Genomic DNA, 72,089 nt, shown 5'->3' on the forward strand with positions numbered 1-72,089 from the left:
TATTATATGAACAAACTAGTTGGTTCTCTGGTCTGTACAAAGTCAGTGAATGAGCATTTTACAAAATTGAGGGACTAAACCTTACTAGGAGGTTCAGTCCATTATTAGTTAGTTATATTGCCTTGCTCATTTTGCCAGCTCCTCAACAAGTACAAGGTGGTATGTATCTTTGAAGCAAAAATCAGAGTATGTAATATATATAAATTATTTATTACAAAAATTTTTTTTTGTCTTTTCTGCTATATTGTTTCATGAATTTGGCAATAATTATGGTTTCTTTACATACACAGCGCCACCTATCTGACACAGACTTCGAAATGGTATTCCACATGTCCCGTATGGATTTCTATCGCCTTCCAGAGTGGAGGAGAAACGACTTAAAAAGAAGAGCTAAACTTTTTTAAGAGTATCTTATTTATTTTTATGATTATTTGTAAGGAGAGTGGTGTTTCAGAATCAATTAAAATACCGCATTAACATTGTATTCAGTATGTGCACTTTTTGTCAAAAAGGCAAACTACAAATCAATTTCCAAAACATATACAGAATTTATATACTTCCAGTTTTTAATACTCGTTATTTTGCAATACCTTTTGCATGAAACCAAATATTTCCATCCTTTCATTTCATGAATATATTCCAGCCCTACTGGTAACCTAGGGCTTTCCCAAGAAAGGCTTAAAAGATGAACAAAAGCAAATACCTGAAAAGAAGGTGCTTGATGAATTCCATATGGTGAATATATATAGTAGAAGAGATGTGTAGTGTTTTATAATGTTGTTAGTTTTCAGTTAGGTTGAAATCACTAGTAATTTTTGTACCATTAATCTTGGGCAAAATTTTGTCAGGGTAGGTTATACAATACTTTGTAACATTTAACATCTTGAGGTGACAGCTATGCAATTATAAATTTACATTGGAGCAGAAGTACGTGTGGATGGAATTTGGTTGTGTAATGGTTGAAAAACAAATGCAGTAAATATTTTAAGCTTGTCACTTTACCCTGTTTCATAACTTCTAGTCTTCTTTTTTATTTTAACAGTAGTCCCAGTCCATTAGTGGACTTCTCTTTCATGGTTATTACTATTGTACAGCCACACTTTCCTGTTGCTTCAGTTTTGGTGCTCATGTTGGGCAGTGATCTAATGTGACATCATGGGTTTTTGGCCTTCAAGACTACTGCTATAAGTTTTATTTTCTATTGTCTGTAAATATGAAAATCTTATAGTTGTCGTTTTCAAAGCTCAATATCTATGATCCTATTGCAAAAAAAAAAAAAAATACAAATCTTCATTAAAACACCAAACGAGATCTGTGACGAACAAAAAAAAAAATTCGAAAGTAAATCTATGTAAAGAAAATTTATTCATTTGTAAATAGTGCCTCTTAGAGCTTAAAATGTGGTGTAGTCAGTGACTGTGATCCTTGGATGAGAATTTTGGTGGAATATAAAATTTTGTTTTCAAGTTTCATTAAATTGATGATGTATTTCCCTATTGTGCATCTTGTAATTTAAGTTTCAGTTTTCCCCTTACCCTTTATTAATTAAATAAAATAAAAATTTACATTCAATGTGTTAGTTATCACAAGAGATCTTTCAATTTAACTGCATCTGAGAACTCACAATGTTGATCACACCACAACAAATAAGGTGGTATAAAAGCCATTTAATGGACTATTTTGCCCAAGGTGGGGGTAATGTGATTGTCTGTTAATAAGACTCCTCTCTGTTCATGTAGCAGTTTATTGGCTAAGTCATTGGTTGTCTTAACTGCAAAGCTTTTTATATATATATATTTTATATTGTAGCCTTTTTATCAGAAGTAGTATTATAAATAACAGTGTGGGGAAGAATGAGTTTTGAGGTTGTAAAGATGTACCAGCCAGTAAACATTGTGTAACCAGTTAGCTTTCATTTTTTAGAGATGAAGACATTTTTGTGTGAGTGTTCGTATGTGTATGCGCAGGTATGGAAAAAAAAATATTGGATAGTTAGGGATTTAATGCACTTGATACATTATTTAAAGTTTTTACATTTGGTGGACATCTTTGTAGATAATCCTTTCATGGTGCTCTTTAGAATCCCTTTCCCTGAGTCCAGTATGTTGTCATAGTCATTTGAAATGTGATCATTTATTTACTAGCTGTTGTGAACAAACTATCAGAAATTGTCAGTGGATATTTAGGAGTTTTTTATCTAAATTTCAGTATGAAAGATAAATTTTTGCTAATGTATTTTACTTTGAAATACTAATCTTGTCAAGTCTAAGCAAATTAAAATTTCATTGACTGATGTCAAGCAGGTCTTCTTGAATCTGTTTATTATATGTACAAACTGTAATCTTTATCTTTGTAATGGGAATAATTCTTAATCTGTCGAATCACACTAAAAGCATTAATCATTGGTTTTTAGTTTAAGTATATGCAAGGTTTATGATTTAGTTTCTGTCTTGTGATTTGATAGTTCAGACAGCAAGTTGTAAATATAAATTCTAGTAACGAGTATGATTAATTTGAAATGAATTAAAAGATTATTAAATTCAAGAGATAGAGAATCTTAAGATTAATTAATCCAAATGATGGTAAATCATAATATCTTACTATTATTTAACTAAATATGCCAGCAATAGTCTTGCTTAGCTAATCACTGTTGAGCATTTGGTAACCTAAATGTCAGTACTTTTCAGCAGAATGAATTTCCAATGTCGTTTTTTTCCTCATTAACCAAATTCAGTAGCACAACGTTTTACGTTCTTCCAGATGTACGTGGTTTGTCTGTTCTAATCACCCTTATGGACATTGTTCATTGGGAGATCTTTGTTAGAATGTACTAATATGTATTCTTTTACTCTCCGATTACTTTGTGTGAAATGCAGTCTTTTCATTAACATTTTCTCCTGTCAGTATCTACTTGACAGAAATGAATAACAAAATACATCTCAGCTATGAACAAGATCCATAATGAATTGCATGTTATTAACTGCTTGCTTTCCCTCCTTGGACGTAGAAATTAACTTAAGGATCACTGTTAATAGTACTTTTATATTAACATGGGCAAAGCGAGGGTGATGGTAGAAGGTAGCATTTTGTTATGACATAGGAAATGTGCTTCCTGAATTTTTTAATTTAGATTTTTATATATTAATTGCAAAAAAATAAAATGTTTTAATTGCCAACCTTATGCCACACTTTTGGCTCCCAGATAAACTGCATTGTGCTTTTTTAGGATCTTACTGTTGTTAGTGATTAGTATATTCATGAAGACCTGCAAGACCTGGGTGATGAGACAAGTGGTGTTTAGTTTTAATTTCTATTGTAAAAGGTACTTTACATGTAAATAGACTGGCAGAGATAGATCAAAACACAACGCAAGTGTCTTGATTTTCTTCAGAACTTTAATGTGTCCTATCCAACTTAATGTTTTTGTTGTTCAATATATTATATATATATTCAATATATTATATTTTTGTCATGTCTTAATATTTGTATAATTTCATTATTAGTGTAGTATAATAACTGTTAGATGTTCCTTTTTATATGATTTAGTCTGGCTGCTATATCATTTACCCTTGTCAGTGAATAAACTTGAAGAACTGGAAAATGGAAGACTTTCAAACATCTTTTGACATTATTCACTATAACAGTAAACCTTAAGGTTGAATGAATATAGAGATAATATATTTTAGTTAATTCAAAATGTTTATAGATTAAGAACTCAAAACTCAGGTGAATAATATTTTTTATAAGTACATTTATTTTTCCATTGTCCAGTGACATGCTCCAGTTTACATTACTCAAAGATAATGCAGAAAGACAGATCTCTATGAATTGTGTTATAATTAGGATAACACAGGTTTTAACATCATCCACTTTGTGTACCAGGTGTAAGATGGTTTTAATAGTTTTTTCTTTTTTTTCATCACCATTGTATCATCATTAGTTCTGTGCTTGTTTGGGAAATTGTATGAGTGGCAAGGATTTGGACCAAGTTTTCTTTCAACAAATACAGACTGTCCATCAGAAAATGGTTATGTATATAGAAATAAAAATAACAACATTGTTACTTAAATAAATTGTAAATTTATTTGATAACAGATTGGCCCAGATGCTTTCCTGTTACAAAAATATAGGACTGTCTGTTTTGATGGTACAAGCAAATTTTTAATTTGTTCTTGTACTCGAGAGACTGATGCATCTTCATATGCTTACAGTAACTGCTTGGGTTGCTATAGTCTGTAGAACATATGGATAACCAATAATTGACTTTGCTTGACTGAATTTGTATTATTACCCTATTCACATATTTTTGTAAATAATTGAAAGTAATATTTAACACAAAAGACTAAAGTAATTTGTTTTATAGAATACACACCATTGTTTTATGCCTTCTCCTCCATTTTCACTGGTTAGATCAACACTTGGAATATCATTAAAAATGCAATAACTATGCATTATTGGGAAACACCACATTTCTTTGCAAATGTGGCAGTGCAACATGCCAAAACATTAACTGAAAGGCACTTCATTTGCTAATGAAGAGGTAATGTTTATGCAGAAATGGAGAAAGTAATCTTATATTTCTAGTTCATCATCCAATCATGTGTACTGTGAAGGGAGGGGGACCAGTCCCTATGTGCCCCCAAAGGAGAGATACCAGCCTGAACAAGTAGAAGTTGAATGATCTTACCTGTGGAGAAATGCACAATAATAGGACTCCCCTTGTCCCAAGTCTATGGACCAGGATCAGTGGAAAAAGTGAAAACATATCCTGAGAAGCAGTGGAAAGATTGATAATATATATCCTGAGAATCAGTGGAAAGCATGAGAACAGATGTCCTGAGAACTCCCCATGTGGTGATAAAAACGCTGAGTGGCATCGGTTGGGAGAGAATGGGCATTTCCTCCTCCCCAACTCCACCTGGGTAGTTACCTTGTTCAGTCAGTTCACAGCCAGTCTAATGCATAAACAGAATGATACTTCAGTATAAAAGGCTATAGTTTGTATACCTATGAAATATTATTATTAATTATTTCAGTAGATGAAACCTATTCACATGGTACAAGCACAGAGAGGCCACTGATGAAATTCAAGCTTCCAAAGAATGCTAGTTTCAACCTCACACTTCAGCAGTAATTGATCATGATACAAAGTCAGTGATTTTTCACTGGCCTTGGGGAGAAACAAACCTGCAACATCTAATTGGCATGCCACGATACTAACCACTATACCAGCAGACCAGTAAATTACTTGCAAAATTTGGCACTTTTCAGCCACTGAAATGTGAACACTCGCACTTGCCTAGGACAAATCCAGTTAGCTCTTCGCAAATAGCAGAACAGTATCAGCAGCTTCTTGAAATTCTTATACAAGGCAATTAAACCTTCCAGGTTTTGGCCCCTCACCAATTTTGTATGTGCACAATGCATCTCGCACTGACTAAGTCAAGCACTCCTTTGATGCCAATTGTTTTGGAGATGCCATGCACAAAAGTGTTTTGAATTTTTCACTTATTTTCTATTAACCCTTCAACGCCAAGCCGGTATTTCCAAAAGTGTCTCCCGTATGCCGGCGGTGTTTGCGAGTAAGCGCTGAAGCGGAAACAAGTTTTTTTTTCAAAAAATCACAGCACGCTTAATTTTCAAGATTAAGAGTTCATTTTTGGCTCCCTTTTTTGTCATTGCCTGAAGTTTAGTATGCAACCATCAGAAATGAAAAAAAATATCATTATCATATATAAATATTGGAATATATGACAGTGCAAAGAAAAATTTCATATATAATTGTAAACAAATCGCGCTGTGAGCAAAACGGTTAAAGCTAATGAGTTAATTATTTTTTCGTTGTATTGTTAACTAAATTGCGATGATTTTGGTATATGACAAATTGTAAAACGATCAAAGCAACACAGAAAATATTATCATAATATGATGCATGAATTCGTGACGCACGGACGTAATAAAAGTGGTTTTCAAAAATTCACCATAAATTGAAATATTGGCCTAGAGACATCCCGTTTGTTGCAAAATGAAGGTAATTGATTGAATATTACTAGACTGTAACTGGTGTAGCTTACAATTGCATTTTTCGACCATTTTGGTTGAGTTAAAGTTGACCAAAGGTAGAATTTTTTCTATTTATCGTCACATATTTATATGAAAATATTTCAAAACTGATAAAAGCTACAACCATGGGTTGTTTTTGGTTGTATTCTACATCAAATTGCACACATTTTTACATATAAAACATTATGTAACGGCTAAACGGTGCAAACATTACGACAATAGGACGAAAAAATGTCTGATTTTTTCGGAAGAGTTACTGTGCGGACGTAACGAAAAAGGTTTTTTCATAAATTCACCATAAATTGAAATATTGTGCTAGAGACTTCCAATTTGTTGCAAAATAAAGATAAATGATTGAATATTACTAGAATGTAATAGTTTTGGCTTACAATTGTGTTTTTCGACCATTTTGGTTGAGTCAAAGTTGACCGAAGGTTGAAATTTTGGCACTTACCGTTATTTATATGAAAATATTTCAAAACTGATAAAAGTGACAACCATGGGTTGTTTTTAGTTGTATTCTTCATGAAATTGCGCACATTTTCACATATAAAACTTTATGTAACAGCTAATATAAAACGGTGCAAATATTACGACAATATGACGAAAAAATTTCTGATTTTTTCGGAAGAGTTACCGCGCAGATGTAAGGAAAGTTTTTTTAAATTCACAATAAATAGAAATATTGTGCTAGAGACTTCCAATTTGTTGCAAAATGAAGGTAAATGATTGAATATTACTAGAATGTAATAGTTTTAGTTTACAATTGCGTTTTTTGACCATTTCGGTCGAGTCAAAGTTGACCGAAGGTTGATATTTTGGCACATCGTTATTTACGTATATGAAAATATTTCAAAACTGATAAAACCTACAACCATGGGTTGCTTTTTTGTTGTATTCTACATGAAATTGCACAAATTTCCATGTATAAAACTTTATGTAACAGCTAATATAAAACTGTGCAAACATTACGACAATCGGACGAAAAAATGTCTGATTTTTTCGGAAGAGTTACCACGCAAACGTAAGGAAAAAGTTTTTACATAAATTCACCATAAATCGAAATATTGTGCTAGAGACTTCCAATTTGTTGTAAAATGAAGAGAAATGATTAAATATTACTAGAATATAAGAGTTTTAGCTTGCAATTGTGTTTTTCGACCATTTCGGTAGAGTCAAAGTTGACCGAAGGTTGAAATTTTGGCACTTATCGTTATCTATATGAAAATATTTCAAAACTGATAAAAACTTCAACCATGGGTTGTTTTTTGTTGTATTCTACGTGAAATTACGCACATTTTCATATATAAAACTCTTATGTAACGGCAAATATAAAATGGTGCAAAAATTATGTCAAAGTGATGAAATAATTTCTGAGATGTGTCGCCAATGCTTTTTAGTGTGAGAAGAAAGAAATTCGTGCTTGCGCGCCTGGGTAATGATTGTAAACAAAACAACAGCTTGATCCATGAACTCCCAGCATCCCTCAAAGTGCATGATTCAAAAGTTTTTGCCAAGTAGGCCTATAACTATTTTTCCTCAAATTTAAAATAAAAACTTTTTTGCGGTGACGTTTCATACGTCCAATCGGCGTTTAAGGGTTAAAGACAATTTGACATCATTGGAAATAGGAAGGGTTAAGAGTGCTATAAATAAGTATTAAAACATTCCATTTCATAAGAAGAGTCAATGATGTAAATTTTCTTCTAAGTTTTGCATCATTTTTCAGATAGGACAGAACACAAAGAAGGCACAAGACCATCAAAGGCCTTTTGCTGCCATGAAAATTTTCCCTTTTGGTAAAACCAAAAATTCTACAAAGGGGTAGAGGGTCAGTAAAGAACACAATCTTTGAAATACAGAGATTACAATGAAAATTTTTTCCCACAAGTCAACTCCAATGGGACCGAGAGTTTCAAACTCAAAACCTTTGGAAAATAAGAAATATGAAAAATAAAATCATGTGCTTAACCATAAAGGAAGTAGCAGACCTTCCCCTAAAGGAAGAAAGATTTTAAGTCAGGAAAAATTTCATTTCTTAAAAACAGATAACTGCCCACAATTACAATCAAGAAATTTCTCCAGACTTTTAAAAACTCTATATTAGAGTAAACTGCAAAACAGGTTAGTTTGCAAATGTGCGTAAGATTCAGCTAGACACATTTCATGAGGTCTGAGCAATTAGTCTTGATTAGTGGTTTAGAAGGTAGGAAGTCAACATACAGTGGTCTAATATGACCAAATTAATCTTACAATAATTAATTTGTAAGAAACAGTTTTATCAAAATGAAAGTTCTTCGTAAAACCCCAGGAATTGCCCATAAATTTTGTGAAGGTCTAACGGATCAAGTAACATGTTAAGGAAGTTACAAGTCGTGGACTGAGGCTATAGAAACTTATAGGGGTTCATTTAAGAAGTCCAAGAACCAAAGAGAGTACACAAAGGCATTTTCAATGCACAGGAATGAGAAATTCTGGGAAGCTACATTGCTAAAAGACATGAAACTGAAATATGAAGATGGAAATAGAACCAAGTTTTTTTAAATTAAATTTTTCATCTATACATAAACCTAAAGTCTTTATATGGGAATATTGGCTGATCATGCTTTGCTAAAAGAATACTATTATGTTGAAATAAAGGGAACAATTACTCGAGTGAAGCAAGACTGACTACAGTAAACGACATTCTAAGCAAAGATTCTCTTACCTGTCAATATTTATCCAAAATTTTTCGTAGTGACCTGTCTGTTATCACAAGATGTACTTGAGGTCCATTTTCTGTTGTTTTATCAAGAAGGCAGAAGTCTGATCCTACATTGATAGTGATAACACACTGCGTCAAACCATGCATAAAATCCTCCTCATAACGGTGATCGAGGATGAAGCAGAGATAGCAATTAATATTATTAATAATAATAAATACTTTAACTAGATTACTTATTACACATTCTTACCTCAACTAGAGTTGGCATGAAAGGTTTGTTCTTAATGAACATATTACAACTTATTAAAATATCGCTACTCTAAAATACTTAAATAACTGGATAAACTGAAAATGTTGAAGATTCTGACAAAACTTCTTTCAAGGATCTGTTTCTGATACCTTATGCATGTTGATTGAAAGCTGACAATCACTTAAAATATGTTTGATTGTCAGTGTTGTCCTAGTACATTCTCTCCATTCAAGGACTGATTCACATGGGTTAGTGAACAAGGGCCCATGGGTATGACAATTGTGACCAATTTGAGTGTCATTCTTTCTGGAACAAACACACCATATTCTGACAGTTGATTTTATATTTTAATTTGTTATTTTTAGATTTACTTTTCCACAACACCTGTCATTTAGTGAAGATGGATTCCAGATATAATACAAAATATTGACAGCAGCAAGTATATGTAGTGTAGTCATAGTGATTGCAACTCTGGCAGCTTTGTAGGCACCTTCATTTCCTTTAATGGCTTCATGTGCAAGGATCTAACATATTTCAGCATCTATATTGGCCCCATACACTTTGTAAAATTGTAGAATCAAAATTATCACCTTTATTTCTTTCACCAAAGGGGTGTTTATGAGAATAATCTGGCAAAGAGTAGTGTGATAATGACTAGCTACTGAATATTTGTAGCAAAGTCAAGTGTGTTGATTCTCATCAAACAGTAAAACCATAATCAGTGAGAAGGCTGTTTAAAGCTCAATTAGGAGAGTGACAAATCTTTCCACTTCCCTTCTCTTACTTATGATTCTGCTGTTAAAACTAAGCCCTTGCATATTGCAGCTTGAAGGGCGTTCTTTCCGCATGCTACCTTCAGTGGATTCAAGGCTGATCACTGATGAACACCAACATATCTCCACATTCTTCAGATACACTATCTTTATTCCAACTCTCCATGCATGTTTACATTAGTTGTAAGAATGAATTAATTTTATGACTTAAAACTTGTACTCTTTATTGACTGGTATGCTCAAAACTATATACAGAAAACCTTAAAACATTAGGAATACTTACAGGCACGCTAAAAATGCCATGAATCTTACTTTGTCTCACTCAAATGTATAGAAAGATTAATATAAAAGTATATATACATTTAAATACCTTAGAATTGATGTGTGGTAAAAAAAATTCTGGTTGTGGTAAAGCAATTAATGCTAGGCTAAGTAAATTGAAACTAACCTTCATTAATTCAACTGAAGAATTCACGGAGGTTTGTTTCCCTTAAATAATGTTTCCATAACAGTACACTTAAAAAATATTGTGCAAGGCCTTCTGCATAAACACTGAATCCAACAAAATTATGTCTACTTATCCTGGGAGAAAGCAAAATTGTTGAGTAAACAGCAAAAGGATTTGTATGTTTATCTTTACCAATATAAAGATTTCTTGTTAAATTGTGGTTTTCCTTCATTTTTGCTCTTGTGGCATTGTACTTCACCGTACATTATTATAATATTAGAATAAAAGGTCTTAAATCTTATATGGGTCATCACTTTAAGTACATGGTATTATCAAAGTCATATTTTACTGCACTGGACCAAAACCCCAAAACAGCTGGAGGGCTCAGGACTGAATACCTGTACTAATTTATCAGTTTATTTTGCCTTTGTGTTTACTATCAACAAAACTGCAATTACAAATGCAATTTGAAATCTGTTCAGTATTTCAACATGGGAAAGATTGGCTCATATACTACTAAAAAAAAAAAAAGTTAAGTAATTCTTAAGGCCATTTTCTGGGTCTAAGTCTGGGTCTAACTGTCATCCATACAATGTTTGGTATCACTTGATGCACTAACATACTACTTATTTTAGCTTAAATATCTAAAAATCACTTTCAAACTGACTTAAATGCATTGAATAAAGAAATTCACAGACCTAAAAAAAATAAGGAAAATAAAGGCTTATTTCAGCTACAGTACCATAGCTTCAAGTTAGGCTTGCTGTTTTTCATGACAAACTAGAGCACTCATAAAGGCCATACCTCAACCTAAGTAGCCAGCTATGATGCGTATAAATCACCAAATATTTTACTGTTTTTCAGCAGTAAAACTCAAGAATGGGAGAACAGAATTTCATGGCAAATGAATTCATTAGACGTCCTTCTCAAGATAATCAACTTTGGGAAGAAATCATCTCAAGTTGAGATGGTTTCCTTAACAGCAAAGCATGAACTCTTGAGCAGTTTCTCAAATTATCAAATTATATCCGCCAGTTCCGGAGACTTCATGCTACCCCACACACACACACACACACACAAATCAAAATAGGTCATAGATAAAATCACACAATACATAGTGTGAAATACTTTCAATGGCATACGTCAACAGAGCATAAAATCAATCAACAATGTGAAATATTTTCAATGGTATATCTACTGCTTAAGATGAAGCACTGCGAAACAAGTTCAGGCCATATTGTAAAATCCTAGACATTTTAACTTATGTAAAATGCTACTACAGTCTTGAAAAAAAAATTCAGCATATATATTTATGGAGGGACCTAGGTGAATTGAATTGAACAAATACGTAACTTGAAAATGATTTCTGAACAATGGACAACAGTGGTATTATGAAAACTATACATACCCCAATAAATCCTAGTTAAAAATTTAGTCTTAACTTAAAATCTCAAGAATTTGATGCTCCACTTTCAACAAGACTGAACAGTTGATCTGCTTGCTTGATGGCATCAGCTAAGGCTTCACAGTGCCTTTTAAGATTCTCCGGAACTTTTTCCATACCATAGTAGGCACCTGGAATTATAGGAAAACCAATCAAATATCACATAATTACCAAAGTATATTCACAAAAACTGAAAGGTTAAAAAATACTCATAACGAGCTGATGACAGTAACTTTTGGTATAAGTAAGTTATAGCCAACTTGGCATACTGAACATAAGAGACAAAATTATATTATGCAATAAAGCATTTTCCTTTTATGTGTCTGAAGTTTCCCTTCTGGCTTAACAAAACATATTTCTCCTTCAGTTCAGTACCCGAGTGTGACGGACTTTATGCAATGACAAAAAGTGACTGTGTATCTCCACTAGCTACTTACCCGCAATACTTCCAGCCATAGATGCAATTGTATCGGTATCTCCACCTAAGCTTATTGCATAGTGAAGAGTCCTCTGCACGGGATTATCAGTCTGAAAGAAAAGTAGTTATTTCACGCATCTTGCCTATTAGTTTTGCACCATTTAAACAACAAACAGTTCCAGTATCCCTGGACTGAACAAGTCCCTTGATAAAGCACATTTTCCAGAAATATCTGTTACTCATTTGTCGGGTAGACAATACACAGTACGGATATTAACGTACAAACTATTAAATGAAGCTTAAAGATGCTTAAAAGGGGAACTGAGATTTTCTGAAAAACAAATTAAAATAAAAATCCTAGTGTTCCTACAACTCATTTGCGTACAGAAAGTTTTTGACATATGTAAGCCTCAAATTGTATAAAATTGGAGATATACATATACATGTCTTCAGAAAATTGCAAATAAAAAATGCCCATATAAATTAACAAATTCAAGTTAAAAGTTATTATTATTCAAAATGAGTAACTACTAGTCATATGCATTTTTACAGATAAACAGTCAGTCAATATATTACCTCAACGCCTGAAATAGGATTTGTAGCTCTGATGAAGGAGTAGATTGCAGTAGGAACAGAGAGATGGGCAGCAATGTGAATTCCCAATTCTTCCCCTACTTGTTCATTTGTTACACATGACCCTCTTTCCATTAATTCCAAAACTTTGGTCAATTTTTTAACATACAAAAATGGTTCTTCTCCTTCATCGAATATGCTGAAAATATAAAAAGTCAATAAAACATGACTCTCTTGACACAAAATATATATACATATATATATATAAATGAAATAATGCTAACAAAAATACAAAAAATATAAAAAATAACATGGTAACCACTTCAAAACATATGGACTTACTCATCTTCTGTTGGGGTTTCCACCTTCTTCATTTTGCTAATTAATGTTTCCACAAAATTGACAGTATCAAGTTTGTCGAAAGGAGTGTGAAGAGCAAGATGAACGGCAAGGCACTGTCAGGGAAGAAGAAAACTTAAAAAATATAAAACTGTAAACACATTGTCTGGATTCCTAATACGCCATCAGTGGACACATGCTTTAATCTACTAACAGACCGCCTAAATTTGATGTAAGCATAATTGCCATACTTTCCAAGATAAAAAATTTATTGGAAAAACCATATTATCTTAAGAATGAGTAATTAAACTGAAAAAACCCTAAACTCTTAACATCACTGCCACAATTCTATTTTCATTTAAATTCCATCATTCTACCGACCAGAAGTACGTCTTTGTGGTACAGGTATTTTCAAATCAAACACTGACATTTCTCCACAGATTTAAGCAATGTTAACACTCAGGAATTATATGTAAAATTCTTTCAGCACCATTATATCATTATCCTTCTTGCTCTAGCATTCTTACATCAGTGAAAAACAAACAGTCTTTCAAGCTTAAATATATGAAAAATATACCACCCTTGTAAAATACCAAAGCCTGTTACAAGTTTGCTCACAACAGAAACTTATGATAATTGCCAACAATACCCAGACGTTCTAAAAAGCCTACATACAATACAATTTCAGCAGGGAACTCACCTGTAAAATAGCTCCGTTATATCCCATTCTACTCGCATGAGTAAGCAATGCAGAATCTTTGGCTGTGTTCACTACTTCCTCATCATCTTTGTTATAACAAAACAAAGCAACTGGGGCTATTCTCATGGCACCTGAAGAAAATTATCAGTTAATCAATGAGGAAAGTTGTGACAAGATTTGCCAGTTACTTCCAATTAGTAAGAACGACAGCAAATAACATATATTTATGAAATAAAAGAACCAAAGGAATCTATTGTTACAAGTAGCAGTGAACAGTGAATAAAACGATACACTATAACAAACTTTAATTTATGCCTACAACGCACCAAGTGAGGTTGCACTGATGGCACTAACCCCCTATGGGTCACACAATGACCTTTCTGTAAGTAGTTTAATATTTGAAGTCAAGAACTTTGAGCTAAGAATCTCACACAAAGACAATCTACTGACTATCAAAGACATAATCACATGATAGAACTGCATATAGAGTATTATCTATGAAACCCTAAGGTAATGGTATGGGTTATCATGTAGCACCTGGAAAAATATACAAGAAAATGCAATGAACAATTATAGAACCTAAGGAAAATCTTGACTTCCTTGCTGGGAAAATGACTTCATATATGTACTACGCAATCCTTTACACATACATACTACTGATCTAAATGCATCAGTAATATCAAACTGCTGCACAAAATTACCTATCATATCTGCATTTTCAATAAAATGTTCATTCTTAAGATACAAAAACTCAATGAAAGAGTCAAGTTCTAATCAGTGAAATATACAAACCTCCATTCCCAAAAGATCCTCTACCACTAAACTGTAATCCTGCTGGTGTATATACATCACTGAATTTGTTGACCCTCAACGCTGCAAAAACATCCACAATATTTGAACCATATCCTCTGTTTGGCTCGGCATAGAATTCTTTAACAAATCTGGAAGGTAAAAAGTTACTTTCATTAACTGTTTGAGAAAAATGTAAAATCATTAAATATCAAATACTTTTGAGCAATGACCAAAATTTCAGATAAGCCAAAACTTCAAATCCAATGTCTGGAAGTAGGTTCAGAAAAATACCTAAACATGTTTTGTTTAATAAATGCTACCTTGTAGCAAGATACAGACTATAATAGCATTGAAATGTTGAGGGGAAAAAGTGAAAAAGATAACGAAGCCCTCAGAAAGGTTAAGCTAAGACAATTCATTAAAAATCTGTCATACTAGCTTGAAAATTCCACATCAGATATGAAAACATTCTGAACCCAGAGAGAATCTACCCAGTGCCCTATTAACTGCGTATGTTTGCCCATAACTATCTTTACAAATAATTTGGTTTTCCAAAACTGCAAGACTTAATTATAGAGCTCCCTAGGCATTAAATATTGCCCAGTATGAACAAAACAACTGCACATATGGACTTAAGCATACTACCTAAAAGTTTTCACAATTTATCTAAAAAAAAAAAAAAAAAAAAAAAAACACACACAATTATTCTGAGTAACAATACACACATAATCAATGTTTTTCCTACCTTGATGACTTACAAACAGCCAGAACAAACAGATATATACAGGTATATTTAGCAGGTTTGCATTTGTTCAAGACTACTCAAACTCAGTAAAACCAATTCGTTTTAACAGCCACCACAAAAATCATTAAAAACATTACTCCAGCAATACTGTACTACTCACTTTCTTGCCATGTCTTTAGCATTATAACCTTTGCTGTCTATTAGTGACTGGGCAACACATCTAGCCATAGCGGTATCATCTGTATACTGCTTGTAAGGAACTGCAATTGAAAAGTAAAAACAGACATGATATAATGCTATACATTATGAATACAGTAACACTTTACTGGAACTGTTTACATACAGTTCAATAAAACATTTCCTGTTGCAAGAACATAGAGTACAGTCATGACTTATAAGTTCAGCTATGCAAAGTAAATTTGCTGACATGATTGCTTATGTCATACCTTTTAAATCAGGATCTAACAACCTCTTGAAATACGAATTAAGAATTGATCGAGAAATGTTTATATCTCCTTCGAAGGGTGCTCCAAAACAGTCCCCCATCAATGCACCAACCATGCACCCACGGAATTTACTAGCTAGTGCTTCCATAACAGCCATTGCAGAAATCACCTGAAAGGTAAAACAGACCTTTAGTTTAAGAACTAGTTAAGTTAATGACACATACATGATAAAAAAAACTATAATTTGTATACCTGGAATAGTAGTCTAACTATTCACTGGCAAATTGAATTGTGCTATTATCACTGACATAATGTTAAGCTCCACATCCCAGTCAAGAATAGTGAATATACAAAAAAACAAGACCTCTATTCTATCAAAGATGAAGAAAAATGGCATGTCACTGGTTGGCGAGTGCCCAGCCACTCATCTGCTTGCCATCTTCTTACCCAAATTCAACTATCTTTAATTAATCTATGTATACTGAGCCCATGAAAGAAATTCTCAGACATCCAAAAACAGTTTCAGGTGACTAATTTTTTTCAAACTAGCAATCAAAGTTAGAATAAATGTACTGGTATATGACAAAAGCAACATAAAATTATTCAAGTATCACATGTGGTAGACTAACGTCAAAATTCCCACAAAATGGACTTATAATAGACCTAGGTTGGTAATCTTTCAAATTTGGAATATTTACTACTCTATACATAGTTTACAACAAAAAACTTTTGGATGTCCTCCTTCATCATCAGGGACTTATTGTCTCTTGATTAAACAAACTCTACATCTTTGAGGAAATAACACAAAAATTAATCAAAGCAATAACAGCAAAAGTATCAATAAATAAAAGACCATACACCTAAACCCACACACCCAACAGGTTTGCCTGTATGACACAAAATATGGCCGAGGTTTCGTTAAGTAAAAATATTCATTAGGTGATACTCTTTATGGAATGCCCACTGCAGAAATTCCTAGGCTACTACAGTAGCCCTGACTCCTCACTCTGCATTGGGTAGAATGCAGTGTGAGAGGTCATGACTTATTTGGGAGGGAGGGGGTGGCCTGGCCACAGTAAGCACAGTGTCCAAGGTAAGGTTAGGTAAAGGCAAGTGTGGTCAGGAAATATTCCCTCTGAAATGTCCACTATAAATATGCCTAGGCTACTACAGTAGCCCTGACCCCTAATGATACATTCGCTCAGCAAAAATGAAGCAATAACTAACTTTTTCTAGTGGGATGTACCAACCCTAGGTATATCCTAGGTGGATGCATAAAATACGAGACGATAAAAATTGAAATTGCTACCAAAGCCCGATTCCTGCCAGTGGCCAACTGGAATATTCACCATCTTTTTTCCGTGATTTTGTTATGTTCATGGTATTTACTGTCATTGCTTTACTTTCACTCCCAATGGAAAGGTACTACCTAGGCTAAATGACCAAGTGGCAACATAGCAGCCACCTTCCCAAAAAAGCACTTGAATTCGCTGCCATGAGCATCAGTCAATAGTTGCAGCCCATCATGGCAGCACACCAAGACCTTTACGCTCCTCTCGAACTAAGTATTTTCTCCTAAATTACAAAATAATGGCATAACTCTAGCACTTTTTAGGGAAGTGGCTGCGTTCCGAGAGGTGTCTGCTATGTTGCCGTTTGGTCATTTCCCCTAAACATGGCACCCAATTTGCATGCAAACTGGAAGATGCCGAACCTAGAAGGATGCAGTGGTAATTTCCATATTTACCGACAAGGCCACCTAATCCTGGGTTAGGGTTACACGTTTGACTAGGCTAGGTGTACGTCCATTTACCATTAGGGTAGATGGGCCTATTATCTAAATTCTTGGTATATGAACTAATAACTTAAAACTTTTTGGTATTTGTATGAATGTTATATCACGAGATGTTACCTTAGCTTGGCCCTAAAATAAAAGAAACCGGCGAATTTACTTTAATACCTACTAGTATAGCTAGGTATACAGAAGGCAGAATACGTTCTATTCTTGCCAGGAAAATGTTCCTATTCCCTCAAACTTCCTAAAAAAATATCCACAACGTTTAGTAAATAAATCATGATCAAATACATGATATTTTCAAATAAAATCACATGATCATACCAACGTTATAATACCGCAAAGTTCAAGGCTAAGCGACTTTGGAGAATCGCCCGGTGTCGTTTGTTATTAAAACAGGCAATTGGAGCGCATAAACAGATTAACAAAATTTTTTATTAATTTCTCCTACGCTAGAAATACACTTTTATAATAAAATCACACATGACTAAGCTTCAAATTGCCTAAAATCTTGTAATAGAGAAAAAAATCATCACTGAACGTCTCGAGACTTTGTTTACAAACACGTTTCGTGACGTCATCACATGATGTCACTATGACCACGCATTGAGGTTGAGCCCCTAGTGACAATTCGCAACCAATACTTAAGCTAATAACTCTGCTCTGGTAATTATTCTTTACGTTACTTTACGTAATCCAGTCGTAGTAAGTCGCTGCTGCCACCTTATGGATTAGGGAGGCTGGGTAAGCCTGAGCTAAGATGGTGTAATTTATTATGCCCTGGGCACGATTGTAGTAATTCATGGGCCAGTCGAAAACCGTCAGTATCAATGGTTTTCTTATTTCCAAATTCAGCAATGGGGGTTAGAATGTTGGGAGAGTTCACTTTTTACTTTTAGTGGAGTCCCCCCACCCCATCCCCAAGCCAGGTTAGGTCATGGCATCTGGGATTAGGTTAGGTTAAGGGAAGATCTGTCAAGTCGTTGTCCCTCGGGAATGACAACTAGGTACTACAGAGATAACAGTAACCCCTGACCCCCAAACTATGCATTCTCTTCCTCTAGCTTAACCTATCTCTGCTTCTACCTCATATGTTCATAACCTCACCTAACCGAACCTTTCTAACACCTTTCTAAAAATGGGCTCATTTCCTAGGGCCCCAGTAAATGGCCCCCTTGCCAAACAAGGTCACCCCCCACACCCATCCCTGCCCAAAAATCTGGACCAGTCTATATCAATCCTAACCACATGGTTACTACCATGCAGTAAAATCATACAATAGTCTATTTGCTGAATGGATGATATTTGACTACGAACCATTATAATTTAGAAGGAAGAAAGTGACATAGGGTAAAAAACCGCATGGTACAGGGGTGGACCATGTACGATCAATGTGTACAACCCCAAAAAAAGTACATTATAACGCGTCCTGACATTGTAGATGGGCATCAGACGTGACTTCTTGTTGGTGAGAAACGGAGCTAAAGACCTCTACTCCGGTGTCAGGACGCGCTATATAATGTACTTTTCTTGGGGTTGTACACATTGATCGTACATGGTCCACCCCTGTACCATGCGGTTTTTTACCCTAAGTCAGTGATTATATAATTTGCTTTTAACTAAAATTTTCATGTTAAACACAAGGATGCTATACTCTCTGTTTTTTGTGAACGTATGAATTTATGCATTTCTCTTTACTTGGTAATACTACTGTAGTTTCGTTTGGCATTTTTTTGTTTGTACACATTTAATCTTTTCATATTTATAATTTCAAGTGTTGTAAATATACACACTATATCTGATACCCTGTATTGTAATTTACAAATTACCTGTATAACTTTCTTTTTCAGATTTGTACCTCAGGAAAATGCTGCAAGTTCTTGCAGAAATCTTACCCAACATTAAGGTGTGTAATATTTATATTACATCATCCTATGGTGAGAGATGTGAAAAAGTTGACTTATGTAAAGCTGAATGCATTTTAGAATTTGAAGATGGAACAACTATGATAATATCCCTTCCTAGGGGAACATACCTTGTTCCTCAGGAGATAACAGACATCAATCAAGATGGAGATACTCTGTTTGTTAGAGCATCTTTAGACGAGACTTGTTCTTTAATCAGTACTCTGAGTGCTGAACTTGGAGGTAATATTGGAAATCTGTGTGCAGCTGCACCCCTCCATGACATTATGGTTGGTAAGTGCGTATCCTGTTATTGCAAAAAGTGCCACTCTGCTTTTCAGAAGGACGTAACATTTCGTCGAGTACTGCCCCTTCCCTCGGTTGACTGGGATCATTCATCTGAGGGGTGGTTTTGCCATGTACACGGTGAAGAAAGCAAAAACCTAAAACCAGCATCTCTTGCTCCAAACCACGATGAATGTTTTTATTCAGAATTTTTTTTCCTTCTAAACTGCAGTGCTTTGAACTCCATGAATATTTACTATGATGATGACGACAATGATTTCAAATGTTCGAATTGTAGGGACTCTTTAGGAGAGAAAGGAAGCTCTACCATGAAATTATGGACTCACAGTGTAAAGTGGATCCACAGTGATGATGAAACGGTGCTCTTCAGCAAAAGTGTAGAAAGTATATTACATTCCCTCTTTGAAAACATTGACAAAGACAGTTTCGGCGTTAACTGTCGGTTAGTTCTGTCCACAGACAATCCAAAACTGTACCTCTTTATGGTTACAATGAATACAAATCAAAAGTTACTTCTATCAGAATCACATTCTGATGATGAATTACTGGAAGATGGAGATGCTAGTCAAGGGAAGAAAGCGAGAACTGGAAATGATACAAATGTAAAGCTGAGAAAACGTTATGCCATTAAATTACTCTATCAGATCAAAGAAGGAGATGATGATGAAAGTGGATCTTGGCAGGATGATGTTAATGTGCATATTTTACCTTGTAGTTCATCATTTTTCACTGATGTGAGATCTTTGCTTGAAAGTTCTTCAATGTATTTACCCCCTGCAATGAGGACATTTCAGAATATGAAAGTAGGGTATGTAATGAAATCATAATAAAATGGTTAGTTGAATTAAATAACATGTTAGTTATTACCACTGAAAATGTGTATGTACCTGTATCTGAAATACAGTTTATTATGTATTATGTTATAATTGTATTTTTTCAAATATAATGTATCAGTAACTTTTCAATTTGAGCTTTAAATGCAGTTTCCTACTGAATTTAGAAGATACAGAAATCACATCCGTGGGAATCATTGCAGTTTATCTATCAATCTTAATACAAACACTGAAGCCTATAGCTAAATTTGTTAATTTATCCACCCATGAGATATCTATTTTCATGAGATTGTGTATCTTGGGAAAAAATGTTGAATATATATAAGACAGATACAGATAAACTGGTATAACTGACACATTCATGTACAGTACTACTCTTTTGGAAATTATGAAAAACTAAAAAATATTTCACAATGGCATTGTGTATGAGCTATATTTAGCAAGTGCAAGATTCAATTTCTTTTAATTACAACTGTATATTGCACATGAATATAAATCTACATTTATCAATTTTTAAGAGTTTGGAAGTACGCAATGAAAACTATTGAATGTGGAATACATTTTTTTATTACTGCCTTACAAGTCCAAAAACATGATTACAAAAAGAAAGCAGCAGGTTCATACTCACTGATTAGAGGTTATGGAATCATTTTTTAAGTCTATATGCCTGTAAATTACTTCCTATAGCTCTTTTCATGTAAATGACTTTATGGTACAGCTTTTGGTCACAGAATGTAAGGTTAGTATGCCAACAGTTTATTTTTAATTGCTTTTTGAGGTTATACTAAATTATTATTCTTTAAGTGGTACCTTTTTGGTTCCCAGTTAAAATACATTCCTACCAAGGGAATATTTAGTTTTGATTCCCTCTGATATTACCATGGAGAGGTAAAACAATTCTCAGTGTACATACTACACAGTTAACACACCTGTCAACACTAGTGTTAAAACTTGAAACAAAACAGTAAGTGCTGATTCACAAGTGTGAATACTATACCATATATATTAACAAAATACACAACCACATAAAAGTACAGGCTTTAAAGAAATGTATATAAAGGAAAGACATGGTGGTGGAGTGAACATATACAAAAAGGAAAATGAAGAGAAGAAAATTGTACACTAGGAGAAGAGTAAGAGAAAGGACAGTAAAACACAGGTGTTAAGGGCAAAAGAGAGAAAGATATTTGGAGGAATGACCTCAGGATCTTAACCCAGCAGAGGGGAAGAATGAAAATATTCAGGTTGGTGAAGTGGCAGGGGAAAAATGAAAAATATGTTTTAAGTTGCAATGTGGGTGAAAATAGAGAAACTGAAGTGGAAAAGAAAAGAATGGAATACAGAAGCTATTGCAGCAATATTTAAAAGAAAAAAAAGGTAAACTGGAGGATGCTGGAACTGTATTGGGACAAATAGATAATAGAATATAGGCTAGCCATCTAAGAGGACTGAAAGACACTCTAGGAGATAAATGGAAAAATCCCAAGACCAATCTTTAGCACAATAAATTTAGAGAACCTGTCATCCGTAAGTTTACCAGATTAATGAAAACCTGACGAAGGAAGAGCTACGACCAATAGAGTGGAAAATAGCCTAACAGCAATGATATAGAAAGGATAATGGAAAGCACTTCACATTAAAAATTTAGAGGAAAAAGACTGCTAAGCATGTTTTGAAAATATTTGAGATGATGTTGGAGGAGAGACTGAGAAAAATTGTTAAAATAATTTAATTGTCAGTTTAGCTTTATGTCAAGGTGGTCAGCAACAAACTCACTACTTCCAATTAAACAATCGTAGGAACAATACCATGCAAACAGGAAGATATTATGTTACATTTTTAAGATTTATGGCTCTTGAGAAGGTATTAGAGATATCAAAACATACAATTTGTTGGGTCCGTGATATTACTTCATCAACACAAATCATCAATGACTGAAAAACCGTGAATGTCTAAGGGCCATTTAAATTCTTATAAAAAATTATATTGTGGAAAAGGACTTATTTTTGGACTTATTACTAATTAAGGAACTGGTGGTATTTCTCTTTCTCTCTCTCTCTCTCTCTCTCTGATTTATCTTTGGTTCTTTAAATACTGAGAGTACAGATGGCCCCAGGTGGCTCCCTTACATAAAAAGCTTAGGCAACGAAGCTGTAAAATCTCCAACTGCAAGGATTGATTTAATTTCGAAAGAACTCCTGGGAAATAGTGCAGTGTTCCATTTTAGATGTGCAAAGGGCCCACAATTTTGGTTGATAATATGTATGTGGCAAAGAAATTAAGATGCAACAAAAAAGGTTCATGTATGTGCATTGACTATGCAGTGACAAGACTGCCACAGGTCTCTTGCTAGTATGGTTAATGCTTATATGATGTCACTTTTGCAAAAATAAACGACCTGAAAGATAAAAAAAAAATTAATTTTCAAAATGAAGGCCATTATATCGGAAAGAATTATAATTATCTGAAAATCTCGACTAGCCATCTATAAGTCTAGAGGTAAAATGTTCCTTCTATTAGTGTGAGTGAGCACATTTATCATTTGCAGGGCACGACAAATAATGTGTCCCATTTACTGTTCAGAAGTAATTATGTTTCATCTATAAGTTGGGAGTGATAACTATACATACATTTGGAGGAAAAACATATTTATTATTTATACAAGTGAAGATAGTGAGAGAATCATCTATTCCATATAGGCTATGAGACTCCTTTCAGTGGTAAAGGTTTCGTACCAGCACAAGAGATAACAAGCTTCATTTACAGATCAAGAGAGATAACATTATATATTAATCCCTTGTTATTTATAGGCCAAGGGAAATATAATATACGTTTCAGATTAAGTTGGACAACACATGCACCATTGAGATGTAATGAAACATCACCTTTATGCCATTCATAGGCTAAAATTGATAAAATATTTATCTTTCATGAAACTGGTACCTATATACAATAAAATATATTTGGAGTAGTATTGTTAACACTGTGGTCAAGACTTTATTGCATTCATTAAATATGTCCTATGGTTAAGTTTTCCATTATTAGCACTAAACAGGGATCATGGGAGGATATGAATAAATTATAAATAAGGAACTAAACAGCCAAAGGCTATCCAGTACAGAACCAGATATCACTTTTGGAAGTAAGAAGAAAAACTCCCTAAAAAAAACCGAAGACGAAAGAGGGAGGTGAGCCAAAACCAGAACTGGTATTTGGTGGCTGTTACCCAACAGGTGCGGTGGCGAATCTCGCACGACGGAAATAATGGAGGATGTAAATAAGAATAGAAATAAATAAAATGTCTCGAGGCTCCTCGGAGTCAGGTACTCTCGCCGAAGGAGCGAGCGAGCTAGCGAGCGAAAGGAGGATCAGGAGTCGTAGCTCGCCAATAGGGTGGGCTCTCACGGGGCTTATTTTTAGGGCGCTGAGCCCAAGAGGACTTTTTCGTTTTTGGCCCACCACCAAAGCCAAGGTTAAGGTTTTTCGCTTCATTAACTCGCGGATATCTCTAATATCTCTATCTACCTCTCTCTCTCTTCCTATCGCCTTTTTTTCTACATGTATTTGATCGAAGCAAAACTGGACTTCTTCTGGGGAGAGCGGGGCATACGCTTGAAGTTGCGGGATGAAATAATCTAAGATTTCATAAGTTACTCCTTTAAAAAAATGAAGGGCGCCAAAGAAAAAGGGGTGAAGATTCCTGACCCCTCATTTGTTACGTGATCTGATAATGCTTACGACTCTCCGCAGATCGGAAATTAGCCAGCTCAGAGGAAAAAACAAAGGGACTGTGTCTTAATTTCTCGTCGCGTAAGGGACAGAATCCTTTATCCATCTGTGCGGTTTAACGTGCATTGTCAACGCGCAAAATCCACCAAAATAACAATAAAGAATTAAGAGAAGGGGAATTTGGCAGGGGAACGGAATACTAATGTGACCACTGAAACATACAGACAAACGCACTACATTTCATACAGGAAATATTGAGATATACCTCAAGATTTATCTAGAATTTATACAAACTTTCTGAAAAATTCGATTTATTTCTCCATGGTATCTGGCAGAACAAGCGTAGGTGGTACTAGAAAATGTGCATAATAAGTCAGCCTAAAGACGAAACCAATTCAAATATTTCTCAAGACAAAATAAATTCAAACAAGTCTAAAGACAAAACCAATTCAAATAAGTCTAAAGACAAAATCAATTCAAATAAGTCTAAAGGCAAAACCAATTCAAATAAGACTAAAAGGACAAAAACAATTCATATAAGTATAAAGTCAAAATCAATTCAAACAAGTTTAAAGAGAAAACCAATTCAAATAAGTCTACTAAAAGCAAAATCAATTCAAACCAGTTTTAAGACAAAACCAATTCAAATAAGTCTAATGACAAAACCAATTCAAATATACATCTAAAGACGAAACCAATTCAAATAAGTCTCAAGCCCTAATCAATTCAAATAAGTTTAAAGACAAAAAATATTCAAATATGTCTCAAGACGAAACCAATTCAAATAAGTCTACTAAAGACAAAATCAATTCAAACCAGTTTGAAGACAAAACCAAAACAAATAAGTCTAAAGACGAAACCAGTTCAATTCATGTTGGAAACATCGAGATAGTATACCTATACATCTTCAAATTAATCTGGAATTGATATAAAACTCCGTTAAATTCGATTTCCCTCTCGACACAGACACCGGACAGATTCCAGAGGGACACATATATACGTAACTCGGCCTTCAGAAGCAAAACAGCGGACGGCGACCATACAACTATTCCAACTTTCCGGATGTTGCTCGCAGATAACACTTCTTCGGGCAGGTACAGAGAAGAAGAAGGAGGAGGAAACGACGATCTACACACACACGCACTCGCACACACACACACACACACACACACACACACGTACGTTTCTCTTCTAACATTTCTTTCTTAATTTTTATTTTCGATTTCTTTCTTTCTCTTCGACATTTTTCAGAGTATTCGGGGACTGTTTTTTTACAGTCTCTCTCTCTCTCTCTCTCTCTCTCAGCTCCTCTCTCTCTCTCTCTCTCTCTCTATATATATTATATATTATATATATCTATATATATATATATATATATATATATTATATATATATATATATAGATATATATAATAATATATATATATATATATATATAACTTGGTCAAAAAGTCACTCTCCTTGGTCAAAAATACTGAGAGAGAGAGAGAGAGAGAGAGAGAGAGAGAGAGAGAGAGAGCACACACATGTACGTTTCTCTCCCAACATTTCTTTCTCAATTTTTACGTTCTATCTCGTTTTTTTATCATCGATATTTCTCAGAGTATTCGGGGATTCTGCTTTTTACAGTCTCTCTCTCTCTCTCTCTCTCTCTCTCTCTGTCAAAAACTCACTATCTCACGGTCAAAAATCCTCTATTTGTCAAAATCTCTCTCTCTCTCTTCTATGAAAAACTCTTGGTCAAAAACTTTCTCTCTCTACTCTCTCTCTTTCTATAAAAAACTCTTGGTCAAATACTTTCTCTCTCTCTTGGTCAATAATACTGAGAGAGAGAGAGAGAGAGAGAGAGAGAGAGAGAGAGAGAGAGAGAGAGGAAAAGCTCTTGAAAGCTTGCACGCACACGCACACACACGCCAAAAAAAGAAGTGTCCAGGATAGGATCATCCTTTTTTTTTATCTATTTTTCTTTTTCTTTTTTTAGCTTGTACTCTTGTGCTTTACATTTCGAGAGTAGCCAATTGGCAGGAGCTCACGGTCACGACCGACGAGAGCAATCACAAGGCTGTGCTCGGTAGCAACTGCTGCTGCTGCAAAAGAAGAAGAAGAAGAAAAAAAAGACGAAAACTATTTCCTTCCTTCTTCGTTCGTGTCTTCATGCGCCTTGAATGGCGAAGAGGGGACTCCGCTGTAACATAAAACATCTGGGCTTCGAGAGCCCAGCCCAATACAGAGGCGTCTGCGATAGCTAGGAACTATTACTACTTCTATACTGACGGAGGTGGACGGTGGACAGGATGGCTCAAAGAGATGGTTAAGAATAGGAGAACGGAAGAACCGGGAATGAATAGGGTAAGACTAGGAGGTGAATAGGGGAAGAATGAGGACAGAACAGGGGAAGAATAGGAGAACTGGTGTACAACTGCGAATGGGGTCCACGCAGTAAAAACTGGGTGAAAAAAAAATGCTATTTTACACGTACAAAAATGAGGGAAGGAAAACTTGGTCTAGGAGGTGAATAAGGGAATAATGAAGACAGAACAGGGGAAGAACAGGAGAAAGAATAGGGTAAGACTAGGAGGTGAATAAGGGAAGAACAGGGGGAGAATGAGGACAGAACAGGGGAAGAATAGGAGGAGAATGAGGACAGGACAGGGGAAGAATAGGAGAAAGAATAGGGTAAGACTAGGAGGTGAATAAGGGAAGAATGAGGACAGAACAGAGGAAGAATAGGAGAACTGGTGTACAACTGCGAATAGGGTCCACGCAGTAAAAACCGGGTGAAAAAAAAATGCTATTTTACGCGTACAAAAATGAGGGAAGGAAAACTTGGTCATGTGATGATGGTTCTTTGGGGAAGAATAGGAGAAGAATGAGGAATGAGGACAGGACAGGGGAAGAATAGGAGAAAGAATAAGGTAAGACTATGAGGTGAATAAGAGAAGACTAGGGGAAGAATAGGGTAAAACTAGGAGGTGAATAAGGGAACAATGAGGACTGAACAGGGAAAGAATAGGAGAAAGAATAGGGTAAGAATAGGATGTGAATAAAGGAAGAATGAGTACAGAACAGGGGAAGAATAGGAGAACTGGTGTAAAACTGCGAATGGGGTCCACGTAGTAAATACTGGTGAAAAAAAATGCTAATTTACACATAAAAATGAGGGAAGGAAAACTTGGTCATGTGATGCTAGTTCTTTGGGAAAGAATAGAAGAATAGGAGGAAAATGAGGAAAGAATAGAAAAAGAATTTGCCAATGGGCACATGTAGTCAAAACTTGGTAAAAATGCTAATTTATGCATACAAAAACAAGGGAAGGGAAACTTGGCCATAAGATAATGGTTCCTTGAAGAGTTATCTTTATTTGCGAGGACAAAAAATCCTATATATAATTAACGGTCCTGCATTATTCGTTCACAGTCCATTTACAAAACAGAAAGACGAGTATTTCACTAAAAACCTAGCCCTGAAGAGTCAGTGCTTCTATACTATGTTAAAGAAAAAGGGAGAAATTTTATATGAACGAAGACAGTTACTTTTCATCAAAAGACTTTCCGTGAACAACACTTCAAGGTGTAGTTGGTGAATGTTCTACGTGCAATTAATTTGAGAATGACATTGCATAACAGATTATTTGTTAGCGCCTTCGCTACGTCTTTTAATTCACCGAAAATTATGTCAAATTCACCATTAAGAACCCAATCGCAAATTGGTGTCATACTTTTCATGAATTTTTTTTCTTTTGGTCGAGTGAATAATCTTACAAGAAGTGTATCTCTTTGAAGTGCAGGAGCTAAGACACATACACACACAAATTGCTCAATTCTCCAATAAATTGCCTGAACTCTAGACATACTTACAAGTGATATACTGACGATCACTTTTCCATGTGCCTGCTTCAGTCCTTGTACTCAGTATACCCTATAAAACTATTCAACTTCGGCAATTTCAAAATTGTAAAACTCTTGTCACTCACACTCAACTTTCGTTCATCCTCGGCTTAATAATCGCTTCAAACGTTGCAACATTGTCTAACGAGGGTTAACTTTTGTTCAGGATACTTTCTGCAAGACCTTCAGGCATGGGCACAATAGGTCCTTGCCCAGGGGTCTCACAGTTTCATAGGGGGTCCAATGTTGCCATAGTTCTCGAAAGATCTCTTATCTTAGCAGAGTGGGTAAGTTTTGGGTTACAAAATTTATTTGTTGTTTGGGCAAAGATTCTGTAACATAACCTTTTTTTGTTTTTGTTTTTAAGAATGTTTGGGCAGCGATTCTGTAAAACTTTTTTTAAGAATGTTTGGGCAGAGATTCTGTAACATATCTTTTTTTAAGAATGTTTGGGCAGAGATTCTGTAACATATTTTTTTTTAAGAATGTTTGGGCAGAGACTGTAACATTTTTTTTTTTTTAGAATGTTTGGGCAGAGATTCTGTAACATATTGTTTTGTCGTCGTTATTTTGGGTCTGCTTTAATTATATGACCCATACGACAATTCTTCACTCTTACCTGTAGGGAAAGATGGTGTTTTAGTATTGGAGATATTCAATTTCTCGTCGCCGAGGTCCCGGGATGAAGGGCGATAATAAAGCAGTATCTTCTTGGTTGTGTTTATTGGCTAACACTACATTGAAGAAGGCGGGTAGTGGAATATACAAAATACAAAAAGCCTATATAATAGAATCATAACAAACATATGAGCATCGGAGCTCTATACACAATAAGGAATCATATCCTGCATACACGAGGTAGAATTTATAAGATCGAAGCTTGTGTGTCGGACTCGACACTAACACAATAATAATTGGTTATACTTATAACATTTACGCATTATGCAACACAGTGCAATAGCTCTGAACTGAACGTGTCTGCGGAGCTAAGTTTCCCGCGCTCGTTACATAACGTCTTGCATACATGACACATATCTTTATTTTTAAGAATGTTTGGGCAGAGATTCTGTACCATAACTTTTTTTTTAAGAATTTTTGAGCAGAGATTCTGTAACATAACATTTTTTTAAAGAATGTTTGGGCAGAGATTCTGTAACATAACTTTTTTTAAAAGAATGTTTGGGCAGAGATTCTGTAACAACTTTTTATAAAGAATGTTTGGGCAGAGATTCTGTGACATAACTTTTTTTTTTTTAAGTTACAGATATTCGTAAAGGTTTAATGATAATGACTTGAGAATGTTATTCCTGTCTTAGGGGCAGGGGCCCAGTGCATTGGCTTGCCCAGGGCTTACATTACTTTTAAGAGAGCACTGTAGTTCTAGTATTTATTACTACACCATTTCCGCATAACTGCATAAACCCCAACTGCACAATACTGTCACTCAATTGTGAAGCATACATTTGCTATTATAAATCTCTCTTACTTTTACATTTTCAGAGAAAACTGATATTTGCATTCACTGCTGCATCAGATCAACAATTCAACTACAAACAACCATTTAATCTTCTCATAGTTCCTTTATCGATTGTCCCCTGCAAGGAACATTAAATAGGCATGAAGGTAATAAAATGCATGTGTTGCTTGCTTGCTTCAAACCTACCAACCTTTGAAATAAATCTTTTAATCTAAGAAGCTTCAAAGGAGATCAACTTTACTCACGAATCTGAGATGTTCTTAACAGACCACCAATTCACGACGTTCATTTTTAGCCCTTCTGACATCGAATACCCCGTCAGAAATAAGGAAAAAAAAAGCACTCTACTATGACAAGTAGATTCAATGCTTACACTTATATTATCACTCATAAACCCGTTTCTGACTAGATTTCTTTAGAACAAATTCTTAACTTCATTCAAAATCGAGCAGAGCTTACGAGGGCAAGAATAGGGCTAGTTGCCCAGTGGATGAGAGAGAGAGAGAGAGAGAGAGAGAGAGAGAGAGAGAGAGAGAGAGAGAGAGAGAATTTTTTTTTTGTTCATTTACGTTCTAGAAACAATAATACTACATAGTTATGCTGAAAATTATGAATGATCTCCGATGATACACTTCTTTGCGTGATACTTTTATCGAAGATAAATCCTAATTAGCGATATAGTTGTATCATTAATATCATTAAGTGTTTAAAATGATCACACTCGCTCGCACAGAACTGGCATAAAATGGTAATTAACTTGCAAACGAGGCTTTTAGAGATTCGATTATCCATTTTAAAAACATGAAAAATGCATCGCTCCCTCTGTAATAAAATGCGATGGTATCTACGTATATTCCCCGTACTAAATGTTCTGTTTGTAACATGATAGTCTGACTGTATGGAAGTCTACGTTAGTATACTCAAACACTCAAACACCTTACTATATATCTATATATATATATATATTATATATATTATATATATATATTATATATATATATATATACATATATATACCATATATATTACTATATATAATATATATATATATATATATATATATATATATAAGAAGCTTGCTGATCACGTTTTACCAGATGCATATGTAATTGTAATAGCCAAAATTATCTAATAAAAGGAGCCCACAAAAAAAGGCCAAAAATATAGAAAGTAAGTCCTTATATTTCAAAGACTGCTGTCTCTCTCTACCTGAAGAGAAAGACAGTAGTCTGTAGTACTGCCTACTTTCTATATTCTGCGTTTTTTTTTTATGGGCTCCTTTAATTATAGATGGAATTCTGTTTCTAACAGAACATTTTTAACCAGTCATATATATATATATATATATATATATATATATATATATATATATATATATATATATATTATATATATATATACACTTGCCTCCCATCCCCCATCAATCTCCAACTAACATGTGTTCAAATCTCGTGGGCCAAGCTCTGGATTGAACTCTTCAATTCGGACAAAGAGACGACAGACCGCAGACTATTGCAAGGTGGTTGAATTTTACTGATTAAATTTAGTGAATATTTTACAAAAATATATTTTTTCATAAAATTGCAAAAATGGACTTACAACGTTCGGTTACGACAATAACCTGCATTTACAATGTATATCTTTTCATGCTCTCACCCCCGCCCCACCACGCCCCCCCCCCCAAAAAAAAAAGGTGAAAAATAATCAAACATTATTAATGCAATTAATTTCATATTATCAATGAAATATTATTTCAACACTAATGAAAAATATTTTCCGCATTATTACTAAAACTGCATTTGTGTTAATTTAATGATAAATCTATCACAAATGCAATTACTAACTAAAAGTGAAATGGCATTATTACTAAAACTGCATTTGTGTTAATGTGATGATAAATCTATCACAAATGCAATTACTAACTAGAAGTGAAATAAATCGAGACTTAAATGCAGATAGAGGACTTAGTCGAGTGGATACCTACGCCAAGCTAAGTAACGCGAGAATAAATTGGTCAAATTTGTGCAGTTCATTTGATATACCTTCTCGAAGGGGTACGAGATTTTTAAAATGAATAATGGGCAAGATGGTTTCCCTGGAAAAATGATTATATCAGCCAAAAGTTCACCAAGGAGGTCAGGGGTTACCCAATGAAATCCGTTCGTCCGTTCTTGAGATATGTGGCACTCGGACAAAGAGAAGACGGACACACAGGTGGCTAGATTATCTCTCTCTCTCTCTCTCTCGAAATCATTACAATGATTCTGTATAACAATTTATACTGATAAAAGAAGAATGAGAGAGAGAGAGAGAGAGAGAGAGAGAGAGAGAGAGAGAGAGAGAATCACTCCCAGACAGAATCTGACAAGAGGCTACTGGCTCCACTCTCTGTAATTCCCAAGAACATTTCTTCCATTCAAATTTTTTGCCACAACTAAATCTCAAATTCACTATTTTCAAGGAGCAAAAGCATGAGTAAACTGTACAGTATCCCAGACATTGCTTTCCCATCGAGTAACGACTTAGAATAGAAGAGGAAAGGCTTAAAAACTGTTCAGAGAAACTAGACAAAGGGATAATGTGCTTCAGTGATCAGAGCGCTTTTCGTCGATGGAAAATGCCAATTGATATCGTACTACCGCTCCTGGTAAAGTTGCTGCAATTGCTTTTTCTGCTGCTATGAATGTTTTAGCTACTGTAGATGCTGCTATAACGTCCTCGACGAGGAATACAGATATCTTAGTTTTAGCAGTCTGTCTTAATCGCCAAATCTATGGATACAGAGCCGTTCGATACCTGTAACTAGTACTACCACTACACTACCAAGAGTACTGTCCAGTGATATTACGTAATTCAGTCCCGACTAACGAATAATACACGAGTTACGATTATCTTGTACAAGTGTATCTTACTTTAAGGGTAATTATGCCTTGGCCTTCGCCCAAAATCTCTCTTCTCTCACCTTGGGCAACAATGGTGCAAAAACCTTTAACGCCTTTGGAATGAGCAAGAACAGAAGAAGAAGAAGAAGAAGAAGAAGAAGAAGAAGAAGAAGAAGGAGATCAAAGTAAGTCGTAGGCAAAGGAACTTGGTGACCAGAATAGAATCAACTCCCGAAGCTATAGTTGGAGGGCGGTCAGAGTCTACAACATTAGACTCAACCGGTAGCCAGGATGGCCGTTTGAAAAAAAAGAAAAACGACTTTAGCTGTGGGCTGGACTTTTACTCCACAGTGATATTTTACATTACTCCTCGTCCCATAGCAACTGCTTATCTATTACTGCACCAAATACAGAATCTCATTAAGTTACAGGAATACCTAACTTTAGATGGGATAGAACAGTGGCTGTGGCCTAAGAGCATTTGTCAGCACAAATGTACTATCTCTTGAATGTCAATAAAGTGCAATTCTTCAGGCTAGGAAGTTCCTAGACTCTCCGTACTACCAGCAACTCGATACAATACTAGGCCTTTCTTTTTTTTTTTTTTTTTGAAGAAGTTAGGCCTATCAAAATTACCCAGACTCTACGTATTTTAGTTCTATTGGGCTGAATGTAGGTCATGACACCATACGTAGTACCAGTTCGATTTTTTTTTTTTAACGGAAGTTCATTGCAGATTTCTTTGGCCACCACAGTTTTGAACCTTTTTACTTTACATCTTCCTTAGCTTTATCTGCCTTTCATTCTCATATTTCATTTAAGAGCAAGTCCTTTATCGGTAGACCTATATGAGTCTAAAAGAGGCGACTCAGTGGTCTGGGTAATCGTTTCATGATCATTTTCCGCTCATTTTAGAAATTTTCTGCTCATTTTTAGCAATCAAGATTCAGCTACCATCTCATTTTTGAGACGAGTGCGAAAATGCACGATATAGGAAACAAAGTTAAATGACTTTTAAGCAGTACACCTTCAGGTGTTTTGGTTGAAGAACAATTAAGTTAGTGGGATTGTAAGGGAACTGTGCAGAAAAAACTGCGTACTTAAGACAGGTGTGTCACGTGGGTTTTGGATAAAAACAGGCTGTATAATGTCTGCCAATTCAGAGGGTAAAAGAAACCTGTCTTAATTAGTCTATGCCACGTATTCAGTTGTGACTAAGAAATGCAACTAAATATTGTCTTTGTCTTTAAGAAATGCACAAGAACATTAACGCAAGGTCATTGCCATTCTAAGATCTGATATAAAGGTCCAAGGGAAATCTGAAAAAATCTCTCATACAGTCTTCCAGACATACGCCAAGGAAATTCCTTAGACAATGCAAAATATACATTAATAAATAAGAATATACACAATGACACAAGGAAATTCGAATTTGCCCTTTCAATACATACTGAAGGAGTTTCGAAATAGATTATGTAACCCAAAATAAAAAAAAAGTTACTTAGTATAAAAAAAGTTCTTCACTTATTGATATTGTAAGCAAGCAGATAATTGAGAGAGAGAGAGAGAGAGAGAGAGAGAGAGAGAGAGGTTCTCGAAATATGCTTACTACCTCGACGAGACAATACCTACACTCATTATTAACTTTACTATAAATAAAATAACCTTAACTCGCATGCGACACTTAAACAGTTTATTTGTAAAGCCTTATTCTATATTTCCCCAAAGGTGGCCATTTAATTCTTTTATTTTTATGTATCCTTCGAATGAAGCTAAGAATAGAGGAGAGAAGATATTCTTAAGAATAATTCACGTCCCAGTGGCGATTCCAACTGGAGAAACTCTACGGTTACAAAACCCACTATTTGAGTTACGTCATATAACTCAATCTCGTATATTTCAACTTGAATTATTGTCTTCATCAAATGCATTTTTTATACATAAAGTTGCTATATAACATATAAATGGATGAGCAATTATTTTAATCCACTAAATATTTATATATCAAGAGCTTATAACGCGAATCATAGGTTAGGATACTTACCAATTCTCAGGTTATATAGTCAACAGGTTTTAATCATAACACCTGAACGATATCACTCCAAGACTGAACATTCTGAAAACTTTAAAAGAATTTCATTACTAGACAAGGAAGCAACGTAATAATGATATGGCTCAACAAATAAACAAGAAACATGAAAATCCAGGGAATTTGAATTTAATTAACGTACCTAAGTAGGCATAAAAGGTAATATTATCGGGTTTAATTCAGTACCATGGTCCTATTAGAATACCTTGTGCATTTCAGATTATATTCTTTACAGGAACCATATTCATTGTTCGTATGCAAGTTTGCGTGCGCTTAAGCGGTTTATTCGTGAATGTACGCAATATACGTGAATCTAAACATACACATACATACATACACTCTACACGGGAAATGTTCTTCGTTAAAGATAATAGTGAGTAAGGCCAATAATTTAACACGAAAAAAAAAGCCTTAACACCTAAGTAGCTCCATGAGACTGATTAGGCCGATAACGCACCTGTGTCGTTAATGCCAACAAACTTAGTCACAGAGAGAGAGAGAGAGAGAGAGAGAGAGAGAGAGAGAGAGAGAGAGAGAGAGAGAGAGAGAGAGAGAGCTTATAAAATTTCAATAATCTCGACCATCCGGGTAAAAATACTCTCGCCAGAACTCCTTATACTACATTAGCAGCGACACATTTCATTCACCTCTCTCTCTCTCTCTCTCTCTCAATGTTCGTCATTTCCCTATGCTTCCCCCCAACCCCCACCGGCAGTAAGTAATGCACTTTGGTATATATCTATATTCATATAGATATATATTATATTATATATATATATATATCAATACATATATTATACATACTGACAAAAACAATTTACAATACAAACAAGCAACATACAGCATACATCCAAGTTACACAGCTGCCAGTTTGTGATCAGCGAAAAATGAATAAAATAAGACAATGAAATAAAATAACGAGATAAAATCAAATACCTTATTACAGAAATATACGACTGTATAAACAACCAATTCTATGTGTACTCCAAAAGAATACTTGTCCCATACCGACACCCAAAACTGCATTAGTCTAGTTTTATTTTCTAATCAATCATACCAGACGGACTGACAAACTCACAGGTATATCTTTGCATGACAATCTTCCTTTATCCAAAGTTTGAATGAAATCCGTTCGACTATGCAGGAGGAATTAGCGATGACAGTGTAATTGTAACGATAAGAAACACTAATAGGACTAGCGGACGGAATGGAGAAAGGATATTATGGTCTAACCCACTTTGATATTAAGGTACTATATAAAACAATGTTCTCTCTCACCACTGTAATAAATAACATTCTACTTACGCAAAGGAGAAGATTAAATCATGGTTGTTATTCATTATAAAAAAAATAACATTTCTTTCTTTAATTAGTGGTCAAACATTTAGTCACACACTATAATAATCCTGCCACAATTTACTATTTACAAGCGGACGCCAACTATGGTACCTAAGTATTCGTTTTTTATGCCTAATTACACATTGAGAAATTGTAACCCCCTTCATTCTTTACGAGCAACAGGTGACCCATTACTACTGATACCAGACCTCCAAGGTCTGTTGCCAGATTGTTTTTATTTTAGTATGTGAGGGTGGATGTGTCACTATTACTACAAGCCAAATGCCCATGCTGGCTAAAGTAAATCACGCAAATAGCAAGTGGGTATGTTTAATAACTCACTGGTCCTCATTTCCTTTTGGCATAATCTAATTTCTAAATTAATGTCCTGAGTCCCTGAAATGTGCTATGTTCCATAAAGCAGGTGCTCTGACTTCTAAAGCCAACCACATTTGCCTGCGTGAGGAGATGCCATCTTTTATTCCCTTGATCCAGTAACAATTACGAATATATTACATGTCCAGTGGTACATACCTTCATGAAGGTGTTGACTACAGGATCTCACAGATGGTTGCTTTCACACAGTCCGCATAATATAGAACCATCTTGTCAATAGTTCTGGAAAGAAAACCCGAATATGTTGTATATATAAATCAAGTCTCATTTTCCGCATCTTATAAAAATAAAAATAATTCATGGATATTTACAGTTTTAGTCGTCATTTCATTTCACCATGTATCGCTGTGCATACTTATTTCGGTGGTATACGTATCAGCGTAAAAATTGAGTATATTTTAGCTTTAAAAGCTCAATATTTCACCTTGACACCTTCCGAAAACAAAGTTTAAAATCGGAAAATAAATATCTTAAAATGGGACACCCATTTGTCAAAACTTTTCGGTCAGAGTTATTCTGTGTGCGCATGCGTGCATGTGGAAATTACTCACCTCTATCAGGCGAACTATACTAACACCCATAAGGCCACCTTTTCCACAATTTCTTCGTGGATCGCAATGCACGGCTCTGCCAGTATTTTCCGTTCCCCCTCCAGTCAAGTTTTGGACTTCTTTTACTGCTTTTGTGTTTCCTTGACATTTACAAAACTACCTTCCTCCCTTTGCGAGGTTAGGTCTAGTACTCCGTTTCCTGGTTAGGCCTAACGGTGCTTCCTTCTTCACCCCCAGTTTCCATTTTACTTGTCAACGGGGTTAGGCTAATGGACATTTAACTTACTCCTTCAACATATAATTACACAAATAATAAAACTAATAATAATAATAAAAATTCGAGAAACACTACCACAAACTTGGGGCATACCTCCGTAAAATTGGTCGGGAACAAAGCATACATATATATTTAGGGGGTACAAAATGGTAGGACAAAGGGCTCTCCGCTTCTTGTTTGAAATGAGTCGGCCAGAATACTTGGCAGGACGAATCTCTCTCTCTCTCTCTCTCTCTCTCTCTCTCTCTCTCTCTCTCTCTCTCTCTCTCTCTCTCTTTCTTAGCCTAGCCTCTGGCGACATATAATCACTCCATCTTGGCTAGTAGAAAAATCCCCTCCAGCCATCATGTGCAACAGAAGGATTTACGTGAATTTTGTCCTTCGAACTTATATTTCTTTTCTTTTCTCTTTAAACCTTTGTTTTCCGACTCGACTAAACGAGTTTTATCTTGACGTTAATTAGCGAATTTCGTCTTCACGCCAATACAAACTAGTTGGGATACCCATTTTCGTTGACTTACAGAGGAAAGTCGACTCTGAACTTGAAACTGGATTTCTGCTGTCTCTGTAACTTCATCTTTTAGGTCCACTGCGATAAATATTGCCCCAAAAGCAGTCTAAAACTGAGATTTATTTTAGTTTTTATGTATTTTTCGAGTAGAAATAAATAAAGCTTCATTATAATCCAGCCTAGCAAATTTGAATCCACTCTCTTGACATTTTAGTTACAGCAGCAGTCACTCGCAAACGTGGTCATATAATTGCTAATATTTAACACATACACTTGATTCAGATCGTGAATACCTCAATATATAAACTCTTTTCATCTCATGCACTCATTTATATGTTTACGAGCAATATATTCACTTCAAGTACCTCACTGGAAAGGAAACTTGCTATAAAGTTGAAAAAAAAAAAAAGCATCATTCCTGGTAATTCTTAAGGTACCACAGCTAAGCTTCATAATTTACACAAATACTCCTCAAAAGACATCTATTTTGATTAACAATAAGGAACTATAATTCTTAAAAAGGCATTTTGGTTAACAATAAGGATATTACGTCTTACAATGAATGGAACAAGTCTCTCTTAATTAAGCAAAATAACTAAAAAAAAATTCGCTACGGAAACCACACAATTTTATACATAAACGGAGCCAGGTATAAAAATTACGTAACCTTCGTTGAGAAGACCAACACTTTTAATTTAATTGGGCTCAATAACTTTTAAAACATTAAAGCGTTTCAACTCGCAAAAGCTTTAAGAGATATTTACACTTGATTCGACTGCTTGTAACGCAAACATGAAAATCAGCTGTACATGATCCGGGCCAGTAATAAAGGAGGGGTTGAATTCAAGATTGTGTGTGTGTGTGTGAGAGAGAGAGAGAGAGAGAGAGAGAGAGAGAGAGAGAGAGAGAGAGAGATTATCCCGAGACGAAAAAAGATCAAGGGGAAACAGTAAGCGTGAAACAACTGGTGTTAACCAACGAACCAGAGAGAGAGAGAGAGAGTAGGCGCGAAACAAACACTGTTAACGAGAGAGAGAGAGAGAGAGAAGAGAGAGAGAGAGAGGGAGAGAGAGAGTCTCTGCAGACTCCTTATTGGCCCCACGAGGCTACTAAAGTACTAGAATTTTCCCAAAATAAGATATCCTTTTGGCAAGCTGCTTCCGAACAAGAAGAAGAAGAAAGAACATGAACAACAAGATGGCGATGATGATGCAGGAAAAAAGGAGATTTTTAGCTAAGTCGTCCAAAGAATGTCGTCCCACTCCGGGAGACGGTTTTAAGGGAAAACCATCACTTGCTAAAAAGTGACAGGTAGTACTTTCACGTAATGGCGGTTCTATGCTTTTTGGAAGTGGTAAGTGTTCCTTCAGGCCAGTAACCGTTGGAAGCAATGGTCGACAAGAGGATTTTGCTTTTGTTGGCAAAGTAACATTTTGAAAAATAGACTATATCTAAAGCTGTAGGTAAAATATTGTACCTAGTTCTAGCATTTTGCAACTGAAACTTACTCAAATCAGTTGCATTATATTTCTTTGTATTTTCTTGGCAAACATCTTGTTTTAAAAGTAAAATTATCTACGGTGCACAGAATATCAGATTCAGTTGATACTAATAGTCTTATGTTCGGGTGTTCAGTGTCTTTAAAATGAACTTGCTTGCTAAATAATAAAGCTAATAACTATTTCTTTGCATGCTACAATCACGACAAGAATGCTTTGTCAACTATGACTTTCGTGTGTCTTCAAATCATTACAAAGGTAAGCCTAGTGTCAAGGTTGATATAGCACTAAGAATGCAAATCATCCCAAAGGTTAGCCTAGTGACAAAGTTAACACAGTACTAAGGATGGTGTAAAAAGGGTATTCTATAGCAAATTCCTTTTAAGTTTATTTCGTGTAGCCTACTATTTGTCCATAAAGGTTCCTGGTACACGTACTTAATCTCTTAATATCCAGGAAATTAAACGAAGCTATATAAGAGCCAAGAACAAATATTTGAATAAAAAATGCAGTGAGGTTTACAAATCCTGGTATTCACGGAGTGGTAAAAGTGTTTTGTCGTCTCTATAATCAATAATGTACATCTTTATGATGAAAATACTGAAGACAACGGGTATTCACGGAGTGGTAAGTGTTTTGTCGTCTATATAATCAATAATGTATAGCTTTATGATGAAAACACTGAAGACAATGGTTATCTCGCGTACTGACTAGACCTATCTAAAAGACTTTGTCTGTCACTAGTACCAGCTGGTTCCAGAAGGCCTTAAATAAACGGGAGGACTGCTTAATTGCACGTGTGTCGCCAGACACCTTCAAGAGCACAAATAGGTTTCGTTCTCATCAGCATAAAAAAAAACGATAAAAGAATGACCAATGAAACACACCCAGCGAGACAGGTGGAGGTCTCGGCCGGCAACAGTGACCAAATAACGGCTGCCAAAAATGTCGCTTCGTCAAGTTTGGTGAAGTGAATTTCTTCCTAGTTTTCTCCCATGAAATTCTCTTAAAACTGTTACGTTTAATATAAAACTTCTCATTTTTTCTACTCGTAAATTTGTCAGCTAAGTAATAAGACATTTAGACGATAAAGACATTTCCATTAAGGTGTTAGAAGTTTGTACGAGGTTAACGAATATGCTCCGTGGTGGAGATTCTGATATAAATACCCGACATTAGGGAGCTGACAGCCATGCTTTTGGGGGTGAAACATATAAACATATTTTGACGTTTGCATTATCTCCAACGACTGTGCTTTGAGGAGAATGCCCGGGAACAAGTTGCACGATGCTTAAGGTAATATTTAGTGGCATAGGTAAGTTATAGTGAATGCACGATGCTTTTAGAAGACAAGAAAAATTTACATTTATGAAAACTTGGCAGTAAGCCAAGCAGTGGGGCACTTTATTTCTACTTCTGAACATTAAATTAAGGTTACTAGTATATTATAGAGGATTTGATATCAACATGGCAGTTATAATATCAAAAGCTTTTTTTTTTTTTTTCTTTAGGCCTATAAGTGATCTACACAGTTAGTCATGACATTCTAAAACTATAACCAAGTACGACCAACCAACTCAAACTTGGTCACGACAAAGCAGCTTGATTGTATTGCTTTTCATACTGAAATAAATCTGCATAAAGGAAAAACAAAAGACTGATGATTCAGGAAATATTTTTGGGAACTAGGGAAAACATCTCAAACAGCCACGGAGCATCTCACGAGGGTAAGTGAAAAGTTTCAACACGCAATATATCCTGTTTAGAATTCTCCCTACAGAGAGAGAGAGAGAGAGAGAGAGAGAGAGAGAGAGAGAGAGAGAGAGAGAGAGAGAGAGAGAGATTGTATCAGACTAGTGGGAAACGAGAATGAAGAGAGAGATATATATATTTAGACTCATGTTAGGTGTGTTCATAGGGAAGATTTGTTATGTTTTCGGTAACCTCTTTACCTCTGAGGAGGTTAAGGAATTGTAGGGAGCTAGGACATCTGCTGTCCTCTGATGAGTGTTCAACCTCTTTACCTCTGAGGAGGTTGAGGAATTATAGGGAGGTAGGACACCTGCTGTCCTCTGAGGAGGTTTGTTTGTTTGTTTGTTTGTATGATGTTTTTACGTTGCATGGAACCAGTGGTTATTCAGCAACGGGACCAACTGCTTTACGTGACTTCCGAACCACGTCGAGAGTGAACTTCTATCACCAGAAATACACATCTCTCACTCCTCAATGGAATGGCCGAGGATCGAACTCACGACCACCGAGGTGTGGGACGCCAACACCATACCAACCACGCCACTGAGGCGCTTCCCTCCTCTGAGGAGGTACTCAACCTCTTTACCTCTGAGGAGGTTAAGGAATTAGAGGGAGGTAGGACACCTGCTCTCCTCTGAGGAGGTGCTAAACCTCTTTACCTCTGAGGAGGTTACAGAATCAGAGGTAGGACACCTACTGTCCTCTGAGGAAGCCCTCAACCTCTTTACCTCTGAGAAGGTTAAGGAATTAGAGGGAGGTAGGACACCTGATGTCCTCTGAGGAGGTACTAAACTTCTTTACCTCTGAGGAGGTTAAGGAATTAGAGGGAGGTATGCCACCTGCTGTCCTCTGAGAGGGTGCTCAAACTCTTTACCTTTAAGGAGGTTAAGGAATTAGAGGGAGGTAGGACACCTGCTTACCTCTGAGAGGGTGTTCAACCTCTTTACCTCTGAGGAGGTTAAAATCTCAAGTTATTAAACTGAAGACCTTACTATACCTCTTAGAAGGATCTAAGTTTAGTTTAGAGAGAGAGAGAATAAAGGTGTCTTCAAAGTTAAATACTTTCTATAAAAAAAGCCGCGAAAACAGTAACAAAACAGAGTAAATAATAAAAAAAACCTAGCAGATGCACAACATTGCCCTGACAAAATAAATAAAAAAAAGGGGAATAAAAAAATCCCTAGCAAACAACTTTGGGGGAAAACACACTGAAACAGCGGAGGGAGTCGTCCCAAGAAAGTTTTAAAATTATCCTCTCTGCAGAATTGATAAAAATAAACCTAACAGTCGAACTAACTACAAAGAAAGTTGCCCAGGTGCGCAGTCTACTTTATGATCCCGTCTGATTTATCATTTCACTCTTCGGAGAAACAACAATAGGAAGAAATTTAGAAAGATTGCTGCGAAGACTTCTTTTTCAAACGAGACTCTACCTCGTTTTTTGTCACTTTTCAAAATGGGGAAAAGTTCAGGGGAAACTTGACAATTTTATCCGAGTCAAACAATGCATTGTGTATTAAAAAAAATCACCTACTCGAGCATAAATATAAAAAATAAGTTCAAAGCAGAATAGCCTATTACTTTCAATTAAGGGAACAATAGTTCATTCAGTCATCACACAGTTAACCTGGATAAGAACAGAGCGTACCATTTCCTCGTGGCCTCGTACCAATAAGACCTAGTAAGCTCACGGATTTATCATAAACAGATACAACAAACACCTGTCATTACAGTGGTAAGTCAGTGTCATATGACTAATGCGTCATGTGTCAAGATGTGGACACCATTATGCAAAAGGGGTGCCTCTTGTGTAAACGTTTTCGAAACGTTTGAAATTACGATGATGATCCGGATGATTTTCAAATTACGATGATGATCCAGGTCATTTTAAAATGATGCTGAAGATCCGGATCACTTTAAAATTACGATGGTGATCCGGATAATTTTTAAATTGCGATGAAGATCCGGGTAATTTTAAGATTATAAGATGAAGCAGATAATTTTAAAATGACGATGAAGATCAGGGTAATTTTAAAAATAAGAGGATGATCCAGATGATTTTCGAATGACAATGATGAACCTGGTAACTTTAAAATGACTTTAAAGATCCAGGAAATTTTAAAACTAAGATGAAGATCCAGATCGCTTTAAAATTATGATGAAGATCCGGTTAATTTTAAAATTACGATGGTGATCCGGATAATTATAACATTACGATGAAGATCCGGATAATGATAAAATTACTAAGATGAACCAGGTAATTTTAAAATGACTGTGAAGATCCGGGTAACTTTAAAATGACGATGAAGATCCGGGTAATTTTAAAATCACTAAGATGAACCAGGTCATTTTAAAATGACAATGAAGATCTGGATAATTTTAACATTATAATGAAGATCCAGATAATTTTAAAATACGATGAAAATCTGGAGAATTTTAATATTATGATGAAGATCCGGATCATTCTAAAATTACAATGAAGACCTGGATAATTTTCATATTATGACGAAGTTCCAGATAATTTTGAAATTACGAATATGATCCAGATAATTTAGAAATTACGAAAACGATCCAGATAATTACAAAATCTGAATGAAGATCCGGAGAATCTTAAAATTACGATGAAGATCCGGATAATTTTTAAATTACGATGGCGATCCAGATAATTTTCTTTGAAAATTTATGTTCAATACACCTTGTGTTCCGATGTAATCACAAGAGTTTCTTATAAATAATTAAAAGAGGAAAATATTCTATATCAACAAAGATAAATTTGCATACGATATATCAAGCCAAACTGCCATCAGATCTGACAAATTCACATCAGATTTGATAAAATTCACTCTTGTTCTGAGCCCGGATAAGAGGCAAAGCACAACAAATATTAACTCTGAAATATAAAAACCTCAAAGGAATGAAATCACAAGAAAGGATAAGTAAGAATAAAGATAAATAAACAAATAAATCACTCACTGAAGCAAAAATAAAAAAAAGCTTGGAACGGGGCAGATTTAGAATTAAACCGAAACCCGTTGAAGCCAGGAGAGAGAGAGAGAGAGAGAGAGAGAGAGAGAGAGAGAGAGAGAGAGTGTACTCATTTGCAAATATAGGCGATCACTTCGGCTCAACTGAGTTACACAATCCAGGGATGTGGGCGATTTTATGAGGAAATAAATCTGTCCATTTCAATTTCCTAATTACCTGCCATTGTTTCATATTTCCTCAATGAATCATTGTCTATCTTGCTACTGGTTGTATGGTTAAAAATAAAAAGTTTTCCCTTTATAAACAAGGCGTGATCTGACCTGCAGCTTACTTGTCGAGCGTGCTAAAATCTATAGCCAAATAGCGTAGTGCTTCACCAACGAAAATTAAAATAAATACGCTATATATAACTAGAAATAATTGTTCTGTACTGTTTAATATGCAAATTATTCAATTTTTACATTTTCATTCTATTAAATGATTCACAAATATCCTATCCTAAAATTCCTGTATCCTTAACTCAACTCTAAATACCTTTTTCAGACCTTTTTAGGCTTTGCCATAGACCTTTCCTACCCCCTCCAACAAGAACAACAACAACAACATAGTTTGTAGGCTTACTCCCCGAGTAAGCGAAAACGTCCAAGTATCTTCTTCCTTTTGGTAACATAGCCAAAACAAAGTCACTGGTAGTCTACAGAATTCACCCATCTTCCACTTTATAGAAACATTACTTCTAAAGCAGATGTCTTTTACGAAGTGTTCTGTATGATGAATGTATACAAAAAATTCGTTGAACAATCTGTAAACGACATCCCTGAAATTCAGACCGATCTGAAATAAGCGTTCGAAATTTCTCGGCCAACTTGAGAATGTCTTGAGATTTTGGAAAAAAAATAATTTTAAGCCTTTTCCATGAGAAATCTTTGTCACCAGACTGATATGGTCTTGGTTGATTCACGTCTAATTTCCCTTGTTGCTTCTTAGTGGCTGGTTTGGACAAGTCCTTACCCTACAGACCTTACAGCTCGTTCGGGTTGCCCCAGGTCCCTCAGTGTGAGGCACCTCTATTAAGGGCACTTCTATCAGGGGAAAGGACAATTATCCACGCAAGTTGTCAGATATGGGGTGACATATTCGTAAATATGGCGCGAGAAAGACGTGAATATGGCGCGAAAAGGAGGCAACATTCAGAGGTTTAGCACAGCAAACGAAAAAGCGTCGCAGATATGATGGTTTCCTTACATGAACGTCCTTGTTATTAAGGAAAAGGGTCAACACACCATTGTGAATTTTCGTTTGAATGGCGATGGTGAATACCATGAATCCTCGTAGGTCGAAACAATGGTACAATGAATTGCATTTATCCTGGAAAGGAACTATGCTAGAGGTCAGAACTCTCTCTCTCTCTCTCGAATTACTCGCAATTATCAATGGCTATCCTTATGCAGCTTTTGAAATCCTCAATGGGAGGTTCCAAACAGGATGCTTCATCGAAGCATCAAAAGAGAAAATTATCTTACATCAACTATCTGGCCATTCAACCTGGCGAGAGATGAATTTCTCCATCTGGCCATGAATAAGGGTCCCTCAATAATCTGTACTCCTAACGCTCGACCAAGATCTGGGTGCGGGGTTGTAGGCCCATGTCTTAGCCACGCCAGCTGCACCACGGGCTTAAATGTCGACTGTGGATGGTCACCCATACAAATACCGACCAGACCCAATATACACAAATACAAAAGAGAGTTATTTTTCGAAACTGACGATGGATATTTGTTGTTACACTACGTTCTCCTAAGCGAATTCCTCTAAGAGACGATTAAGGAACTATAAAACACTGACAAGAAATAAATAGAAGATGAAGAAAACTGAAGGAAACCCTTACATAACATCATACCCGTTGCCTTCACGCCTGGGCTACAAAAGGGCACATACGTGCCCCATTCCACTGCCACCTGTACCCAAAAACAGATGCTTTAACTTATTGCAAATGAAATTTATTACCCAATATAAACTTCACTTCTCGAAAGGGCATAGGGCACACCTTTATAGGTAGAGGGGGTGGGGGAGGAGTGTTCACCTTCCCTCTAACCCAATACCCTCCTCCCATCCCCCCTACCCCTTATACCATACACAGAATACCCGGAGGTATGCATTAACATTTCCCTCTCTTAAAGAATGTAGGGAGCTGTCAGAGCAGTGTCATTTTTTTTCTTTTTATTATTATTATTATTATTATTATTATTATTATTATTTTTTATTATTATTGCTGTTAACATTATCTTCATAATATATATATTAGTTTACAAAGGTGTAATTATGAAAGAGAGAGAGAGAGAGAGAGAGAGAGAGAGAGAGAGAGAGAGAGAAACAAACTCATATTCGTACGAACAACAATAACAAAGCGCCCATACGTTACCCCACAACCACCCCTACCTACCCAACACCCCAACCCCCCCTTCCCTTCCCCCCGCCCACCCTAAAACAAAGGCTTCCGAAATCTAACAACTTATCTTCTTCTTGCTCATAACTCTCCCCCCCCCCCCCCCCCCGCCCCAAACACCCAAGGAAGTACCACCGAACTATACTATAGTTCTAAGGCTTCATCCTTTCCACCTAATTTTGTCTTTCTTCCTTTTTTCTTCTTCTTCTTCTTCTTCCCATGACACATGCACACGCTGTAGGTGTTTGAACGACACCCTCTCTCTCTCTCTCTCTCTCACTCGGGATCTCTCTCTCGCACTCTCTCTCTCTCTCTCTCTCTCTCTCGTTTATACCTTTTATTTAGCAACTACCAAGAAACTTTATTCTCCAGAGGTAAAATACTTTCGTTTTTTTTTTATCTTTTCCCTATCTCTTCCTCTTGTTTTTTTTTTTTTTTCCAAAGTTTTTAACAAAGTAGTAGTAGTAGCAGTAGTAGCTGCCCTCCCCTTACCGCTACTAGCCAATCAACGCTGGCCAGGGCATCCCGGGCACCGGCTATCTTGAGACAATAGAGTTGGATACAACACCCAAGACTCGAATGACGACCAGCTATAAGTTACCGATACCCTAGACTCTCATTAGACAGTCCCTAGACCCATATCAAAGCCAGTCGCGAATAACGACTACTAAATGACGCCACGTCAAGTTTCAGGATGACGACCACGGCCTCTCAACACCTCGAGAACGACCCTCCATGATAGCTATATAGCCTAGCTATATTCCCTTCCAGCAGCGGCGGCGGGGGCACGAAACGAAAGGCGGGCGAACAACAACAATGTGGGAAAAGGCGATGCCAAGCGGTATTTTTGGAGAGCAGTGGCGCCGGATGCCATGAGTGCCAAGCGGTGGACGGACGCCTCATCGCCAGCCCTCAGCTCCAAGCTCCCTCACCAGTTGGTCTCAGTCTGTCTCCGGAAACAGTCGCAACCATGAGGAATAAGTAAGTCCCCCCTCTCCAACGTCCAACTCTTCTTCTCCTCCTCCTGCAGTATAGAAAACGACATACTTTTTTTAAACAACCCCCCCTCCCCCTCTATACCAAGTGCCGAGGAGAAACTTTAAAAGTGACTTCGCGTTTTTTTTTTTTGGAAACTTGAAACGAAATCCTTCCGTGTGGTTGATAAGTGCCTTTACATTCTGAGTTGTCGAATGGTGCGCTTATATAGACAAGATGACTGGAAGACCTTTGTTGGTTAGTGTGGAAGTGAAGCGAAGGGAGATATAACTTTGCTTAGTCTGAAAATGGGTTTAACGAAGTTACACCAAGACGAAATTGAAGGTGGTTATCGAATTGGGAGCAGGTCGTTCATTGACGGATGAACGATAATTAATTACGCGTTCGTCACTAAAAGGATATATGACGATTTAGCAATGTTGCGAAACGTACGTTTAAAAAGTATATCTTACAGAACAGTGCTAAGTACGGTAATCTTGTGTTTAAAAACACATACACGTTATAATACGTACATTTTGGCAATGTGTGTCCAATCGTATACGTGACCAAAAACCATCCATAATTACACACTTGTACCAACTGCAAGAATTACGCATAAATACACATCTTGTATAAAACTAAAAAAAAAATATCCATAAATACACTACTTGTATAAACTACATAAAAATATGCATTAATACACATCTGGTATAAACTACGAAGATTTTTAAACACTGGTCGTTAATTTGCGTACTCTTACTAGGTTCAAATTATATATGCACACACACACATTATATATATATATATATATATATATATATATATATATATATATATATAAGATCCGTTTAACCAACATATTTTTCCTTACTAACGTGTAACCATAATAGCAATATTCTCTAGCCCCCTTAAAATAAGTTCAACTGGTTGAAGTGTAAAATAGGCCATATATCGTCAGTTTAAGTTGTGGGCACAAATCGTTAAAATGAAAAATACGCAACAAAGGATTAACACAACTAAAAACATCGGAAATCTGAGAAAATCGTTAACAAAACTAATTTAATTTGTCGCTGTAAAAAATATTTGTCCCATTAATTTAAAAAAAAATCGGTTAAATCTTCGAAGAAATTGAGGAGAGAGAGAGAGAGAGAGAGAGAGAGAGAGAGAGAGAGAGAGAGAGAGAGAGAGGACTAAGTTTGAGAGAAAAAAAATACTGACGCACCAAAAAATGAAAATATTTAAGACACCAAAAACACTGACGGACCAATGACTCAGCCTTGCGAACGCCATACCTCTAAAATTATAATTATTATATTAATATTAACTGCGTAACTGGGCGAATTTTTTTCCCACTGCACTTCCTTGTAGCGTCATCAACGCCCACTTGGACACAGACAAGACAGACAGACAAACGCACGCACACACACACACACAAATGAGACCCTTATCCCCATCTAGTGCCAAAATCTACGAGATGGTTGGACACACATCACTTCCTCATCAACCATTTTCCACGCCTCAACCTCATTTTCTTTCTTTCGCACACTTCAAAGCCAAATTAGATGGAGAGAGAGAGAGAGAGAGAGAGAGAGAGAGAGAGAGAGAGAGAGAGAGAGAGAGCACATGTCTGTACGGGTATATAGCCTACGTAGGATTCAAGTTATTTCAACCGAGATTTTTCCAAGTAGCACTTATGTTACACTTAAATTCTAAAGTGATTCATACTTGAATTATACCAATTATCTATTTTAAGTAAAAAAAACAAAAAAAAGCACTGAAATAAGTGCGTGCGTGTGTATATATAGTATACATTCAAATTTCACTTTTATCTCACATCTAAACATCTAAAATATCTACTGTTGTAGATTAAAAATATCAAATTAACATTATAAAAAAAAGGCACCCCTTAATACTCATTGCAATAAGTTAGCTGTCATAAACAATGTCATAATAAGGTCTCCCTAAATACCCCTCTTAATTAAGGCTGAAATAATCTGAAGGCTAATCCTAATAAGACTTATTGGGGTACAGACTCAAGCATGGTCGACTGCCTATAAATAACGGTGCTCAAAGTGAATGCGATAGTTTCTGGTTAGATATAACGGTTTTCGATTTGAATGCGATAGTTTCTGGTTAGATATAACGGTTTTCGATTTGAATGCGATAGTTTCTGGTTAGATATAACGGTTTTCGATTTGAATGCGATAGTTTCTTGTCATAAATAACGGTTTTCGATTTGAATGCGATAGTTTCTGGTTAGATATAACAGTTTTCGATTTGAATGCGATAGTTTCTTGTCATAAATAACGGTTTTCGATTTGAATGCGATAGTTTCTGGTTAGATATAACTGTTTTCGATTTGAATGCGATAATTTCTTGTCATAAATAACGGTTTTCGATTTGAATGCGATAGTTTCTGGTTATAAATAACAGTTTTCAATCCGGAAACGACAGTCTCTGGTTATAAATAATGTTTTATCTGAATGCTTTCAAGTACCTGCTTATACGCGGATGCGATAGCCTCTGTTTATATAAATAGCGCTGTTCAAACTGAAGACGACAGTTTATGCTTATAAATAACGTTTAATCTGAATGTAGATAGTTCTGCCTATAAATAACGATGTTCAAATAAAAATGTGACACGATATTCTGCACAAAGTACGTTACATTTGCCTAGTCTTACCCAACGCTGGTCAACCTGAATTAGACTAAGTTTTCCATTTAAATAATCGTTCTTTATTTCGTTACAATGACAGCTCACAACTACGTATACCACTAAGTCTGTCTGATTTACTTTTGAATGGGGAGGCCGACGGGAAGGGCAAGCTAATGCGGAAAAGGTTACGAAAGCGTAAGAACAATAAATAAATAAATAAATAAATAAAACTATTGTGTAAGGTTCCTGCCCTACCTAACCTGAAGTGGTTAAGCGCTTACCGAGTTAAGAGTCAGTTTCATATTCTGAAAAGCTTCACGTATCATTGTCTTACCCCAGAGAGAGAGAGAGAGAGAGAGAGAGAGAGAGAGAGAGAGAGAGAGAGAGAGAGAGAGAGAATAAAAATACAGTTCCTCTCCAACGCGCTAGCTTTGTGGTAACACTTAACCCTTCTCTCTCTCTCTTCTCTCTCTCTCTCTCTCTCCATACTATCATCACTTTCATACAAACTAAAGTTACATAACCATACATTTCCAAACAACTAAAATTTGCGCGAACGCGCGCGCGCGCAAATGGGCACATTACAAGAAAACAACCACAGATTCTGCTATGGTTCTATGGGAGCCAGATAACGTAAGAGCAATGGCTTGAAAAAAAAAATCGTTATTTTTAATACTGGGATGCTTATATAAAATTGAAAACCTTTAATAACTTTTTTCATTATTATTTTTCTTTTATTCAGTGTGAACGATTGGTACTTACGAAAGTGACTTAACGCTCTCAAAAGTAACGGCAAATTCTGAGTATGCTATATAAAAATTTTGTAAATAATTACGTACTACATTTAAAATATACATAGTTGCTCATCGAACGTACACATTTATATACGTGTGCATATTATACATAAAACATACAGTATACATGTATATTCTTCACCACCATCTACCAAAGCACATGCGAATTATTTCAATGATATATGAAACGGTTACTATACTAGCGTCTGCTTAATATTCACAGTCATTCTATGTGACAGCTTCAAAGGAATCTAACGTCAATTCATGACATGACTGATTGTATCTACACACACGCATTACTCCATCATCAAAACAAAGTAATAAATGGCAAAGCAAGATAAAAAAAATAAAAAAATAAAAAAAAAACATCAGAGAAATTAAGAAATTGGACGCATATGAATAATCGAATACATTTCTGAACAACCTTCAGACTTCAACACACCTGCCTGTCAGCATCAATGACTAATCATATTTCAATTGGAAGTAATAACATCTTGCTGCTGCAGAGAGAGAGAGAGAGAGAGAGAGAGAGAGAGAGAATGACGACATAGGTCTAGCACTTGCTGCTCAAAGGAAGGGTTCGCTGTCACAGTTTGTAACCGCCAGGTGATCTTGGTTGCTATCAAGCAACCCTTTTAAGCCCGGGACATAAAAAAAAGAAAGAAAGAAAGAAAAAGAGCACCCGTAATGATTGCAGGTGAACGAATCTCCTTTATTCAGGCTCTTAAATTGTGCCAAGTGGTCCGATAGCAGAGGACCTGGGATTAACCGCAGAGTGACAGGTCTTTTGACATGAATAACGATCGAGTCGTAATGAGGTAGTTGATCTGCGTCATTGGGTATCCATTCTCTCTGTCTCTCTCAGTGTAATATAATCGCAATAGGCACTTATTCAGAGAGAGAGAGAGAGAGAGAGAGAGAGAGAGAGAGAGAGAGAGAGAGAGAGAGAGAGGTAACTTGCAAAATGACTGACGCAAATAAAAAAAAACAGTCGTTTAAATAACGTACCTAGTACTAATTCACCTTCCACGTAATGGTACACAGGGTCCCTTATTTAAATATACATAAATATTACTTGACAAGTACGTGTCCATGTGTAAGTCAAGTTTAACTTAAAGTCTTACACAAAGCTTCAATTCGTAGAAGTCCCGATAAACACAAAGGGCCTTCAAGAAGAGGCTTACTTTGGCAAACGAGGACTTTGTGTGTAATCCAATAGTTGAACTTAAGCTGGTTCAAGTATTGTGCGATAAACCATTGTCGACTCTCAAAATAGACCAGCGCACTCTCTCTCTCTCTCTCTCTCTCTCTCTCTCTCTCTCTCTCTGTCTCTGCACTACAGGATTGCTGGGAGATTTCATAACTGGCAGCAAATCAAATATGACGTGAATGTATTTTTGAATTAGTGAAACAAAAACATATAATAATATTAGTCTAATAATTACGCTTTCAAATTGATTTCTACTCCCATTGTGCCTCCTACTTGAACAAAATTTTAAGATCAAATTAATTTTTAAGTCATTTCTTAAGCACGAGACCTGTCACTCCTTCAAATATGTAGTATAATAACTTTCCCCCTCGTTCTCTCGGGTCTCGAGCCGCCATGAAATTGACGAGTTTACATTTCGACTTTAACGACAGTTTTGAATCATTTGGAGGAACAAGATTTTATTGGATTTGGCTGCAGCTGTCGCCTTTGGTGGGTTTCTAATGCGCCTGCGCGTCGAGGACAACTTGCACATCCGAATTCTAAGAATATTGCGATGAGTGGTGTCGGGAAGGGGGGGGGGGGAGCTTAAAACGATTGGCAAGTTATCTAAGATGAGTTCGTGTAAAAAAAAAAAGGGGGAGCCTTTTTCGCATATTATGGAGTCGTGGGAGTTGCTCTAGGACTTAAATACCGCCAGTGGACGTCAAAATATGTGCGTCACGCGGAATAACCCATTAATAATCCGGCACAGAAGTATCCACAACCCATAGACCATGCGTCTAAATGATGTCTCAAGCGACTAAATAGATTATATGAAAGCAGTGGCTCCTCTCAGCTCTTAGGGCAACGGACCAGCTCTGTTGGGGAAATAAAAAAAAAAAAAGGCGAAAATACTGGCGTTCTACAACATACAACGCGCAGTTTCTGTGGAAAAACGCAGATCGGGCTAAACTAAGATGTGGGGAACAAGTAGTAGTAGGGCTCGGCCAAAATAAATGCCGTGGGTAGTGCGCAGCGCGTGAAGGGTCTGCCACCTCCATATTTAGCCCCGGGTCTCTTTCTCTGTCTTCTTGGATTTTCTACTCCCCTTACTGTTTCACAGTGACTCACTTTAGTCCTTTCTCCTTTTCATGTCCGTGTGGCCTTGCGTTTTTGGCCACTTCATGCTTCAACAACTTTATATTTCGATTAAACTCACGAATACTTTAAACCAAAATAACTTTAGCTTCCTATAGGCCCATATTTGAAACCTATTGTAACTTACGCAGTTCTGTCCGTTCAGTAATGTATTTTACAAGGCTAAAAGAAAGAAAATAACGAAAACTTAGTCAAAATTATCCATTTTCTAAATAGACAACTCTAATCCAAAGCAACTGCAAGACTTCAAACCGATGAAAATAAAATAATTGTAATAACTGTTCATTGCCATTAGGATACCAATCTATCGTGTTGCAACAAGAGGGAACTAACTACCGAGTTTAATGATGAACCATATTACAAATTTCCCACCATTTTTTTTACAGCTGTCATTTGGTTGTCATTTATAAATAGCGGAAGAACTAGCTTGCCACACGTACATTTCAATATATTTCACAATTGACATTGCTTGATGTTAATATATATAGCTGCCTAGCGTAAGACTGAGCGAGCAATAGTGACACAAGATTTCTTTATTTCTTTTAAATCTTAACTTAACGGTAACTTAGACTAATAGCAGATTATCATGGTATAAAACACTGACCTTTTTGGCAAAATAGACATAGAACGATAAAATTAGCAGCTGCAAATACAACAAACTACCGGAGTTCTCAGATGTCAACCACTGCTGGATGGACTTAGACCTAACAATTAAACATATCTTTTTTTTTGCATATATCGAATGTTAAAGCCTGTATGAAATACAATCCCTATATTAACAGTTAGATTACAGTCAAACGACATTACTTACCGGGAAAAGGCATCGTTTCCTTGCTTACACTGCAGACAAAATATGAAGTTACTGAACTTTTAGAATCTACAGTTGGATTTAGGTCTAACAACTAACCATATATTAAGACATATATCAAGCATTAAAGGCTTTATGAAATTACCGTCCCTATATTACGACCACATCACAACCAGATAACATAACATGAAAAGGGACAACCTCATTGCTTATACAGTGAACAGAGAGTCACATACAGAATAGACTATATTATCAATTACAACCACAGAACATTACTTACAGGATTCATCGTTAACATTACTTACAGGATTCATTGACACTCAAACAAGGTACAACCTCCTTACTTACACAGTAAAGTAGTGAACTTAGGAGATAGACAGACTTTCCAAGCACACTGAAACCCAAGAATGATTATATTTTGCATCTAATTCTTAACATTGTTGTTTTTTGTTTTTTTTTCCGCAGGGCGTTGTTGTCGCTGCTCTTAGCCATGATGGTGCTCTTTGCCCGCACCTCAGCATGGGACCTCTTCGCTGATGATGACGATGAGTATGTTGTTTGTTTGTTTGTTTACTTGGTTATTTATTTCCTGGTTTATTCATCTTACTTATTTTCTATTTATCTGCTTACCTTTTGTTTACCTTGAAGGAGTCTGAGCTGATACCTATACGTCTCTCCCCTCTCTCCTTTTGCAGTGATGACGATGATGATGACGATGATGATGATGATGGTGATGACGGCGACGACGACGACGATGATGATGATGATGACGATGATGATGACGACGACGACGACGATGACGACGGGGACGGGGACGACGACGACGAAGACGATGATGAAGATGATGATGAGGATGATGATGAGGATGACGATGGTGATGATGATGATGAAGACGATGATGATGAGGATGACGACGAGGATGATGATGAGGATGACGATGGTGATGATGATGATGAAGATGATGATGATGAGGATGATGAAGATGACGACGACGACGATGATGATGATGATGACGACGATGACGACGACGAGGAGTAACTCTCTGAGTAGTCGTCCTCTCAGCCAACATCGAAATAAAGTCGTCAATGTGGGGATGAATCTACTACAAACTTTCCCTCGGACCGTGGTGGTCTCCAGGGAAGATGAAGTCGTCGTTAGTACTATAGTAGATTCGCATTCGATAAAAAAAACCATTCATAAAATATCCACAAATAATAATAATAATATTAATGATAATATCCAACTAACGTTAATTTAATTTACTATTATTATTTTTTTTTCTCTTTCTTTCGTCGTTTATAAAGTCGTTATTATAAAGCGTCTTCGTTCGAGTTTATACGTCACATTTTTAGTCTCGTCTCGTGTACTAATAATAACGCCCAGGGTAAGGTAAATCACACTCTTTTAGAGCAAATAAACAACAACAACAGCAGTAAACATAAACAACAACAACAACAACCTGCAAGAAGCAAGATCAAGATGAAGTAATTATTCATTTCCACACCGGAGACTCCGATTCAAAAATTGCTAATTTTTTAAGCTTAAAAAAAAACAAAAAACGATCAACTGTCTGTGACTTACCTTACCACGTTCATATATAATCTCGTTTAGGTTATCAGTATATAAAGATTTATATAAAAAAACACAAATAAATCGTCACACTACTATAAGAATCCAAGCGACGTGTCCTGCCTTTGATGATAATGTTAATTAAAAGACCAGCAACAACAACAACAAATGTTATCTAGATATTTCAGAGACTGTCTCGTAATGTAATGAATACCAAAAAAATATAAAAAAAAGGAGGGTCGCTTGTGTTCTTTGTCTTGAAAGTGCACCCGCGTGACTCATGAGCCCCAGTGTGCTCTTTATTTTGTACTATGAATAAAAATTAATAAAAAAACACACTCGCTTCTCTATCTTTCTGTGCAGCCACGTGTAGCTGGCGTTCCCTTATGTAATCTAATTTTCAGGTGTCCTTAAGAGCAAATGGCTTCGTTGAAATGAGGCTCACGTCTTAAACAGGTATGATGGTGTAGGTTTTGATAGTACCAAGGTAGATAGTACTATACACTGACTTCCTGAGTTCCTAAACGAATGGCTTAGTAAGATATGCCTGAGTCTAAACAGGAATTATAGGCGTTTGTGTTCCCATAGACAGACTCCCAAAGCAAATGGCCTAGTAAAAATAATAATGAAAAAATCCTAAGTCTAAAAATGAATAATGATATATAGGGTGTCAGGAGCCACAGAAAATGGCTTAGTATAAAAAAATAAGACTAAAGAGGAACCCGTAAATAGATTTCCAAACCAAATGCTGAGTGAAAAAAAATACTCTAACAGGAATTAAAGACTTTCAGAGCAAATGGTACAGTAAAAAAAAGCCTAAATCCGCACAGGAATCGTGATATTGACTGTGATGATTCCGTAAAAAGCCTTCCAGAGCAAATGCTTTAGTAAAAAAAAATCGGTCTAAATCTAAACAGGAATAATGATACGGGTTGTGATTGTCTCATAAACAGAAATACAGACCAAATGGCTTAGTCACCTAGGCCTAAATCTAAACAGGAATAACTTTGTCGGTTGTGATGGTCCCATAAATAAATTTCCAATGAATGGATTAGAAAATAATAGCCTAAATCTAAATATTAATTATGATATAGGCTGTTATAGTCCCATAACCATACTTCCAATGATAAGAGCTTCGTGAAATCATTAGACCAACGCTCAACCCAAATGGATTCTGAACTCTTTAAGGAATATACCATCATCCAATTCATTTTCCCCTAGAACAAGATGAATCTTCAATGTAAAATTCATTCAATTTACTCCTCTAGTGATTCTGCTAACAAACAGGGTCCCTTAAATAAGTAAAAAACACAGAACCTCCCCGTCAGCGATAAACCACAAATTACTCACGGCCGGAATGAGTCTAGTACAACCCCAGGTGTCATTCAGGCGTTCCGGCCAATGTCACGACCGATTTCAATTAGTGACACTTGCGATTTCATCAAGGCTTCACTTCCAACCTAATATTGCAGGTGTCACGTTGAGTCTACATTACTCGTGAGCTATTTATTATGAGCTCATTAAAGGGTGCCGCTGGTGATAGTATGTACGTCGTCAGATGCTGTTATGATGCAAAAGGTCAGAGAATTCTTTATTCAGAAGTTACGGACTGTAATTTATCGAATTTTTCGGAATAACTTGATGTTAAAAAGACCTTCACTGCAATACATTTATTGCCTGACTTATCTGACGTTTAAACCACTTTTTAGTCCACATTTAATTGAATTATTCACATTTTTCAAACAAAGCTATCGGAGTCTTCAAACAATTTTATAGACCACATTAATGAATTTAATTTTCCCATTTTTACTTAAAAAACATTTCAGGCCCTTTAACGAGTTATGTACTATTAGTCTTAATATATGTTCGAGATGTTTAACTTTAAATTTGTAGACCTTTAATTGGCTAGTGAATATTATTAAGAAAATAAACAAAATCTCACATGAAATTATACTACATAACGGATTTTCAAAAGATTACAGTCACAAGAGGCTGATGATAAGACGACCAGCTGAAGTGACTGAAACTCCTTCATTGCAAGGAGTTGAATTTCATTACGATATTCATGCAAACAAAACAAAAAAATAAGAGAGAGAGAGAGAGAGAGAGAGAGAGAGAGAGAGAGAGAGAGAGAGAGAGAGAGAGAGATTTATGCCTTTTCTCAATAGGATGTTTACATTATAGCTGAAAATCTAACACTTCATCCTTTTCCTGTCTTTAAACCTACACAAAAGCTCCCAGGAAATCCTGGCAAAGGGTTATACTGTCTTTCTCTCTCACTATGCAATCGTCCATTATAGCCAGTCCCAAATTCCTAAATAAATCAACTATTTCCACTCTTCAATTGTCCATATTAATACTCAATTATCTATTTTCTACGCTTAGTTACCTAAATCTTTCTTTTTCTTTTAACCTTTCTCCTATCACAAATATTTTCAAATTATTTTGACAGTCTGCACCATCTCTTCACTATCACTAATTAAATCTATTATCTGCAAACATCATCATTTAACAATATTCACACCCAGTTTATATATCTGAACCGAAGGATTGCTTCCACCATACTTGTAATTAATAAACAGTAAGTAACTAATCACCAGATCCCCTCCTAATCTATCTATTAATTCTGTTAAAATCTCATTCTGTTACTATATACTACTACATATGTCTTTTCCCTTTAGTCTCACAATTATACTTTACAATGGTTTCGTAACAATAAACTTGATTCAAACTATCTCATTCTTCAACAATAAAATTGATCCAAACTCTTTCATTCTCCTATGAACCCCAACGGCTCTTTATGAAACCTATGATTTGTCTTTATCAATCAAACCAGTACCTCGCACACCTTACCTGGTTTTATTAAAGAAAGGAGTTTTACCAGTCCAATGAGTCAAACTTGACTCTCACAGGGCTGGCCCGAAAAAAATCGGGATATAAATAATTCTAAAAAAAAAAAAAAAATAAATAAATAATATATATACATATATATCTATTTATCTTCAAATATAGTACTAAATCTAAGTGAAAAAATGAATGAATAAATAAATATATATATGAAATCTAAGCGATAAAAAGAATTAACTATATATTAAATCTACGTAATTTAAAAAGAATTAGTAATAAAATAAAAATCTTAGGTAAAAACTTAAATTCTATCAATTAAACGTGTATTCCTTAGAAAAGTTAAAATTCTAAAAACAGAAAAACTACTAGATTCAGTTAAAATGTCAGAAAACGTTTTCCGGCCAAAACATATCTCTCTTTCTCGCTTAAAAACCCGACAAACAGAAAATATATGTTTAATAGATAAAAAAGTATCACACTCACTGCACATGGGAATAGTGCCGTGAGGTGTACACATTAAAAATCCATTGGTCAATCTCGTATGGCCAATTCTTAATCGAGTCAATATTACCTCAGTTTTTTTTTTTTTTTTTGTCGTATTGATTAGATGACTCCCATGGACCTTACCTGGTAAGTTAACCAAATGGACAAGAACGACTATCAATATTTCTATTTTATCAAGACCAAGCATATGCACAAGGATGGCATAATGGGAGTAATTACTGTTCCCATAAGTATTCATATATTCCCTGTAACCTTACCATTCAACCTCAATTTTAGATACTAAATATACTTCCATCTATATTTCTTATTCTTTTAAGAACAAATCCCTTGCCTGTCATGCCAGTCACCCTGTCTTTGATTTCCTGTTGCTAATACTTATCAAACACATTTTCCAGCCTCCACTCGCAACATAATTCAGTTTTTTTGTCTGCAAAGGCCAATGGCACAGCCAAACATTTACCCTTCACTACCCCAGACTGAATAAAACGAAGGAAATTGAGTTTTTTACCATAAAGTAAGCAACAAACCTGCCTCTTTTGGTTTTTAGCTTCCTGTACACAAACATTCAACCTTATTACTGTAAATCAAGCAGTGGCAAGCTCAAAATTGCATTTAACAGCTAACATTGACTTACAGCTAACATTGACTTACTTAGTTTAACTTCGTACTCTGCTCTTATTCTATTAATACACCAGTCCTTGTTTCTCTTTACTGTATCATTCACTATTACTTTGGTTGTTAAATTCATAACTTTACCTAAGAAATAAGAGGCATCTTCCTTATAATACAAAAACCAGTATGTATAACATTTAATGTTGTTGATTTTACCCAAAGAAGACAAAGTTCCCTTAACAAATGTATTGCGCAGTATTTAGAATTAACTGAAAATTTAAAAATCATAAAAATAACTTCATTAATAACCACATTCTACAAGTTTTAGGAAATTACGCAATCCCCAAGAAATTAACGGGTGGGAAGATCACAAAATCAAGGGTAAACCAAATTTCGTTTCCAAATTCCCTTGGTACCATTCAGTTAGTAAGCATCAACATCATTCACTTTCAGTGTCGTTTACAGACCTTATATTTAAGTAAACTCTCATTGAAAGTTTATTATCACATAAAAATGACAAATTTTCTAAGACAATTTGTATTTTTCATAGCTACAAACCTGAGGTCTTAAAAATAGGATAATTTCTAGCGCCTAGCTGGACCCGGTTTAAAAGCAGATGAAAGCTAGGAATCTTGTGATATCTGGCAACACATGCGTAGATCGGGTGAAGTGGTCAAACGTCGATCATCTACGCCAGTCTTTCCTAACTCAGGATGACTTAAAAAAAAGAGGGGCGGCTAGAGGTGGTCAGTATAACGTTAAGACCTCAGGTTTGTAGCTATGAAAAATACAAATTGTCTTAGAAAATTTGTCATTTGTTCATATGTGAACAAACCCTCGGTCTTAACAATAGGATAGACTCATACTTGGAGGGAGGTATAAGACATCCTAGACCAACTGGGGGCCTACCCACCAGTCCAGCTCTCAAAAGAAATAGTTCTTGGAGAGGGACTGAAGCCCGTTGAGAAGCTAGATACACTTATATCTAACCACTCAGAACCTGAGTGACATACAATGATATATGGGATAACCATTGTATAGGGAATCAAAGAGAAACTGACTGTCCAATAACAAAACAAGGCACTAGGGTTTGTAGTATTCCCGACTCCTCCTTGCCCAGGAGCGGAGCCTATGCTACTAAATAGTGGGTAAGATATTGTATATTGCACGACCACACTACCAGTATGACTACCTCACTCACCTGTATCAGACCAGTCCAGCAAATGACGTGTCAATTCCTTAAACCGCCCGAAGGAAGAAGGAAAGATACAAAGGTGCCCGGTTATGGGCAACTATGAGTTACACAACCTGTTGGGCAGCCACCACAGGACCCAGGGAAAACGTGTCCATAGATCTGTGGGCAACATCCTTAAAATAGAAGGAGGTGAACGTGAACTGGCGTAACCAAGTACCAGCGTTCAGCACTCTATGTACAACCAAGTTCTTTTTGAAAGCCAGAGAGGGACCAATACCCCTAACGTCATGTGCTCTAGCCTGCACAGACGTGGTGATGGAATCACAAAGCGAACCTGTCATCGTGCACCGAGGGATTTTGGGTATTGGCCACGAATTCCGGGACAAATTCGAAGGACACTGACTTCCAACCCCAGGTGTGCTTCACCTCATAACTCAGACCGTGGAGCTCTCCTACCCTTTTGGAAGATGCCAAAGCCAAAAGTAAAACTGTCTTGAGCGTCAGGTTCCTGTCAGATGAGCGATGCAAGGGCTCATATGGACTCTTAGTTAAGCTATTAAGCACCAAGGAAACATCCCACATTGGAGGCTTGAGCTCTCTAGGGGAACTCGACTGCTCAAACCCCTTAACTAGTAGGGAAAGTTCCCAGGAAGAGGAGATGTCGATACCCTTCAGGCGTAACACCAAACTCAGTGCCGCCCTCTAGCCTCTAATAGCAGATATGGACAAACGTTTCTCGTCTCTGAGGAAGGTTAAAAAGTCTGCTATTCGCTGAATAGAGGTTGCGAATGGAGAAAAAACCCGTTTACGACACCAATCACAGTAGATCGCCCATTTGCCTTGGTAAACTGCGGAGGTTGACTTCCTAAGACTGCTGGACATGTGCCCAGCTGATTTCTGAGAAAAGCCTCTCTCTCGGAGGAGATAGTTGATAGCCTCCAACCGTGAAGAGACAGGGATTCTACTGACCGGTGGAACCTTTCTGCATGGGGCTGACACAGGAGATGCCGCCAAGGGGGTATCTCCCTCGGAATCTCCGACAACGACGACAGCAGATCTGGAAACCATTCCGCCTGAGGCCACATTGGGGCTACCAAAGTCATCCTGAGACCCTGTGAACTCATCAGCCTGTTCAGAACCTGACGGATCAAACAAAACGGAGAGAAGGCATACGCCTCCAGGTTGTCCCAGGGATGCTGGAATGTGTCTTCTGCCAATGCTAAGGGATCTGGGACCACTGAACAGAACACCTCCAGCTTCCTGTTGTAGCATGTCGTGAAAAGGTACAGCATGGGTCTCCCCCAAATCTGGAAAAGCTCGTCTGCCACCACTTGATGAAGGGACCACTCTGTGCCTAGGATCTGATCCCAGCGAGTGAGTTTGTCTGCGACCACGTATTGTTTCCCTGGGATATACCTGGCTGAGAGCTCTACCAAATCGCTGATTGCCCACTGGTGAAGCTTGACGGTCAAGGCATGAAGTTGCTGAGAAACCAGGCCTTCCTGTTTGTTCACGTAGGCTACCACCGTGGTGTTGTCCGACATGAGAACGACAGAGTGACCCTCTACCATCCCCCGAAACTCCTTCAGACCCAGGAAAGCCGCCTTCAACCCCAAGATGTTGATATGCTGCTGCTTGTCCTCTAAACCTCAAACGCCTGAAGCGATGAGGCTGTCTAAGTGTGCGCCCCCAACCTGCGAGGGAGGTATCCAAGAACAGAAGGAAGTCCAGAGGGAGAGAACGCAAAGGGACGCCTTCAATAGATGCTGGTCGTCCAACCACCAACGAAGGTCTTCTCTCATTTCCAAAGACAGTGGGACCATAAACAGGGGAGAGTCCCCCACCAGAGACCAGAATTCTCCCAGTCTCCATTGCAGAGACTGAAGATGAAGACACCCATGAGGGACCAGTTTCTCCAGGGAAGGTAGCACTCCCAGAAGAACCTGCCACTGATGAGCCGACTGATGGGACTTTGACAGGAAGTTGCGCGCCACAGCCCGCAACTTCTTGTCTCTAATCCGACGGGAAAACTCTTGCCACTGTCGTATCGATGACCATGCCCAGGTAGAGAATCCTTTGAGTGGGTACGAGGTTCAACTTTTCCTGGTTGACTATACCCTATCGGTTCCTTGATGGCGAAAAGGGCAGGGCATCAGCGGTGACCGGTGATGCCAATTCATATATTCCCACTCATGTTGTAAGGGATTTGAAGGCAGCATAAGTTATACAACACAAATGTACTTTATTTCTAATTAATTTTTGCCGATTATTGAAAGCCCTCGTGATTTTCTGGCTTTTAACAACAGAAAAAAACACGTTTTTTCTTAAACTTGGCAAATATATTTTCCAGCGCTGCCAGTTCTTCTCTCAGGTGTTAAGCTGACCTTAGGGCATAAAGACGTCAAACAGCCGGGACTAAACCCCCTACTGGGAAAGGTAGTCGTCGCTTAATTGCCCTTTATGCTGGGCTGGTACCATTCTTAATGCAAATATTCTTTTCAGTTCCCAAAATTAATTTACTTATATATAACGAATTGTTTCTTAAAAGTTTTGTATTTATAACGGGCAGTAATATTATCTATATAATATAGTCTTGTCATTCTTGTCTATTATTATATAGTCTCCTTGGTCAATTCTGATATTATTATCACTATATGACATTCATGACCCAAATAATCATTTATTTGTTTTGACAAACCCTTATGAAGATATAATAGAAAAATGTTATGAATACTCTTAATGGAAAGAAACAAGGGAGTATATTATATAAAGATGATAAATTGAATAGCTGCCGATAATTTCACTTGTATATTTATGCCGTTCTCTCTCTCTATGCACACACACACACACACACACACACACACATATATATATATATATATATATATATATATATATATATATATATATATATATATATGTGTGTGTGTGTGTGTGTGTGTAAGAGGAAAGAGGGCTATGATTAATAATATGTTTAATGTGCCATTGTAATGTGATGTGCAGACCGATCTTTTCGATCTTTTTTAACTTCCCATGGAGACAGAGTCCGAAGCGACGACCTAAGAATGCTGACATCTCTTTTTTGGTGGTATGATGTTAAAGTTCCTTACTTAAGCATATCAGTGTCGTGAGGCTATTGTTCAAGGTGCCTTTGAAAACTGGCTGTGACCAGTTAATTTGGGCGTTGATGAAGTGTGTGAATTCGTGTGTACGTGTACGAACTATGTCCGTTGATAACGCCGAGTTTTAGGCAGAACTAGGGAGACAGCTACGGGAGAAAAGGCAGAATGCTGGGATAGCTCTGTGAAAGTTATAATTGTTAAAGTGTTAACGTTCCAGGCTGCAATGGGTGAGTTATCATACTTTAGCCAAAGGGATGGCTTGTTGTCTGTTTGACATTTTGTAAAGATGTTCCATTTCATTTAATCTTTTGACTTTGTCTTTATGATTGTGTGTGCTCACTAGTGTGTTCTCCTGTCTTTTAAACAGTCGGTCTAGTGAGGGGACCGAGCGTCCTGGGGGCCGAGTGTCCTAGTGAGGGGACCGAGTGTCCCGTGTGGAGGGAACTATAATATTTTGGAGAAGAGATAATTGGTGTTTGACTAATTACTGATTAAGACATTTAAATACCGGGAGGTTATCTGAGTCAGTTGTCTGTGAGACTTGAACTATTATCATTCCATTAATTATCTTGTAAGAATATGAATGATTCAACTAGTAATTTACTTTGAATAAACGTATATGTTTTTTGTAACTCCGACTCTAATTTGATGACCTGATGGAATGGAGAGAGAGAGAGAGAGAGAGAGAGAGGGCTTTTGCCAGTGATCGCTTTGAGAGAGAGGGAGAGAGAGAGAGACAGAGAGAAGAGACTGAGGGTTACCAGTTCACCTTCCGCTCAGGCTAAAACGCATACCAAACATTTAAAGCTAGTGGGGGGGCAACACCCTTCGCTGGTAATAGTTGGTGGCAGGCGGTTTAAGAGGCTTTTTATATATTTTATAAGCTGTAGGTACGCTAACGAAGAGACTGGTGACCAGTTAGACATAGATGTTTTTTTTTGGGTAAGAAAAGGGGTTATAATCATGTCACAGGCAACTCGGGGCTCTTTTTGCTGATTCAATGGGTTGGACAAGGCGAAGCAGTTCGTCTCTCGGGCTAAGTCAGTGTCAGCCATCTTGGGATTCTTGAATAATAGTTGGTGGGCAGCGGTGTTCGAACGAAAAAGCCTTTTGTGAGATTGTGGAAAATTGTTAAATTATTGGATTTCAGTTGCTAAGTGAAAGGGAATGAGAAATATCCGTCCGTTAACTGTGGTAATGGGAAGGGAAGGATTTACTGGAGTCATCAAATTTGCCCACGGTGATGCCTCAAGGGGTCGGGCACATTCAGTTAGAGCCGAGACCTTGTGAGTGCATTCCCGAGACGTCTGCGTGTGTGTGAATGATCGTGTTTGCATTGGGCCAATGAGATTCGCGTATTTATAATTGACCAGATTCTGGGGTTTTTCTCATTATGAAGCGGTGTGTTAAAAATGGTTTTTTTGGTCCTGGGTTTTTTTTAAAAATAATTTTGTGAATTGTGGGATTGGTTTAGGATATCACATTTTTTTTCCCAAGGTAGCAGAAAGTGATGTATTTTTTTGTTGGCGCATGTTTAGAAGAGACACATTTGTCTTTGTGTTGATATATGCGTGTGTATGAAAGGTTTTCATACATGTGAAACTGTGCTTGAATTGCATTTTTTGCTTGGACAAAGAGCACCCACTCGTTCTTACACGCTCAGCGTAATTTCTGCTAACCAACCCAGATGGGTATTGCAAGGGGAGGGTAGTAGTGGTCTGCCTCGGTGGGTATTGCTTGACCAGGAGGGTGAAGTTCTCTTTTTTTTTTTTAGTGGGGGGTGAACTCCTTTTTTTTCTTTGTGTCGGGGTATTGGGGGAAGAATCTGCCCTTGAATAATGAATTTCCAATGCCACAGGACATCAGCTGATAATGATTGGTTGATGATGTGAGATGCCCATAGGGTTTTTTTTCAGAAAGAGATTTTCTTTCTCTTGAGTGAAGAGAAAAGGAAATGAAATGCATATGGATGTGGTGTAAGTTTTCCTTATGCTTTGGAAGGCACAATTATAATGGGGACACAGTGATTATTTTTTTTTTAAATAGAGATTACTTTAAAAATGGTGCTGTGTGGTGCTGGAATGGTGAGGGCTGGTGGTGCTGACTGGTGTTGTCAGGTGGTGTATACTGGGGGAATTGCAATATTAATGCCCTTACTTGATATATTTACAGGAGAATTAATACTATGGAGAATTCTTATTATTATTATTACTTGAGATATTTTACGAGGAAGGGGGTTACTTAAGTAGAATTATCATGATTTGAGATATTTCATGGGAGATTATTTTATAATTATTACAGATAATTATATTATGGAGAATTATTACAATGAATTACGGGAGAAGTCTTGTGGTTAATTATTTACAGAGTTTTTGTGACTTTGGAGAATGTTAGTAGTTCATGGGTGATGAATCTGGCTGAATTTTGGTGAATTGTGCTGAATTTTGGTGAACTTCTGGTGAATTTTGTGCTGAACTTTTGGTGAATTTTGTGCTGAATTTTTGGTGAATGGGCAAGCATTGACATTGGTGATGTATTTATACTAATACTGGTGATTTTGATGATAGCAATTTTGGTGATACTGCTGATACTAGTGATTTTTTTATATATACTTATGTGGGTGTTGTAATGCTATCAAGGGTGGTGTTGTTTTTTTGTGGATATGGGAGGTACTAACGACACATTTTTTTGCTGTTTTTCTTTTTTTTATGAGTTCAGCAGAGAATTGCTTGACATCTACGTGAGTCACAGGGATAGTTAACAGTGCCGTTGATTTTTCTTTTTTCCCTTTTTTGAAGTTAGCCATCGCTGACGTAAGTTTTTTTTTTATCATGGGTGAATTTGAATTTATTTTTTCTCTCCAGTTTGTGTGAGAATTTTTTAATATCCCAGTTCGTGACTTAGAGTCATTGTTCAGGTAGGTGTTTGTGTTTTCAGCTGTTTGATGCTGCAGAGAGATTTATGGGAGAATTTTTGCATTTTTTTTAATGCATAAGTAATGGCACTACATTTTTTTTCTGGATATTTATGTTCCAGAAACTATGGGTTTCTTGCACAATACCTTTGTTGTATTTGTGACAATCTTGCTAGAGATAGGAAACTTGGTTAAGTTTCTAGTGGCCTATGTCGTAGTGCATATGGTGAAGTCTTTGCTTAGATACTTTGGATTTGGAGTTTTGTTATAATGAGTTGTGGTACATTGGTGATTTTTTCTAGAATTTTCTGGACAATTTTATTTGCCGAGGTTTTGCCTTTTTTCAGCAGTTATGCTAAACAGAGTTTTTATAGTTTTTGACTATAACATTGAGTTATTCTCTGGAGAATTGGAGGTATATTATTTTGGAGATATAATTTGAGATATAATATATTGGAGGTATAATATTTTGGCCATTTTTTGTTTACCTATGGTGGTGAGAGCTATGTTTAGTTCAATTATTTTGCAGCCATCTTTGTTGCAAATGGAGACACATTTTTGACGAGATATGGGGCAATATTTATGAGTGTGTCAGCTTGGTGCTTTGAGTGCATATTTTTTGGAGATGGGGTTTCATTTTTTGATTACCCTGCTTGGAGATTTAATATTTTTTTGGAGACTCGTTTTATTCCACGTGGAGTTATTGGTGAAATAGAGGTATTTTTTATTTGCCGAAACAGGGGTGAATATTTTTTTATTACTGGAGTGGTGGTTTTATTAACACGTGGTTATTGGTGAAATAAGAGGAAATATGGTGGTGTGGTTATTAATTAAATGGAGGAAATATTTTTATCACCGGAGTGGTGTTATTATTAAGATGGTGACATATTTATATATACGGAGATGGCATTAATCTTTGGGGGTGACCTTTTTTGTGGATATGATTTTTTGAGTTGAATTCTTGGTGTTTTTTCGAGCCAAGAGAAGTTCTGCGTTTCTTTTTGGTTTTGTGAATAATTGGAGGCGAGTGGCATTACTGCATTGTGGTCCTATGAAGATGTTATTTTTGGAGGCATATAATCGCTGACTTGTGAGTCTACAGCAGTTTTTTTTTTATCCCGAATATGTGATAATTTTTTTTTTATAATTGGGCAATATCATGTGAGAGTTAACGTCTTTAGACAAATTTTGAACAGCTTATTCATATCCTGGAGATAATTTAGTGAAATGTGCTGATATCATGTCAGTATAGACTTTTTTTTTTTTTTTTTTTTTTTTTTTTTTTTTTTTTTTTTTGAGAATCATGGGTTTCTGAATTTGGAAGTCTGACTAGATATTTTTATGCTGTAGTTTGAGCACACGTGTCCGCAGGTGGATTTTTTGCTGAAACCGCTGTGATGAGTCCGGTGTGATGACTCTCTTCCTCTAGTGGTGATTGCTCAGAGTTTTTGCAATATCTGGAAATGCTGACCATAGCATTTCATGAAATGCTATGGTCCATAGCATTTCATGAAATGCTTCTGACCGTGTCTGGTTGCTTGAATAGTTGCGATGGGCAAAAATTCCGTAACTATGCATATTGCATTTGTTGGAGAAAATGCGGGGTTATGTATATCATGCATATATTATGTGTGATGGGGAAGTTTACTTGTGATTATCTTTTTTTTTCTTTCCTTTTCCTATGAAAGATGTAATTGGGGATTGAGCTTTAAATAGCATTTCCTTTTGGAAGAGAGATGTAATTTATAGGGATTTGTGATTTACATAAATGGGCGTTTGACATTAAGTCTCATTGTAATTAATTATGTGAGCAGTAAAGGGTTTTTGCTGTTAAACATTGGAGAGTTTTTACTGATTTTGTGGGTTGTTCAAATATCACAGCTTGAGAGAACATTTTTTATTTTTGGGTCTGGGCTTGTTCCATGATTTTTTTTTTTTCTTGGTTTCATTACCTTTTCTCTTTTTTTTACTTGTGAGAACTTTCGAGTTTGAAATGTGAGTGCAGAAGTCCGTGGAGTTACTGTGAGTTTTGGATTGTGTGTTAGTGTGTGAGTTTGGAGAATTAAGTTAGAGAACTTAATATTTTTTTTCCTTGCGAGTTGTGATAATGACTTGTGATTTAGTGGTCATATTAAATGGAGTTAATTGGGAGACGTTCAGTTAGTATTTCTGAATTTTTGAAGTCATTGTTTGATAGAAGTAGTATGTCTGGGGTTAATTTTCTTTTTTGACTGACTGATGACTTGACTGACATACTTACACGCACCATAATCGTCGTTCCCAGACGCTAGCAAGACGCCCACCAGCCGTGCAGAGATGTTGCTGTCATTTGTCCAGGGTACTTACAAGAGTTTCTACAAGTCTACAGAGTTCTACAGCGCTTTTGAGTCTAGAGAAGCCGTTGGATGTTTTCCACTGGGGGAAGTTTCGCCTTCCTACAGCTTGCTACAGTCTGTGCAGGAAGTTGCAGACAAAGAGGGATATTCAAGAATCCAAAATGAGAAAATTTATATGCCCAAGTATTATTGGAGATGAACCGTGATAGACTTTACGTTATACTGCCAGAGACGTGCAGTTACTTATGTCTTGTGTTTTAAGCCAGCCAATGTGTTTTATATATATAAGCTGTTTTATGTGAGGTATGGCTAGGCAGGGGCTAGCAATTTTAGGCGGCCAAGCATTCTGTAAGAGGAAAGAGGGCTATGATTAATAATATGTTTAATGTGCCATTGTAATGTGATGTGCAGATTGATCATTTTTAACTTCCCATGGAGACAAGAGTCCGAAGCGACGACCTAAGAATGCTGACATCTCTTTTTGGGTGGTATGATGTTAAAGTTCCTTACTTAAGCATATCAGTGTCGTGAGGCTATTGTTCAAGGTACCTTTGAAAACTGGCTGTGACCAGTTAATTGGGGCGTTGACGAAGTGTGTGAATTTGTGTGTACATGTACGAACTATGTCAGTTTATAACGGCGAGTTTTGGAGAGAACTAGGGAGACAGCTACGAGAGAAAAGGCAGAATGCTGGGATAGCTCTGCGAAAGTTATAATTGTTAAAGTGTTAACGTTCCAGGCTGCAATGGGTGAGTTATCATACTTTAGCCAAAGGGATGGCTTGTTGTCTGTTTGACATTTTGTAAAGATGTTCCATTTCATTCAATCTTTTGACTTTGTCTTTATGATTGTGTGTGCTCACTAGTGTGTTCTCCTGTCTTTTAAACAGGCGGTTCCTATGAGGGGACCAAGTGTCCTAGGGGCTGAGTGAGGGGACTGAGTGTCCCGTGTGGAGGGAACTATAATATTTTGGAGAAGAGATAATTGGTGTTTGACTAATTACTGATTAAGACATTTAAATACCGGGGGGTTATCTGAGTCAGTTGTCTGTGAGACTTGAACTATTATCATTCCATTAATTATCTTGTAAGAATATGAATTATTCAACTAGTAATTTACTTTGAATAAATGTATATGTTTTTTGTAACTCCGACTCTAATTTGATGATCTGATGGAATGGAGAGAGAGAGAGAGAGAGAGAGAGAGAGAGAGAGAGAGAGAGAGAGAGAGAGAGAGAGAGAGAAGAAACTGAGAGGGTTACCAGTTCGCCTTACGCTCAGGCTAAATCGCATACCAAACATTTAAAGCTAGTGGGGGGCGACGCCCTTCGCTGGTAATATATATTATATATTATATTATACATATATATATATATATACACATACAGTAAATTAACACAAAAACAAGTAAATTAAAAGTGCGGAAGTTCAGTGGTTTGTGATGATCACAAGAAAGGGCATAAAAGAGATTTAATTAGACGTAGATGAAAAACAGAGACCTGGAAGAATGGAAATATCTTAGAAGGAGTGCCGAGGCAACAGGGAACCCCCAGAAGTATACTGCTCCCATGAGACATTAACAAACGCCAAGGAGGGTAAACCTCCTTGATAGATGCACGGATTAAAAGCGGGTAAATGGGAAGGGTAGGCCTATAAAAATTCGAGAGAAGTACATTTGGCAACGTAGGGGCCATGTCCAAATCGCCAAGAAGGAGCCGATAGGGTATAATATACCCAGGTCCCGACAGAACCGAAGGAGACGATCCCTGTCTTGCAGCAGCTTCTCCCTGGAAACTGCCAAGACCAACCAATCGTTGAGGTACCTCAGCAAATGGATCACCTGAGCATGGGCCCAACTTGACACGAGAGAGAAGACCCTTGTGAACACTTGAGGGGCTGTCTTCAGCCCGAAGCACAAGACTTTGAACTCGAAGATCTTGTCCGCCAGAGAGAACCAAAGGAACTTCCTGGACGTAGGATGAACAGGGATTTGGAAGTATACGTCCTTCAAGTCTATTGACAGCATGAAGTCGCCTTCCCTCACGGCTGCCAACACCGAGTGCGGGGTCTCCATCTTGAACCTTGTCTTTCTGATGAAGCGATTCAAGGTGGATAAGTCAATCACAGGCCTCCATCCTCCCGACGCCTTGGGCACCAAGAAGATGTGACTGTAAAACCCCGGGGACGGACGCACTACTTCCTCTATCGCATCCTTGTCCAGCATTTTCTGCATTTCCTCCCGAAGAGCCAAGAACTTCAGAGAATCTGGGGGATACGTCTTCCTGAGCTGCGGCTTGTCCGACAGAGGAGGAGAGAAGTCGAATGGCAACAGGTATCCCACCCGAAGGACATCTACTACCCACTTCTCCGCCCCGTAACTCTGCCACTTGGCCCAATGGCCAGCCAGGCAGGCCCCCATCCGTGGCGCAGGAGAGGGTGAGGCGCCCAACCTACCGACGGCCCCCTTGACCTCTGCCCCTGGGGCCTCTTCTTGGTTTTAAGGAACGAGAGCGAAAGGGGCGTTGATCTTGAGACTTGGGCTGTGTCGAACGGGAAGGCCCTGCCAAACTCGAGGTCCTCGATGGCCTACCAGGCGACGATCTCCTCAACTGCTGCTGGACCGGGGGAGGAGGAGAGGCCGGACATCTCCGAGGGCAGGACTCTGATTTAGACACGGCTTGGTACACCGGTCAGTCCTTGGTGTCAGCCCGGCGTCGGTCTATCGCATTTTCGAGTTTTGTACATGGAAACAAGAATTGCGACTCCAACAGATCACCGTTCCTCAAGGCCAGCAAAGACTCGGTGTCAAGCGACCTCTCCTTCCTAGACAAAGCCGCGTCCCTCCTAACCAGAAGAAGATTAGCCCATAAATTGGCACTGAGGTGAGCCAAATAAGAAAACGCCTTGCCCCGGACTGCAATAGACTGGCAAGTGAGGCGGCACTCACCAACCCTTCAGGGGAACTGTCAGAAGCTATCTTGGCAATCACCACAGACCAGAGGTCCAGCCAATAAACCGTCTGCAACATGGAGGCCACCGTAGATTCCAAAGCTAAGGCG

General features: G+C 36.8%; 4 protein-coding genes across 10 annotated transcripts in view; 3 read left to right on the plus strand and 1 right to left on the minus strand.

Moving 5' to 3' along the window:
* The window catches only part of LOC135207939 (uncharacterized), a 370,968-nt gene extending 366,694 nt beyond the window's left edge, over nucleotides 1–4,274 (plus strand). The window contains 1 exon segment of the mRNA XM_064239912.1: nucleotides 291–4,274. Coding sequence (XP_064095982.1) covers nucleotides 291–404 — 114 coding nt within the window. The 3' untranslated portion in view covers nucleotides 405–4,274.
* Nucleotides 4,275–9,997: 5,723 nt separating this feature from the next.
* On the minus strand, nucleotides 9,998–36,490 carry LOC135207937 (ADP-ribosylhydrolase ARH3-like). Of its 6 annotated transcripts, none has more exons than XM_064239905.1 (9): nucleotides 36,470–36,490; nucleotides 15,696–15,864; nucleotides 15,410–15,509; nucleotides 14,505–14,653; nucleotides 13,713–13,843; nucleotides 13,016–13,128; nucleotides 12,677–12,872; nucleotides 12,120–12,210; nucleotides 9,998–11,813 (listed from the first exon to the last, which is right to left on the minus strand). In XM_064239905.1, exons 1-9 carry the CDS (start codon nucleotides 36,473–36,475, stop codon nucleotides 11,689–11,691), a joined length of 1,080 nt encoding a protein of 359 aa, XP_064095975.1. In that variant the 5' UTR covers nucleotides 36,476–36,490; the 3' UTR covers nucleotides 9,998–11,688. The 6 variants fall into 6 exon arrangements, with proteins under 6 accessions (XP_064095975.1, XP_064095978.1, XP_064095976.1 ...); XM_064239908.1 differs by lacking the exon at nucleotides 36,470–36,490 and adding an exon at nucleotides 34,553–34,605; XM_064239906.1 differs by lacking the exon at nucleotides 36,470–36,490 and adding an exon at nucleotides 17,815–17,937.
* On the plus strand, nucleotides 18,095–20,665 carry LOC135207935 (E3 ubiquitin-protein ligase E3D-like). 2 transcript variants are annotated; one of them, XM_064239900.1, is made up of 2 exons: nucleotides 18,095–18,156; nucleotides 19,341–20,665. In XM_064239900.1, exon 2 carries the CDS (start codon nucleotides 19,358–19,360, stop codon nucleotides 20,525–20,527), a length of 1,170 nt encoding a protein of 389 aa, XP_064095970.1. In that variant the 5' UTR covers nucleotides 18,095–18,156; nucleotides 19,341–19,357; the 3' UTR covers nucleotides 20,528–20,665. The 2 variants fall into 2 exon arrangements, with proteins under 2 accessions (XP_064095970.1, XP_064095971.1); XM_064239901.1 differs by having other exon boundaries at nucleotides 18,103–18,234.
* A 10,614-nt stretch (nucleotides 36,491–47,104) lies between the features above and the next one.
* LOC135207938 (prostatic spermine-binding protein-like) lies at nucleotides 47,105–55,837 on the plus strand. Its single transcript, XM_064239911.1, has 3 exons — nucleotides 47,105–47,333; nucleotides 54,398–54,481; nucleotides 54,628–55,837. Exons 1-3 carry the CDS (start codon nucleotides 47,323–47,325, stop codon nucleotides 54,968–54,970), a joined length of 438 nt encoding a protein of 145 aa, XP_064095981.1. The 5' UTR covers nucleotides 47,105–47,322; the 3' UTR covers nucleotides 54,971–55,837.
* Nucleotides 55,838–72,089: the final 16,252 nt, after the last annotated feature.

Source organism: Macrobrachium nipponense, chromosome 34, assembly GCF_015104395.2.
Source record: "Macrobrachium nipponense isolate FS-2020 chromosome 34, ASM1510439v2, whole genome shotgun sequence".
In the NCBI taxonomy this organism is placed as follows: Eukaryota; Metazoa; Arthropoda; class Malacostraca; order Decapoda; family Palaemonidae; genus Macrobrachium; species Macrobrachium nipponense.

Bases quoted from the DNA above. Each gene is read 5' to 3' on its own strand.
- LOC135207935 (XM_064239900.1), top strand. From the start codon at position 19,358: ATGCTGCAAGTTCTTGCAGAAATCTTACCCAACATTAAGGTGTGTAAT.
- LOC135207937 (XM_064239905.1), bottom strand. The intron at 12,873-13,015 runs GTAAGTCCATAT...TTATATTTTCAG, and splicing joins GAAACCCCAACAGAAGATGA to CATATTCGATGAAGGAGAAG. The intron at 12,211-12,676 runs GTAATATATTGA...CTTTTCTTTCAG, and splicing joins ATCCTATTTCAGGCGTTGAG to ACTGATAATCCCGTGCAGAG.
- LOC135207938 (XM_064239911.1), top strand. The intron at 54,482-54,627 runs GTATGTTGTTTG...CTCCTTTTGCAG, and splicing joins TTCGCTGATGATGACGATGA to TGATGACGATGATGATGACG.